The sequence below is a fragment of the Bufo gargarizans genome, chromosome 6 (assembly GCF_014858855.1).
Source record: "Bufo gargarizans isolate SCDJY-AF-19 chromosome 6, ASM1485885v1, whole genome shotgun sequence".
NCBI lineage: Eukaryota > Metazoa > Chordata > Amphibia > Anura > Bufonidae > Bufo > Bufo gargarizans.
Genome location: NC_058085.1, coordinates 244,671,231 through 244,732,178, shown reverse-complemented (window position 1 = coordinate 244,732,178; position 60,948 = coordinate 244,671,231). Strand labels below are relative to the sequence as shown.

Sequence of the window (60,948 nt, the reverse complement as noted above, 5' to 3'; positions counted from 1 at the left end):
AATCTAAAATGGATGCTGTCCAGGAGGTGGGAGGGTCTGCTGCTGATTGGCTGGAATGTGTCTGCTGACTGTGAGGTACAGGGTCAAAGTTTGCTCAATGATGATGTATAGGGGGCGGACCGAACATCGCATATATTCGCCCGCCGCGGTGAACGCGAACAAGCCATGTTCGCCGTGAACTGTTCGCCGGTGATTAGTTCGGGACATCACTAGTATAAAATGCCCCAAAAACAAGCAGAAACTGAAGACAGTTGCAGTAGAGACCTGGCAGAGCATCACCAGGAATGAAACCCAGTGTCTTGTGATGTCTATGCGTTCCAGACTTCAGGCTGTAATTGACTGCAAAGGATTTGCAACCAAGTATTAAAAAGTGAAAGTTTGATTTATAATTAATATTTTGTCCCAATACTTTTGGTTCCTTAACAAGTGGGAGGCACATATGCAAACTGTTGTAATTCCTGCACCGTTCACCTGGTTTGGATGTAAATACCCTCAAATTAAAGCTGACAGTCTGCAGTTAAAGCACATCTTGTTCGTTTCATTTCAAATCCATTGTGGTGGTGTATAGAGCCACAAATGTTAGAATTGTGTCAATGTCCCAATATTTATGGACCTGACTGTATGTTGGTATTTATCTTTTGAATACCCCGAGCACAAGCCAAGGGCGGCTTGCCTCTTAAGTAAAGGGGAATGTAATGTGCTATTACCACTCCTTTTGGCACCTTGCTACTTTCTCCTATGTGCTAATTTATATCACCTAATGTGCTTCATGTCATCTTCTCATAATGTGCATATTTATGTTCATGAAACTGTTATGTTCATTTAATTGCCTGGTCTACCAGCAGATGGCGGCAACATTGGCAAGGTTAGTTTCCCTGGAGAGGAACCTCCTAATTCCATTCCAGCCCTCTCTAGAGAGGGAGGAGTTTAGTTAGTGAGTAGGTCAGTCTACCCTTATCCCTCGTGGGCAGAGGTTGTGTGAGGAGTTGACTTAACCCCAGCTAGGGGAGGGCAGCAGGCCTGGTCCTGTCTGGACAGGTGCTGATAGTCCTATGCCAGCCTTATCACTGGAGGTTGTGCACACCCAAGCATAAGTGAGCTTGAGGTACTCCAAAGCCAGGACAAGAAGTTCTTAGGATTAAAAAAAGAGACAGACTAAGTTCCAGCAGAAGAGGAAAGTTCCTATTTACTCCAGCTAGCATAGCAGAGCTAAGATTGTTGCAGAGAAGTATTTGCTTGCCAGATTAAGCCAATACCTACTGATGACCAAGATACCGTTTGGAAACTGTTTTGATTACCATTTATGCTAAGTAGAGCTGTGTTAACTGTTACTACGAGTCTGGACTCCATTTATTCTACTTAGTCATTATCCAAGTTCAGCTCCCCCTTTTTTGCACTGCTTCGGACCACTTCACTGGGATCATCTGGGATCCAACCATATCCAGGTAGGAACACTGACATGTGTATACAACAACATCTACAGAGACATTGTAGGCCACTTTACACCACTCTGGCAATCCTACCCTGGGTACTAAGGTTACCATCTACAAAGGGGACTCCATGTCCTTGTTGCTTAACTGCAACTGGCGTCACGTTTACTTGCTCCATAAGAGGGACATATTTCGTAGAAACCTCCCAAGCGGCAAGGGATCCCCCAGGTGCTTAGTGGGCCCTTTGCATACCTTTATCAGGGTATTTAACCACAGAACCTAGGGCAGCATGACCTCTAACTAAGGCCCTGCTGCTGTCACGGATATTCCCGTGGCAGGTACCAGGAGATCAGAGAGACTGGCAACTTGTGGGTTAAATTGACAACTTCACTGTGGATCTTATTGTGTCTGTGTTTTGGTGAATGCCACAGACCTCGTTTCAGGTGTTGCTTGTTAGTAATTAACTTTTCCCATAAGTAGCCGCTTCTCACTCTTGGAGGTGTGGTTTAAGGATTTCCTTCCTACCTTCTAAGTAGCTGGTCGGTTGTACCCTGTGGTGCTTCTGGAGTTGCCAGTTTTCTACTTTCAGATAAGTCTTGTCTTTTTTTATTGTTTTGTGTTTGTTACATTCCCTGTTTGTATCTATGCCTGAGACAGACTTCCATTTGTCCATCTGGGGAGGAATCGGTCGTCTCTGGTCCTAACCTCATTCCAGGGCCTTATAGGGATATAAGGGCCTAGGTATCCAGCATATGAATATTCCTACCTTCAAGATCTATTCATATTGATAGGTAGTTAGGGCCCAGATTAGGGTTGTTTAGGAGGTGACCTGTTCCTTCCCTTGTTTCCAGGCCCACTTACTGTTTCCCTTCCCTCCTGTGTTTAGTGTGGAGTTTTTCCCCAAAACTGATCGTGACAGCTGCCAGGCACACACACTCAGTCTAAGCTCCTCACTTCTCAGCTTTCCCTGTCTTTCCCTATTCTACACAATTATTCTTATTTCTAGCCTTTCCCTTCACTGTCCCTGACACTAGATGAGAAGCTTGATTGCGACTGTCCACTGTCCCCAAGATCGGTTTCTGTCAGATATAGCATAGACCCATCCACACTCATTCACAGCCCAACAGAGAATGACAATCTGCTCGTCCTGCTAGGACACCTCCTTGCCTGCTGAAGAACTGATTGGCTCACAGGTTGACAGCCTGGATGAGCCAATCATGGCAAGCACCCCCCCCCCCCCCACTTCCATTCAGGGTCACGTGAGCATCCTTCTTCCTCCCTCATACTTTTTCCAACCAACATGTTCAGTAAAATGGTGCTGCATGCTGTTTTACTGGATTTGTCCGAAGCGAACCTGAAAATCTTCAGGTTCGTCTGGCGGATGACATTTTGGAAAGTTCATAATGAACCTGGCTTGTTATGGACTGATTTGCTCATCTCTAGTCCTAATCATAAAAATTGGTTCTTTAAATCAATGGCAAAAATTAAAGGCATGTGAAATGGAGATTTGCTTTATTATGTAGTGGGATTACACATCAGTATGTAGCGAAACAAGTGGCAAGTAACAATTATATATTTGATTATGACAAAACAGAAATGCTACATAATCAGAAACACCAGACTAGTGGAAATGAACCACACTGGATTCCATAACATGGAGAGGATTGATTCAGTGGTATAGCAGGGTAGGTGTATTCTGCAGTGCACATTCTGTAATCATCTTATGCGATTATATGGTATAATACTAAACACAATGCTAAGGTTGGCACCAACATGCATATATCCCAGCCTTTAAAAAAATTATAATCCAACTGCTTTCCCCTTACATTATATGATTTTACAACTATCCCTTAGATCAGTGGATTTTACCACTCTTTAGGCAATGATGATATCATCAGAAGGATTTGGTTTTATCAGAGCATCATCGTTCTCATCAGTTTTCTGTAAAAGATAACACATGTATGAAACATTATTAACAGTATATCTAATGCATCAAAGAACAGTACAGAGATAAAGCTAATGACGTTTTTATACCTAGGCCTGTAATCATGACAAAACTGAGGGTCCTAATGCAAGAACAATGGGAGACATTTACAAACATTTTTACATTATTTTTTTGGCGTAAAATTTTTTGCATGATCCCTTTTGTGACTATTTGAACACCAGTGTGACAATATTTTCTCAAGGGTATAGTGGGGGGCCTGCTGGGGGCCAGAACATTGGCCCTGACAAATTTACCAACATTTACGTCTGGAAACAGGTGTAAATGTTGGAAAAAGACTACTCCAGCCAGGGCCTGGTCTAGGTTTTCTACCAGGCGCACAGACTGCTGAAGGCATGTGCCTCATCATAAATTGGGCACATCTTCCGCCAGCAAAGCCAACACAAAAGGGGAGTAAAAGATCTGAGTAAAAAGCTGGTCTTTGTAAAAGACCCCCACTCTCTCAGTGTAAAGGCCTCTTTACACTGCTAGATAGAGCAGACGATTGTTGGTTCTGTCGTGGCAAATACCTGCTTGTTCATAAAGGAAACCTTTGCATTTAAATGCAGAGATCTCCTCCACAGTATGGGAGGAACAATCGCTAATGCTATCACTCACCCCTATACAGAATCATTGTTTGCCGGCAGCAGAGTGATGTTTAGATGACACGATCTGCTGCCTGCAAACAAAGATTTAGATGACTGCACGAGTGATCATATTACCCGATGAAAGAGGGTTTCGCTCATTAAATAGGGTAAAGGGCGGCACTTTACACCAGCAGATCATGATTAACGAACATTCCTACGAATGCTTGCTAGTGATTATCTGGCTGATGATCAGCCAGTGCAAAGGGCCTTAAAGTCTGCCTTTGTAATATTGATGACCTAGGATAGGTCTATTATCACTGGTCTGGGTGTGGCTCAGCCCAGTTCACTTCAATGGGGCTAAGCCACGTCCAGGCCAGTGAAAGTAGTTGTAACATCACTGGCCTGTGGGAAACAGCGACAAGGCCGTGGCAGCTGATTAGATGCTGATGATCTATCCAAAGGATAGATCATCAGTAATCAAAAGGTGTAGAACCCCTTAAACTGTGCTGCAGGCACAACTTAATCAGGCAATCTGCTATGGCAGGCCTGGGAGCCTTAACAAAGTCAAGGCTGCTATAGCAACCAATCAGATCTCCACAATTTCACTGCAGGGGCTCCGATCAAAAGACAGAGGGAGCCCCCTCCCTCTAACACCTCAGAAGCTGTGGTCACTATTGATTGTGGCATCTGAGGGGTCAAATTACTGGGATTGGAGTAATCTCTGATCCCAGTCATTGCTAGCAGGTGTCTGTTGTATTATATAGTTATGGAGTGCGCTCAGCTTGTGAGTCATCTCCATACATCCCTTGCATTATAAAGGGTAAAGGAGTTGTCCAACCTTTTTTAACAATTTGCCACCTGCAATATGACTATATACTGTACGTTGTGGCGGCAGGTTAACTGTAACCAGATGTATTAAAACATCCGTTCACTTTAATGAGGCTGATCTGAGCCTATGGCCGTGTGACTGATGAACATAAAGTCACATGACCTAGACCAAACTGCGAGAAGGTCCCCCACCAATCAAATACAGATGACCTATCCAGAGTATAGGTCATCAGTTTAAAAATCTTGGAAAACCCTTTTAATTATGTCCTAATACTGTATCACTATGATCACAATGCTGCCATACTGTGAAGATGACATGTAATATGTATATCATAAAGCTGCTCATAAAGGATTGATATTTGCATCACCCATTACTGAATCATCACCAGTAAGTACTGTATTAATATGACATTCTGTCACTTACCTCTAATTTGCAGGAAGACCAAAATGACTTCACTCTCATGCCCACGCTTAGGATTGCCATGCAGAGACCCCAGATCATGATCACCAAGGTCATATATGTCAAGCATTTTATTAGAAACTGAAAATGAGAAAATATATATTATTTTGAGACACATAAAAGGGGAAATGAACAATAGGATTTTACAGAAATATACATATAACAAAAAAAAAATGAAGTGTACTTTGTTCGTCATACATTGTCACTAGTGATGAGCGAAGGGAGCTTTGGATGTTACATCAATACTGTATGGAGATCCGTTTCCGTACCAGTCAGAACCAAAGCCAAGTTCGGTTTCAAGTCTTAAAGTGGTTTTCCACTTTAAAAGGTTTCTGTCACCAGAAATACCAAAATTAAACTGGCTGACATTAGCCTGTTCCTAGTTTTATCCATGCCCCTGTTACTCCATAAATGTAACTTTTATAATATGGAAATTAGCCTCTATGAGCAAGGGGGGGGGGGGGGGGGGCAATTGCCTCAGCTCCTATAGGCTCCGTTCTCCCACCTCGGTCACCTCCCTCCAAGCCTTGATTGACAGGGCCAGGCAGCGTTCGCATCCTCCTGCCGGCCCTACATTCATGTTAAATCTCACGCCTGCGCCGTTCAGTATTCAGCACAGGCATAGTAAAGTAAGGACGCTCAGTGGCTGCCGACTTCCTTACTGTGCTGAATACTGAACGGCATGGCGCAGGCGCAAGATTTACCATGCGCTCAGGGCCGGCAGGAGGATGCGAACAGCTGCCTAGCCCTGGCAATTAAAACTTGGAGGGAGGTGACAGAGGTGGGAGAACTGAGCCTATAGAAGCAGGAGCAATGCCCCCCCTCCCCCCTGCTCCTAGAGGCTAATATGCATACTATAAAAGTAACATTTATGGAGTAACGGGGCATGGATAAAACTAGGAATAGGCTAGTTAGGTGCAGCTGACACTAGCACATCGCTAATGTCAGCCAGTTTAATTTAGTGTCTCGTGACAGAAACCCTTTAAAAAGAATTACCAAAGTTATTCAACAAAGTCACAGTGCAACTTCATGAATAACTTACTTCAGCCCCATGTAAAAAAGACCTCAAATTTGACCTAGTCTATGCTTCAGGTAGGGAAATTAGACTGGGGCTGACGTGAACGGTCAATCTTTGTACAGCAAAGGTAAGATATGTTGCGGCTATACAAGCAATAGGAAATACCGATATATAGATAATATTCACTCCTTTTAATTTGTTTTACCTTTGGGTCTGAAATTCATCGTATGAAAAAGATATGTAGCAAACCAATATCAATTTACATTTCTAAGAAGGAATATTACAGGATATTATAACAATGAAAGTAGAAGTGGTAACCTTGTATTTGCGGATTCCATCTAGGCATCTCTGCAGCTCATAATCATTGTAGCCGCTTGTTGCTCTGTAATATCCACGTCCATTAACAAGATTATAACAGGCTTGTTCATCAGGTCCCATCCAGTAGAAACGATGAGTATCATCAACTGTAATGACCAGTCCCCCAATAGACACACCAAAGTTGACTAAAAGGGAAATGAAGGCAAGTGTCCTCTATGTGGGTAAATTAGAAAAGAGAAAGAAGTAAGTATTACAGAACACACAATAAGGTATCAACTAAACCCCCTAATTATAAGCTCTTTTGGGGTCATTTATCAAACTGGTGTAAAGTAGAACTAGCTTAGTTGCCCATAGCAACCAATCAGATTCCACCTTTCATTTTCTAAAGGAGCTGTCCAAAATGAAAAGTGGAATCTGATTGGTTGCTATGGGCAACTAAACCAGTTCTACTTTACGCCAGTTTGATAAATGACCCCCTTTATCTCTATTTCCACACATTTGTGTTCTTAAGCAGTAATGCAGCACTAACTCTGGATACCTACTTTGTAAAGAAAGGCCAACACTTACCCACCATATGTTTGGGAACCTGTAAGCCACAAGATTCAGTAGTCCAGACACAAGGAACTATGAAGAAATAAGCCATAAATAAAATAATGAGGTTTTCAGTAACATGACAGTAGGAGAAAAAAAGGCTGGTGAATGAATTCTGTCTCATGTGTACAGTGCTGTGTTAATGGTTTATCCATCCAGCAATAAGTACAATGACCACATCCTGGTCGCCAGGGTATGTCCTATAACACTGATGTCCATGTTATATACTATATATATATATATGTACCCCCATAATTTCACCCAGGCAGTCCCCCTGATGTTAGCAGCCTCCGGCTGACAGCCCTAAGGAGAGCCCAGTTCGTCACCGGAACTCCAGAAAATGCCTTTGTCCTGCGCGATACAGCTCAGGGCAAAGGAGAGCATCAGAGCATGAACTGCTTCAATGCTCAAGTCAGGGGGGCTGCCTGGGTGAAAATGGGGATATGTCCGGAATCAGCTCTGAATCTGGACAACCCCTATAAGTGCAATGCATTGTTCACTGAGGGAATATAATGGCATAGTAAAGATAAAATCAGTAGGTTATGACATTTTCTGACCCAGAAGGTGATTGTAACATGAAGACAATAATTAGTAAGACTCCTGTACTCCACTTGGGTTTCAATATAATGCTTTTATTTTCTGCGGTTCCAGTCAAAAACGTTTTTTCGGCTAAACAGCCTTCTGTAGTACAACTGGAAAGGCATATAAAGTGTCACAATAAGTGTGCAATAGTCATACAGCACATAGTATATCGGCTACAATTTGATTAGAAGAAGAAAATTATATCGATATAACATATTGAAAGAACGCAGTCCATCATCTGGGGACCCTGGGGGATCCTTGTCATCGGAGGTGCCTTTCTATATTATGCCTGATTTCATACTATGTCTGATGAAGTTTTCTGATAAGCAGCTTACCCACTTACCCATGTACCTACCCAGCATTAATAAAGGCCATACCACAAGGGGCATAATATGATATTTAGCACTAGAAGACCCCACATATATTATACCCACAATTTTTGCTCCTGACAGGATGTACATTATGTTATAATCTCTCCTATTTACTCCTTAATTCCACCTACCCTCTGCACACCTTTGCCTATAACGTATTATGATGCCTGATCGCCCAACCTGAACCCCTGCAAAACATCCAAGTGATCCATTGGAAAATTAGCCCACCTCCTACGTCCTCCACGCCGCTAAAGGCACCTCCGAAGACAAGGATCCCCCAGGGTCCCCAGATGACGGACTGCGTTCTTTCAATATGTTATATCGATATAATTTTCTTCTTCTGTTCAAATTGTAACCAATATACTATGTGCTGTATGACTATTGCACACTTATTGTGACACTTTATATGCCTTTCCAGTTGTACTGAAGAAGGCTGTTTAGCCGAAAAACGTTTTTGACTGGAACCGCACAAAAAAAAAAGCATTATATTGAAACCCAAGTGGAGTACAGGAGTCTTACTAATTATATGCATCTGGTTTGGGAACCATCTCCTAACACCCACGCAATCCAATTGGAGAACTGTCCAACCTTATATTGCTGTAACATGAAGACAATCCTTGTCTATGTTTACTAATATGGCCGTCATAGAGGAGGGTCCATTAGAGCAGGTCCTGCACCAGGAGACTTGTCTATACAGTAGTTGTGAAGTCTTTCCTAGTCATCTAAAATTAAGAACAAGGGAACACAGAACTCTACCAAGTTATACCAGATATACCAGATAATCTGAAAAGTTCTGTGTAACCTGGAGGGTCAGTGTAAGGAAGTTGGGCTACAAAAAACAACGTTAGCAACCCTAATTAGGTAACTGACCAAGAGATACAGGGGTAGAGGAACATAGTTTAGCGATACTTACCGGAAAGCCTACCCAGAAGTGGACCCCTGAATAGAAGATGCTCAAGCCCGGCTGTGTAATGCTGAAAATAATGGCCAACATGACAGACACCAAACCCAAGGAAAAATAGGCAACCTAGATAAAAGGGAGCACATATAATTATGTAAAGTATGCACTATGAAAATCAGTCTCCTGATGACTTGAGCTGGGTTCACTTTAGTCCCCATATACCAGTCTGGAAAAGAACTAACCCTTCAGCAAATAAGGCAACTACAATTCTACAGAGCTACAAGTTTAGTTCAGGCCCCTCACACATTGGGCCATCTAAGGCTACTTTCACATCAGGCACAGGATCTCAAAACCTGAATAAAACGCATCAGTTTCATTTAATACATCCAGATGCATCAGTTTCTTCCGGATCCAATTGTATTAAATAGAAAGTGAACAAACCAGATCCGGCTTGAAAATCAATAAGTCAATGGTGCCGCACCCGGTTTGCTCAGTTTTGCAGATCAGACACAAAACCGCAGCTTGCAGCGGTTTTGTGTCCGGTCAAAACATTGAAAAAAACGGAACGGAATGCATCCTGATCTGGTTTGTTCTGTTTTGACCCATTGACAATGAATGGGGACAAAACAGTGTTTGTCCAGATTTGAGATCCTCTGCCAGAAACGCATAAGTGAAAGTAGCCTAGACTGGTTATATAATCTGCTGACTGAGGGAAGAGCGAGCATCGGACGTCACTGGGCTCAGCGCATGCCCAGTGACGAAGATGAAGCTGCTGCCCTCAGTCTCCTGCTGATTGCACAGGCGCAGCCCTCAGTGGGTACTGCGCCTGTGCGAAAGTTCGTTCGGCGTGAGGGAGGGGGAGGAGAGGGAGGAGAGGCTGTGGCAGGCTGGGGGCGGCGGTTAGAAAGTACAAGGAAGGCGGGCTGGGCACTGAAAGAGGGGCGGTACTGGGCTCTCTAAGAAGAAAAAAACGCCCCTCTGGGCACCTTCAGGACACATTTACATATCAATCAAAGTCGTTTTTTGCAGTAACTGCTGGACGGATTTCAAGATAAAAGAGCACAGCCTAATCCAGGTAAGCTGTGCTTCATGGCTGCTTTAAAATCGTTTTTTGGCTTAGGGGAGGTGACAGAATCCCTTTAAGTAGTACTATTCCTATCAGTTTAATCCCTGTTACGTTCACTAGTATTATTATTATTATAAAGTGTGTTAAGCACTACTATTCTTATCAGTTTAATCCCTGTTACGTCCCCTATCAGGGGACGTGTATATGGCATCGATTTTAAGAAACCGGGAGATGGAAAAAGATGGTCGGTCCTCCTACTTCAAATTTGGGGCACTGCGCGTCCAATCTAATGTGCCACCAGATATGAGTGGCGTGTTAAGTAGTACTATTCCTATCAATTTAATCCCTGTTACGCCCCCTATCAGGGGCCGATGTATGGAATAGATTTTAGACAACCGCAAAGAGTTGTCAATAGTTGACACACTCATGACATACATTTTATTTCTTGGTGTAGTGATGACTGTGCTTGTGCGCACGTTTAGGAGATTGCAGGCGATGGGGTTTTTTCAAAGTCTATGGTTGCGCTGAGGTAGTTCAGTGACAGTTAAGTGACCCAGAAAACAATGATTCTGCAGTGTGGGCCCATTGTTGGCCTAGTAGGCTTTAATGATCAACTTAGATGATCACAAAGAAAATTATGTTTTTTCTATGCAAAATTATCCAGCCGATCGCTTTTGGTCTGTTCACAATGAAGCAACGACCTTGTCATCTGGGGTGTGCCAACATTGCCATTGCCAACACACTCATAGAGGTGGTCGCTACATTGTGATACGGAAGCCCCTTCACCACAACAAGGTAACGATCACGAAGGGGAATTGACACATGTATGTGACTTTTTTTTTGTTTGTTTTTTGAAGCCACAGTGCAGCACCAGAGGCCAGAAAAATTAGGCATGTACACATGCCTGAAAAATTAGGTATTGTTGCAGCCGCTGCTGTAGCAGCGGCCAGAAAAATTGATGTTTGTTTTCCATGCAGAAAGTGCCCTAAAACATTGCGGCTTGAACCCTAGTACGTGGCGGATAAGTCACGCAAGTCATCCGGCATTCAGAGATAAAATACAGCAGCGTGTGGACCATTTTTAGCCCAAGGACAGCTCATCTCATCACCAGGCATTTTTTAGTCGAATGTATCGCCCACTGTCAGTCCCTTCGGGATCCATCCCTCATTCATCTTAATAAAGGTGAGGTAATCTAGACTTTTTTGACCTAGGTGACTTCTCTTCTCAGTGACAATATCTCCTGCTGCACTGAAGGTCTTTTCTGACAGGACACTTAAAGCAGGGCAGGCCACAAGTTCTATCGCAAATTGGCATAGCTCAGGCCACAGGTCAAGCCTGCACACCCAGTAGTCAAGGGGTTCATCGCTCCTCAGAGTGTAGATATCTGCAGTTAAGGCTGAGGTAGTCTGCTACCTGTCGGTCGAGTCGTTCTCTGAGGGTGGACCCCAAAGGGCTGTGGCGATGCGTAGGACTTAAAAAGCTCTGCATGTCCTCCATCAACAAGTCTGTAAAGCGTCTTGTCCTTGCTGGCGTGGTCGTGGTAGGAGGAGGATTACTTTCACCTCTTCCCCTGTTAGATTCCCGTCGTGCTGTGACATCACTCTTATACGCTGTGTAAAGCATACTTTTTAATTTATTTTGGAACTGCTGCATCCTTTCCGACTTCCGGCAATACGGTAACATTTCAGGCACTTTCTGCTTATACCGGGGATCTAGTAGCGTGGACACCCAGTACAGGTCGTTCTCCTTCAGCCTTTTTATACGAGGGTCCCTCAATAGGCACGACAGCATGAAAGACCCCATTTGCACAAGGTTGGATGCCGAGCTACTTATGTCCTGTTCCTCGTCCTCAGTGATCTCACTGAAGGTATGTTCTTCCCCCCAGCCACGTACAACACCACGGGTACCAGATAGGTGACAACGAGCACCCTGGGATGCCTGTTGTGGTTGGTCTTCCTCCTCCTCCTCAAAGCCACATTCCTCCTCTGACTCCTCTTCCTCACACTCCTCTTCCGGTGTTGCCGCAGGTCCAGCAAGCGATGCAGATAAGGCTGTTTCTGGTGGTGGTGATGGTGACCACAACTCTTCCTCTTCACGCTCATCTATGGCCTGATCCAGCACCCTTCGCAGGGCACGCTCCAGGAAGAAAACAAATGGGATGATGTCGCTGATGGTGCCTTCGGTGTGACTGACTAGGTTTGTCACCTCCTCAAAAGGACGCATGAGCCTACAGGCATTGCGCATGAGCGTCCAGTAACGTGGCAAAAAAATTCCCAGCTCCGCAGAGGCTGTCCTAGCAACCCGGTCATACAAATACTCGTTGACGGCTTTTTCTTGTTGGAGTAGGTGGTCGAACATTAGGAGTGTTGAATTCCAATGTGTCGGGCTGTCGCAAATCAAGCGCTTCACTGGCATGTTGTTTCGGCGCTGAATGTCTGAAAAGTGAGCCATGGCCGTGTAGGAACGCCTGAAATGGCCACACACCTTCCTGGCCTGCTTGAAGATGTCCTGTAATCCTGAGTACTTATGCACAAAGCGCTGTACGATCAGATTACACACATGTGCCATGCACGGCACATGTGTCAACTTGCCACAAATTGCTTCCGTTGTCACACACCACTTTGCCGATCTCCAGTTGGTGCGGAGTCAGCCACTGATCCACCTGTGCGTTCAGAGCGGACAGGAGTGCTGGTCCGGTGTGACTCTCTGCTTTCAGGCAAGTCAACCCCAAAACGGCGTGACACTGTCGTATCCGGGATGTGAAATAGCCCCTGGGGAGCTGGGGGGGTGCCGTTGATATGGAGCAAGACGCAGCAGCAGAAGAGGACTCAGCCGAGGAGGTTATGGAAGTGGATGGAGGAGGAGGAGTAGAGGAGGTGGCAGCAGGCCTGCCTGCAAGTCGTGGCGGTTTCACCAACTCCTCTGCAGAGCCACACATTCCATGCTTGGCAGCCGTCAGCAGGTTTACCCAATGCACAGTGTAGGTGATATACCTCCCCTGACTGTGCTTTGCAGACCAGGTATCAGTGGTCAGATGGATCCTTGCCCCAACACTGTGTGCCAGACATGCCATTACTTCCTTTTGCACAATCTAGTACAGGTTGGGGATTGCCTTTTGTGCAAAGAAATTTTGTCCGGGTACCTTCCACTGCGGTGTCCCAATAGCTATAAATTTTTTGAAGGCCTCAGACTTCACCAGCTTGTATGGTAAAAGCTGGAGGGCTAAGAGTTCAGACAAGCCAGCTGTCAGACGCCGGGCAAGGGGGTGACTTTGTGACATTGGCTTCTTACACTCAAACATGTCCTTGACAGACACCTGACTGTGGGCAGATGAGCAGGAACTGCTCAAGGCGAGAGACGGAGTGGCGGATGGTTGAGAGGGGGCAAGGAGGACAGCAGTGGCTGACGTGGCTGAAGATGCTGGACCAGGAGGAGGATGGTGGCTTTGAGTTTGTGTGCTGCTTGTACTCATGTGTTAATCCCATAGGCGTTTTGATGTGCGATCATGTGCCTTCGCAAATCAGTTGTACCTAGGTGGGTGTTGGACTTCCCATGACTCAGTTTCTTTTGGCACAGGTTGCAAATGTCATCGCTGTTGTCAGAGGCAGACACACAAAAAAATGCCACACTGTTGAGTTCTGCAATGACGCCATTCTGGTGGTGGCAACAGCATGCGTTGATTGGTGTGCTGTCTGGCTGACCCCGGGTGCTGATGCATGCCGTCTGACTGTGCCACTAGCTCCTTGCGACGACCTCCCCCTGCTTACAACTCATCTCCTCCTCCTCCTCTCTGTCTCCCCATCTGAATTTTCCCCCTGTTCTTCTTCTCTTCTAGCGGGCACCCACGTGACATCCACGGACACATCGTCATCACCAACCGCTTCACTTGTATCTGACAACTCAGCAAAGGAAGCGGCAGCGGGTACAACATCATTATAATCAAACCGTACGTCCATGTGTGTAATGCTGTCTGACTGAGACATATCCCTGTTATCTACATCCTCTAGCAATAATGGTTGCGCATCACTAATTTCATCCAACTGATGTGTAAATAACTCCTCTGACAGATCAAGTGAAGCAGCTGTGGTGGTAGTGGTGGCGGCGGGCGGGAGAGTGGTAACTTGAGAGAAGGTGCCCGAAGCTAAGCTGGAGAAGTATGGTGCATCAAGGTGTCCTGTGTTAGCCAGTCAACTATGTCCTCAGAACTTTTTTCGAGTTCAGGGTACACGGCCTCTGAACACTGGGCATTATTCTAGGGCCAAAGGGAATCACAGCACCACGATCCCGACGGCCCCTGTGGGGTGGCCTGCCTCTCCCTGTAATTTTTTTTTAGATTAGTGGTTCTTTGCATGCAAGCTACTGTGACACCAGATATGAGTGGCACTGTGCACTGGCAGAAGTTGGCAGAGTAGACGCTGTAGGCCTGACACACACGCTTGCAGACAACTAACTGCTATTCAATCTATTACAGTTGAATTTCTAGTTTTTTTTTTTATGTACACTACTGTTACACCAGATATGAGTGGCACTGGTGTGACACTGTGCCCTGGCAGGCCCTGAAACGCACACGTGTGAAGGGCAGGCAACTGACTGGTATTATTTCACAGTCAAATTTCGAGTTTCTTTAAATGAACACTACTGTTACACCAGATATGAGTGGCACTGGTGTGACACTGTGCCCTGGCAGGCCGTGAAACGCACACGTGTGAAGGGCAGGCAACTGACTGCTATTATTTCACAGTCAAATTTCATTTTTCTTAAATTTTTTTTTATGAACACTACTGTTACACCAGATATGAGTTGCACTGGTGTGACACTGTGCCCTGGCAGGCCATGAAACGCACACGTGTGAAGGCAACTGACTGCTATTATTTCACAGTCCAATTTCTAGTTTTTTTTTTTATGTACACTACTGTTACACCAGATATGAGTTGCACTGGTGTGACACTATGCCCTGGCAGGCCCTGAAACGCACACGTGTGAAGGGCAGGCAACTGACTGCTATTATTTCACAGTCAAATTTCTTTTCTTTTTTTATGAACACTACTGTTACACCAAATATGAGTGGCACTGTGCCCTGGCAGGCCCTGAAATGCACACGTGTGAAGGCAACTGACTGCTATTATTTCACAGTCCCAATTTATTTTTATTTTTTTATGCAAGCTATTGTGACACCAGATATGAGTGGTGGCACTGGGCAAGTGGGCACAGTATACGCTGTGAGCCTGACACACACGCTGGCAGGCAGGCAACTGCAATTAGATTACACAGGAAAAGAAAAAAAAAAAGACTGATGTTCTTGCCCTAAAAATGGCTTTTTGGGGTGCTGTCCTTACAGCAGAGATCAGATGAGTCCTTCAGGACTGGAGTGGACACTGAATACACTTGCCTAGCAATCGATTTCCCTATTAAATCAGCAGCAGCTACACTCTCCCTCCTCTCACTAAGAGTGCAGCTTCCGAATGAATCTATAATGGATGCTGTCCAGGAGGTGGGAGGGTCTGGGAGGGAGGGTCTGCTGCTGATTGGCTGGAATGTGTCTGCTGACTGTTAGGTACAGGGTCAAAGTTCACTCAATGATGACGAATAGGGGGCGGACCGAAAATCGCATATGTTCGCCTGCCGCGGCGAACTATTCGGGACATCTCTATTTCACAACAGCTGGAGTGCCGAAGGTTGATGATCCCTGCTCTACACTTGACTGTAGTTATCTGCTTATCATTACATTCAGTATTAGAATGACAGGTAAGACTACTTTCACACTCGCGTGTGGTGCGGATCCGTCTTGTATCTGCACAGACTGATCTGCACGATAATGCAAATGCTTGTATCCATTCAGAATGGATCTGTTTGCATTATTCTTTAAAAAAAAAGTCCAAGTCAAAACTGATCCGTCTTGGCTTACATTGAAAGTCAATGGAGGACGGATCGTTTTCAATTGCATCCGCGAAAATGGATCCGTCACCATTGACTTACATTGTAAGTCAGGACGGATCCGCTTGGCTCCGCATCATCAGGCGGACAAGCAAGCAGCGTTTTGGTGTCCGCCTCAAAAGCGGAACGGAGACCAAACGCAGCCAAACTGATGCATTCTGAACAGATCCTTATCCATTCAGAATGCATTGGGGCTGAACTGATCCGTTTTGGGCCGCTTGTGAGAGCCATGAAACGGATCTTACAAGCGGACCCAGAAACGGCAGTGTGAAAGTAGCCTAATATATATTTAGATAACACTGCTCCAACATTTACAATAATTGATATCACAACTTATCTTCTCCCTCCTGACCGCTGCACAGGTCAAAGAGCATGCTGAGAAAACTCTCTTGCAGAAGTCAATGAGTCAGCTGTCCATTGGTTGGGGGGCCGCACAGAATGGTATCGAGGGCCGCATTTGGCCCCTGGGCCGCAGTTTGTGCACCCCTACTGTAGAGGTTAGCTGCCCAAACCTGAGCCAAGGAACTGACTAGATTTTTTTCTTGCATCCACTTATAATCTTTTTAGGCACTGATGAGCAGTTTGCCTAGTATGGCCTATTATCATTAAGCTTCTTTATTACTGGCCATTTAGTACATAATATTGATGGAAAGAAATAGTATAATGAACTTGTTAAACCAAGAACTCTGAAGGACCTCATGAGTTCTGCAGAACTTACAAGATGCTTCTACTTGATCTCTGCATCTCTGCAAGGTCACTGATAGTAAAAAGCAGGCGAAAAAAAACCTTACCCCAAACCCTAAGTGGGCTGCAGAACCAGACACACGGGAGGGCTTGGTCTTTTGCCCACTTCTCTTCATGTCCCTGAAGAAACGGAAGGTATCCAACAAACAATCCAAGGCAGAACGCTGGTTAATAGTAACGTTTACCACAGTTCCCTCTGGAGTCTCACAGGAGACTTTGCCATTTTCAGTCTTTATGGAGCTGAGATCCATTGTGTCAAGCTTAAAGAGATGAAAATGAGAAAAAGAATGTATCAAAGAGGCTGGCAAGGATTTTGAGAATTAAAGGAGTTATTCCAAAATTCATGTAAAAAAAATGAAAAATCAGACAACATACAGTACATGACATGGCAATAATACAGCATATATGTCCCATACACACCACACATTCAAAACCTATATGTTAATATAAATAAAACATAACACAAGAGAGTGGAGATAAACCAATGGCCAAGGCCTGTTTATTAACTCATAAATAACCATAACACATTTTAGAGCCTAATCATGAACTCAGACTCAAACCATAATAATAACTTCAGAGTCCATCCTATACACAGGATGACCTATGTAAAACCACTCAGACAGGCCAATGACCATATTATTCCAACAGGGGGGGTGGGCGGGCACGCGGATCCAGGCTCCCCGGGATGGTGCGGACAAAAGGCAGGCCAGCGGAGCCAGGACAATTATAGCCCCACTTCTGAACCACACCACCAATCCGGCACCTGTTGCCAGGGTCCGGGTATCTCTACCCGAAACCCTGCAACAAGACAGGCCCTCAACATCAGCCAAATACGGCCTGAGTGGTTATTCTGCCCAGTGACCACCGCAAAAACGGCGGGATATTTTCCCTCCAAAACCCACTATAAAAATAGTATCACTGGGCAGAAATCAACCTCTGCCCAGTGAATAAAATAACCTTTACATGGGACAATGCTGATATAGCCATGTGGAACCCTCCTTTATGTCCAGCATCCGGCAAATCTCCAACAAAGCTAGAACCATCCCTGTACCTCACATGTTACCAGAGATCTCCACATTTATTGCCCTAGTTGTTCTGCTAGATTCCCTTTAGGCTGGCAGATCAGTTGGTGTGTTCTATCTGCTGCAGCTCTTTCCCTGTAACGGCCACAGCTTCTAACAGAAGATATGGCTGGTGACAGCTGAAGTATTAAACTGAGCGCGTTCGACCAGCTCAGTGAGGTGGACAAGAAAGAAGGAAAATAACAAACAGCAGGTGGCGCTATAAAGATAGATTTTATTGAATAGCTCCTGGCTATGCAAATGTTTAATTATTTGCAATTACAAAAAAATGTATATCCAGGAACTTGTTTGAAATGAATGAATCTGCATGTGTGGCGTGCCAGAACTGCAGGGGCGACACGTGAGATGCACGGTGGGCCGATGAGGGGCCAGTAATAATACAGTTCATCGGTTTACTCACGGTTAGCAGAAAGCCTCCCTGGGCCAGCAGCACAGTGATGAGGAAGACAGCACGAAATCCTCCGGGGCTCACTCTGTGGTAGGGAAGCACCAGCCTAGATGGAGGTTGAGGTGCCCTTGAGGACAGTGGTGTTTATGGTGCTTGTGGCGGCTGGGTCTCTTGGTGGTATTTGTCGTTACGCCAGTACCGTTTATTGTGGTACAACCAGTTTTAGTAATATTGAAGAATGAAGTAGACAGTGGTAGGATACAACTTTTACTGTAGCTGGTTTTAGTTGCGACATATACATCCAGACAGAATACAGTCTCTTGATATTTAGAGGAATTCTGTTGATCCACTGTTAATAGGTTTGGCTAGGTTCTGACTCAGGCTGTGGTTCTGCAGTACTCTTTTCTGGTAGGAGACTTTGGTTTAAAGGGGTTATCCCATCATAATGATCACTGTTAAATCTGTTAATGATTTGACAGTGATCATTTTTGTAAATATACTTTGTTAACAAATCCCCACCGATTAGGATAAAATTCATCCCCACTTACCTGATTGTTGTGACTCGGTCTCCCCTGGTTACGACCACTGTTCTTCTTGAAAAGCCGGAAGGTCGCGCTTGCCCAGAAGACGACTCCTTTTCTCCCGGCCGGTCCGCTCGCTGTTCTGAACGCGCACGCTGCCGCGCATGCGCGACAGTGACTTCTTCCCGGCCAGAATAGTACAGAGCTGCGAACGCGCACGCCGGCTCTGTAGGAATAAGTCACCATTGCGCATGCGCGGCGGCGTGCGCATTCATTCCAGCGCGCGGCACGGCCGGGAGAAGACTTCAATCAAGATGAAGCCCGCCCCCAGCCAGAATCCAGGAAGTGAACGCGCGGTGGCAGCAGGTAAGTATAGAAACGCTAAGTGGGATAACCCCTTTAAGGTCCCTTTTTAACCAGAGTAATTTGGTGAGGTTGCCTGTGGCTAAAGAATCCTTCACCTGGGTTCCCAAAGGTCTTTGATGCCTGGGTAGTGGCTATTGCCCTTTGGTTTTTAGTCTTTCTTTACTTTTCTCCTGAGCAGTTGTGTGCTTGATCTGCACTCTCTCAAAACTAAAAACAGACTGTCCACAGATAAGACCTGAGCTAGGATAGATGTCCCAGAGTGGTGCTATCCCCATCTAGTGGTGGGATGTATAAAGCACACTTGACCAGCCTATGAACAGGGATACAACAGGTGATGTAATGCAGAATGACATGCAACACAGTAATGAAGTATTACAGCTATTTTGCAGTTCCCACGTGTCATGAGTGGGACGCTGCACATGCATAACCAAAAATATACAATCTATAGAGAAACCAACATGCTGGACAAAATTCCATGCAAAAATTAATTTTTAGGCCTCATGCACATAAGATTATTCATTTTGTGGTCTGCAAAGGCCCCTTTCACACGAATGACACGGATTGTGTCAGGACGCGTTCAGGATGGGTTCAATGAAACTCGCACCATTTTGCAAGCAAGCTCAGTTTTGTCTGCAATTGCATTCAGTTTTTTCCACATGAGTGCAATCTGTTTTGATGCGTTTTTCACGCACTTGAAAAATAAACGGAAGGTTTACAAACAATGTCTCCTAGCAACCATCAGTGAAAAATGCATAACATCTGGAATGCATTTTTCACTGAAGCCCCATTCACTTCTATGGGGCCAGGGCCGCGTGAAAAATGCAGAATATAGAACATGCTGCGTTTCTCATGCAACACAGAACTTATTTGTAAAAAATAAATAAAAATGTATCTGTGATATGCGTTCACTTCACACATCACACCTGCGCGGAAAACTCGCTCTTGTGAAAGGGGCCTTAGGGACTGTATTATGTACTAATTATGATTTATTGTATTATAAACTGCAATATCAGGCTATTAATAGACATCCTATTACATCCTGCCACAGGCAACATGACAGACATGGGGGCCTTCAGAAAGCCTCTCAGCTGCCTTGACAACTACTTGGCAGCCCACATTTGGATTAACAGGGTGCTGATTGCGCCAGCGAGAGCAGGATGCCAGCTGAATAATAGCAGGCAGTGCAGCTGATGGCACGGTCTAAGCTCCTACGTCTGCACCATCACAGCATGGTACTATTATGGCGCTGAATGTTTACCTAGTTCTTACAGTGACCTAATAGTATGGTGCTGAACGGGAAATGGTTATTAATACATATACAGAACCATTTATATAAAAAACAGAAACTAATAGGAGTCCACTCAGAAGATGAAAAAGACAAATGGGACACCTAGTGGGCAAAAACAGTTACTCCCATACACTGCTGACAGAACCCTAATCCAGCAATCATCCTTTCCTTACGGTCAGCTACTAATGGAAAATATATGAATCTGTGTTCCTGAGGCTCAGGCAAGAAAGGGATGCAAATGAGCTCTTAACAAGCTCTGCCTCTAATGCCACCAGATGTAAGGCAGTTGTCCTATAAGTCAGTGTTCAGTGTTCAATCCTTTAAATAGGCTTTGAGACATGACTTGGATAATAAAGAAGCCAGCACCTCATCAGCAGACAGCTGTTTCAGGGTGTCTCTCATTAGTGCAGAGCAGAGAGTACTGGCTTAACTGCATGAGAGGCCTAAATCCGGATTTGGGGGTTACTATCTCTCCTGCAAAGAAATAGAACATGTTCTATTTTTTTGCAATGCGGAAAGGATCATGGACCCATTCAAATTGAATTGATCTGGATCCGTCTGTGGAATACGCAAATTGCGGTCCTTAATGCATGGAACGGCCGAGCAACAGAGACCTTAGGGCTCATGCACACGGCCGTTGCTATCCGATGCCCATATTGCGGTCTGCAAACAGCGGGTCTGCAATATACGGGCACCAGCCATGTGCACACCATATAATGGATATGGATCCTCTCACTATTGAGTGCTTCCGGAGTGCATGCACTTGCGCATCCGCAAATGGTGGCCACATGGCCGATGCCTGTGGAAATCTCCTGAGCCCTAATGCAAAATACATTGGTTATTTACTCAGGGCCTCTCCCCTAAACCTCTACTTTTCCCCAACCCCAGCCTTCCAAATAAACACACACAACCACTGTTCGGATTAAAATCGGCCACAGCAGGCGTTTTTATTAATAAAAATAAATACATAACATAAATAAAACAAAATTAACCCTGACGAGAAATCATTGAAGCCCCAAAATGTTATATCCATAAAAGCCCAACATGGCAATTCTTAACTCCAGCCATAGAATACCAGCACAGGGACACCAACTGATGGACGCCTCTCCGAACCAACCAAGTGCCTCAACTTTGAAAGTTCACCATTGAGGCCCTCCGCTTTCCAATACTGTCCTATACCACCAGCAGGATCTCCCACCGCCAACAACGTGCAGCTTGACCCCTACCTCCCTAAAGCCTGCACGTTCCTCCACAACCGCAACGCCCTTTCAATACCTCCTTGCAAATCCAAGGACCACAAATCAGTACCCACCACGTTCAAGTGGACACTATCCGCCCTCCAAAATTCTCCACTCGCCGACTCCAAATCAGAATGCCTGACCGCCACTGCCCCATTCCGAGCCACAAATCTCCTGATCGCCCTGTTAACCTTAATCCGCGGCTTATTAAGGCGATCCACAGAACGTGCCTCCCGCCATGTTTTCCGAGGCACTATATCGGACCAGACAGTTATCAAGCCCGGAAACAGGGACCACAGACGCAACAAATCAAATTTTATGTTCTTAATCAACTCTCTGCAAGGCCTAACACCTCCTTCAACACGCAGCGCCCCACAAAAAACAAAGGAGTGCCCGAGAATCCACACCAAAACCGCAGCACCTGCAACACAAAAAGAAAATAAAAACAAGAAAAAAAAAACCCACCAAATTAATAATAACGCCACCAGTCAATGCCCACCCAACCGAACATACGACTCAAAACATGAAGATTCCCACCTCCCAATTCTCTTAATCACCTCCACGCTCATGCCCAACCTGGCCGCATCCCTTGCTGCACCAATCCAGAAGGAATGATCTGTAAAATCTCTAGAGTCCATTTCCAACGCTCTTAAGCATTTCCTAAAAACTGCCACAAACTGGAAACTCGACAGGAACGACCCGTCCTTGTGCCTCAAAGTGGTCCACCCCCCAAAACTCACGTACAACCTGTATTCTCTCAAACAGCGGACCAGACATAAACACCCACGAACCTCAAACGTCGTCACTCTACAACCTCTACCCTCCCTATCTGTCTTAGACACACGAAGATGCACCACCACCCTGTCACCATACAAGTCGACATCTTTCCAAAACAAACCACCCTTACTACCAACACTTTTACACACCAATTCCCCTAACCTAAACGCACCTAAAAAAAAGCCAGAGAAAACGCCAACCTAAACAGTCTCACTTCACTCTCTGATTTGCAAACCAAGCCCATCTGTCACCACCAGACATCTGAGAAGCTCTGACAGACGTCCTTCAGAACCTCCTCAAAGGGTCGCTATGCGTGTTTATATCTCTGAGAGTCTGAGAAAGGGACACATAAGACCCTCGAAGTCACCTGTTGCCGCTGGTTTTTTCTTTGTTAAGAAAAAAGATGGTTCTTTAAGACCATATCTGGATTTCAGGGAGCTGAACAGTATCACAATTCGCGACCCTTATCCGCTTCCTCTGAACCCGGACCTGTTTAACCAGATTGTTGGGGTTACAGTTTTTTCCAAGTTGGATCTAAGAGGGGCATACAACCTGGTCAGGGTCAGAGAAGGAGACGAATGGAAGATGGCCTTTAATACCCCTGAGGGCCATTTTGAGAATTTGGTTATGCCTTTTGGTTTGATGAATGCTCCAGCCGTCTTTCAGCATTTTGTGAACAGCATTTTTTATCATTTAATGGGGAAATTTGTATTAGATGACATTTTGATTTTTTCTCCTGATTTCAAAACTCATAAGGAACACTTACGTCAGGTCTTGCTCATCCTGCGGGAGAATGAATTGTACGCTAAACTGGAAAAATGTGTGTTTGCGGTTCCAGAAATTCAATTTCTGGGGTTTATTCTCTCCGCTTCTGGTTTTCGCATGGACCCCGAGAAGGTCCGCGCTGTGCTTGAGTGGGAGCTTCCTGAGAATCAGAAGGCGCTGATCCGTTTTTTGGGTTTTGCCAATTATTACAGGAAGTTTATTTTGAATTATTCCTCTGTTGTTAAACCACTCACTGATATGACTAGAAAGGGGGTAGATTTTTCTTCCTGGTCGGTAGAGGCGCGTAAGGCCTTTTCTAATATCAAGGAGAGTTTTGCTTCCGCTCCCATCTTGGTACAACCTGATATTTCTCCACCCTTCATAGTTGAGGTTGATGCTTCTGAGGTGGGTATGGGTGCGGTCTTGTCTCAGGGTTCCTCTCCTGCCAAATGGCGACCGTGTGCCTTTTTCTCGAAGAAACTCTCCTCCGCAGAGAGAAATTACGATGTGGGAGATAGGGAATTGTTGGCCATCAAGTTGGCTTTTGAGGAATGGCGCCATTGGCTAGAGGGAGCCAATCTACTTGGAGTCAGCCAAGCGTCTGAACCCGAGACAGGCCAGATGGTCTTTGTTCTTTTCAAGGTTTAATTTTGTTGTCACGTTCCGCCCTGGGGTTAAGAATGTGAAGGCAGATGCCCTGTCACGTTGTTTTCCGGGAGGTGGGAATTTGGAAGACTCGGGTCCCATTTTGGCTGAAGGTGTGGTGGTCTCTGCTCTTTTTCCTGAATTGGAGGCAAAGGTGCAGGCAGCCCAGTCAGAGGCTCCTGATCTTTGTCCTCCTGGGAGGTTGTTTGTGCCTCTCGCTTTAAGACACAAGATTTTTAAGGAACACCACGATACGGTCCTTGCTGGGCACCCGGGGGCAAGAGCCACAGTGGATCTCATCGCTCGGAGAGTCTGGTGGCCTGCGCTTCGTAAGTCTGTTGAGGGTTTTGTGGCAGCCTGCGAGACTTGCGCTTGTGCCAAAGTCCCTCATTCACAGCCATCAGGTCCTCTCCTTCCCTTACCCATTCCTTCCCGTCCTTGGACACATCTGTCCATGGACTTCATAACGGACCTGCCTCGTTCCTCGGGGAAGACTGTGATTCTGGTGGTGGTGGACCGTTTTAGCAAAATGGTGCATTTCACCCCTTTTCCTGGTTTGCCCAATGCTAAGACGCTGGCGCAGGCATTTATTGATCACATTGTCAAATTGCATGGTATTCCTTCAGACATAGTCTCTGATAGGGGCACGCAGTTTGTTTCCAGATTCTGGAAGGCTTTCTGTTCTCGCTTGGGGGTTCGGTTGTCATTCTCTTCTGCTTTCCACCCACAGTCGAATGGCCAGACAGAGCGCGTCAATCAGAATCTGGAGACATATCTGCGCTGTTTTGTGGCGGAGAATCAGGAGGATTGGTGTTCTTTTTTGTCCCTTGCTGAGTTTGCTTTAAATAACCGTCGACAGGAGTCCTCTGATAAGTCACCATTTTTTGGTGCATATAGGTTTCATCCGCAGTTTGGGACTTTCTCGGGAGAGGGGTCTTCTGGTTTACCTGATGACGACAGATTCTCCTCGTCTTTGTCATCTATTTGGCAAAAGATTCAGGATAATCTAAAGAGCATGAGTGAGAGATATAAGCCTGTGGCAGATAAGAGATGTGTGCCTGGTCCGGACCTGAATGTTGGTGATCTGGTGTGGTTGTCTACCAAGAATATCAAATTGAAGGTTCCCTCCTGGAAGTTGGGTCCTAGGTTTATTAGGTCTTACAAAATCCTGTCTGTCATCAATCCTGTTGCCTACCGTCTTGATCTTCCTCATACTTGGAAGATCCATAATTTTTTTCATAAGTCCTTATTGAAACCTTATGTTCAATCCATTGTACCCTCGCCTTTGCCGCCTCCTCCTCCGATTATGGTTGATAGGAATCTTGAATTTCAGGTCTCTAGGATTGTGGATTCTCGTCTTGTCCGCGGTTCTCTCCAGTACCTCGTTCATTGGGAGGGTTATGGTCCTGAGGAGAGGATGTGGGTCCCAGTGACGGACATTAAGGCCACTCGTCTCATCAGGGCTTTCCATAGGTCCCATCCTGAGAAGGTGGGCTCTGAGTGTCCAGAGTCCACTCGTAGAGGGAGGGGTACGGTCACAACCAGACAGCTGAGAAGCTCTGACAGAAGCCTTTCAGAACCTCCTCCTTGAGTTTTCTTTTGTTTTGGTTTTCAGTTCCTCATCTCGTTAGCCTCTCTCAGCTGTCATGTAGTTGGACTGATTGCATCCCTTTAAATTCCTCCCCATAATGCATTAGTGTGCGGCTTATACAACTTCCTGGAGTGTGTGTGCATGCTGATCCTATTTTCCAGTCTTCTACAAGATAAGTGCTGTACATTTATCTGTGATTTTCTGTTTGCTAGATCCCAGGTGACCCTGACTCCCTCCGTGTCTAGTGTAGGGAGCCGGTGGTTGTGTCCCCTCACTATTGTAGGATGTTCAGGTGGTATATAGTCGAGGTACGAGGATATGCGATCATCCACCATTGGGGTGTTCGCATAGGCTGAGCAGTCAGGGAGAGTGCCAGGTGTTATGCAGGGGTCTCCCTTTTGTTCCTTAGTTTTGGATCCAGTGAGTCATATATTCATTTTGCATTGTCTTGTTTCCTGTACACCTTCCGTGACATTCTCGTGTTGTCCGCGGTTCTCTCCAGTACCTCGTTCATTGGGAGGGTTATGGTCCTGAGGAGAGGATGTGGGTCCCAGTGACGGACATTAAGGCCACTCGTCTCATCAGGGCTTTCCATAGGTCCCATCCTAAGAAGGTGGGCTCTGAGTGTCCGGAGTCCACTCATAGAAGGAGGGGACATCTGAGAAGCTCTGACAGACGTCTTTCAGAACCTCCTCCTTGAGGTTCCTTTTGTTTTGCTTTCATTTTCTCATCTCGTTAGCCTCTCTCAGCTGTCATGTAGTTGCACTGATTGCATCCCTTTAAATCCCTCCCCATACTGCATCACTTTGCGGTTTATATTACTTCCTGGAGTGTGTGCATGCTGATCCTACTTCTGAGTCTTCTACAGATAAGTTTTGTTCATTCATTTGTGTTTTCCTGTTTGCTGGATCCCAGGTGACCCTGACTCCCTCTGTATCAAGTGTAGCGAGCTGGTGGTCATGTCCCCTCACTATTATAGGGTGTTCAGGTGTTATACAGTCAAGGTACGAGGATATGCGATCATCTACCATTGGAATTTTCGCATAGGATGAGCAGTTAGGGAGAGAGCCAGGTCTGATGCAGGGCTCTCCCTTTTGTTCCTTAGTTTTGGATCCAGTCAGATCGCCTGCACCACCCCTAGGTTATCGCATTGAAAACAAACTTTCCAATTGTTAAACTTGTCCTCCCAGAGCACCACAGCAAGCACTATCGGAAACAGCTCGAGCAGCGCAACATTCCTCACCCAGCCCCTCAACACCCAGGACTCAGGCCACCTCCCCGCACACCACTGCAGTACACTCCAAAACTCCAAAACCCCCGCCCCATGCAGCGTCTGAATATAAATAAAAATCAAAGCTATCCACCGCATCAACCATAACCAACGCCATGTTAAAATGCCTCAAAAACCCATCCAAACCGCTAAATCACCCTTCAACTCAGGACTCAACTGAAAAAAAAATGATGCGAAGAAACCCTCCATGACAAACGCCAACTTCCTACAAAAAAATTCGACCCATCGGAATAATCCGACAAGCAAAATTCAGCTTCCCTAACAGGAATTGTAACTCCCCCAAACGAAGTTTGGGAACCCTTAATGCCCTCTCCACTACCATCCTCAAATCCCGCACCTTGTCCTCCAGGCATCCGACACTCCATTTTAACCGTGTCAATAACTATTCCCAGAAAACTCAACTCAGTCGTGGCTCCACAGTCTTACCATCCGCCAACGGCACCCCAAACGACTCGAAAACTGACTGCAATTTTGACAATAATGCACAAACCCTCTAATTCGCTGGACCCAAACATAAAAAAATCATGGAGATAATGGATGAGCGAAGAACATTCCGACACATACTCCACCACCCATTCCAGGAAGGAACTAAATGTATTGAAGTATGCACAGGACACCGAGCACCCCATCGGTAAACACCTATCAACAAAATACCCACCGTCCCAGAAACAACCCAACAAATGCAAACTGTCTGGGTGAACGGCAAAAGATGAAACGCCGCCTTAATGTCAGTTTTCGCCAATAAGGTCCCCGGGCCCAATTTTTGTACCCAATCCACAGCCGCATCAAAGAAGGTATAGACCACCAAATAAAGCTCAGGATCAATACCCTCATTGACCGACGCCCCTTTTGGAAACTATAAATGATGAATATGCCGAAACTTGTTTGGCTCCTTCTTGGGCACCACACCCACTGGGGAAACCCTCAAAATAACTAACGGTAACTCCATGAAAGGCCCATCCATCCTACCCAACGCAACCTCCTTGGCCAATTTGACCAACACCACCTCCTGGTGTTCTAACGCCGAACACAGATTTTTTTGTAACCGCAATTTCTGACTCCCCCGGGCGAGACGGAATACCAAAACCCTTCGTAAAACCCCTCCTTAAAAATTCTGCCGCACCCCGATCTAGGTATCTATCTAGACACCGCGCCATCCCATTCACCTGCATCGGTGTCCGACCCGTCTGCAGCAGCTGGCTTCTCCTCTGTGTGGTCCTGGTATCTTCTCTCTGCTTAAGACAATTGCTGGTTTGACGCACCAGCCCATAAGACTAGGTTATAGAGGAGGATAATAAGAAAAAAATATTTTCCATTGCACCTCAGGTTTCACCCGCAATCAGACCCCCAGTGTTAATCAGACCTTAGATCAGACCCCCAGTGCCTCAGATCATCCCGCCATGTCAGCCATCAGCCCCCATGTCAGCCATAAGCCCCCCTGTCAGCCATCAAGCCCCCCTGTCAGCCATCAAGCGCCCCCTGTCAGCCATCGTGCCCCCCCATGTCAGCCATCAGCGCATATAAAATAAAATAACTTACCTCTCCTGCTCCTGGACGCCCTTTGCTCCTCACCACCAGCACTCTCGTTCTTCTTCCAGGTTCTCGGCTGTTAGCTGTGAAGGCTGCGCATAGTGAGGTCACATGGTGCACAGCCCTTTACAGCAGACAGCCGAGCAGGGGACCAGGAAGCAGTGAGTACAGATCCTTCACTGCTTCCTGGTCCTCCGGTACTAATAAATTGCTTCCAAAATGGAAGCGCTTCATTAGTATTCGCCCCATAAGGCCCAGGGGCGAAAAATACAGGGTATTTAAAAAAATCAAAGTTTTATCCCCCCCCCCCAGCCCGGTTAGTCTGCCTTATTATAGCACTGGCCCTGTCATTATGGTCCCACCGCATGCTAGGGCGGACCGCCTTCCTCGGATAAAACTGTTTGTCATACCTAAGTCACCCAGAACCCCCATAAACTCTATACGCCACCCCAATAGTATCCAAATAACAAATAAAAACGCTGAACAACTGTCCGGCGCCCTCACCCCAGTCACGCTCGCTAGAATGGCGAATGCCTGAAATGAATTTGCAAAAGTGCAAGGTATCAGACGATACCGCCGCTTTTCCTCTTCCTCTTTCTGAACCCCATCCCTCTTACCTAAGTCCAAATTAAAACGCTCCAAGGGGAGAAGGGAAAAAATGTTGATGTACTCCCCTTGCCATATCCTGTTTCTCACCTCCTGCTTCAAGTGCGCCCCAAGGGGGCCCTCAAGGCACACATACACCTCCCCTCTTACCACATCATCCACCCTGGGCCTCTTGTCCTCACAGTCCGCCTGCGTTTGAACTGACACCGAACCGCCAACCCTGACACCTGCACCTCCACTCGCCCCACTGACTCCTGCCCCCACCCCCCAGGCTTGCAGGGGCGCCGCACCCGACACCCCTACCCCACCCCTGCAACCCTCCAAGCACCTCATTCTGACCCGCGCCAAAACCACCTAGCCCAGCACCATGAGCTAACGCAAGGAACACCCCCAATGCTGCCTCACCTGGCTGCCGGGGTGCTGTGAACCCCGCAGCTGACAGTCTTGAATCATGACGCTCCACCACAGATGCACGACCACTCCAAACGCCATCGACCCGCTTGCACACCGCATCCCAGCATCCTCCGTGTCTTCTTATTCCTTGTGGGCAAGACCAGCCAAGCGCTGTCCATCAAGTGGATGAAGCCTCTGCACACCCCTCTTCTCTCTGTGCACAGCCTTGTGTCTCCCACGCTGAGCAGGCCTCCCTCCACCGAGATTAGGGAGCCTGCAGTACCAGGTCCTGGCACCACGCCGCCGAGGACAGGGTACTGGTCCCCCCGCCCTGCACTGGATCTCGCCGACATGCCAGATTCCTTCCACACCGGGAGAACCTGGAAGGAGCTGAAACGCTGGCCTCCTGGTGCGGAGGGTCCCCTGAGGGGCTCCTAACTCGGCACTGGACCCTGGGGGTGTCCTCCGGGCTCAGGCGCACCGGCGGCCATACCCACCACGGCCATCTAGCGCTCAGCAGAGGGCTCGCTGTACCCACCGCCTCCCCCTGCAACAGGCTGGCTACCTGTTCCTGCAGCCAGTTCGGGCCCCTGGCCTCTGCTGCCGTCCTCAATTGCTGCAACACTTCCTCCACTTAGTGGGACATCGCGCCAGTAAGTGTTCTCAGTTCCTAGCTCTAACCAAAATGGGGTTGCATGAAAATCGCAAGCATCCGCAAGCAAGTGCGGTTTCGGTGCGATTTTCACGCATGGTTGCTAGGAGACGATCGGGATGGAGACGATCATTATTATTTTCCCTTATAACATGGTTATAAGGGAAAATAATAGCATTCTGAATACAGAATGCATAGTACAATAGGGCTGGAGGGGTTAAAAAAATGAAAAAATAATTTACCTCACCTTAGGCCTCTTTCACACTTGCGTTGTCCGGATCCGGCGTGTACTCCACTTGCCGGAATTACACGCCGGATCCGGAAAAACGCAAGTGTACTGAAAGCATTTGAAGACGGATCCGTCTTCAAATGCTTTCAGTGTTACTATGGCAGCCAGGACGCTATTAAAGTCCTGGTTGCCATAGTAGGAGCGGGGAGCGGGGGAGCGGTATACTTACAGTCCGCGCGGCTCCCGGGGCGCTCCAGAATGACGTCAGAGTGCCCCATGCGCATGGATGACGTGTCATGCGATCACGTGATCCATGCGCTTGGGGCGCCCTGACGTCACTCTGGAGCGCCCCGGGAGCCGCACGGATGGTAAGTATGCTGCTCCCCCGCTCCCCGCTACACTTTACCATGGCTGCCAGGACTTTAGCGTCCCGGCAGCCATGGTAACCATTGAGAAAAAGCTAAACGTTGGATCCGGCAATGCGCCGAAACGACGTTTAGCTTAAGGCCGGATCCGGATCAATGCCTTTCAATGGGCATTCATTCCGGATCCGGCCTTGCAGCAAGATTTCAGGATTTTTGTACAGAGCAAAAAGCGCAGCATGCTGCGGTATTTTCTCCGGCCAAAAAACTGAAGACATCCTGATGCATCCTGAACGGATTTCACTCCATTCAGAATGCATTAGAATAAAATTGATCAGGATTCTTCCGGCATAGAGCCCCGACGACGGAACTCTATGCCGGAAGAAAAGAACGCAAGTGTGAAAGAGCCCTTAATCCACTTGTTTGCGCAGCCGGCATCTCTTCTGTCTTCATCTGTGAGGAAAAGGACCTTTGATGACATCACTACGCTCATCACATGATCCATCACCATGGTGATGGATCATGTAAATGACCATGTGATGAGCGTAATCATCAAAGGTCCTATACCTCAAAGAAGAAGACAGAAGAGATGCTGGCTGGGCGAACAAGTGGATTATGATGAGTTAAATTATTATTTATTTTTTTAACCCCTCCAGCCCTATTGTACTATGCATTCTGTATTCAGAATGCTATTATTTCCCCTTATAACCATGTTATAAGGGGAGATAATACAATCTACACAACCTTGAACCCAAACCTGAACTTCTGTGAAAACGCATTGCACCCACGCGATAAAAACTGAACAACGAAACACAATCGCGGTCAAAACTGACTGCAATTGCGTACCTACTCGTGCAGGTTTGCCGCAATGCATCCAGGACCTTTATCCGGACACGCTCGTGTGAAAGAGGCCTAAGAGATCTGTACACCAGACATCACTGTGCTGGCCATGCCCCCCTGCACTGCCAGCTGCTGCTTAGTGCTCTCTCCCAGGATTCTTAACCCCTTCAGCAGCACATATTCAGGGCTGAAGTGTTTAGTGTGTAGCTGCAGGCAGTGAGGAGACAAATGCTGGGCACAGGAGCTGAAAGAGAAGTTCTGCAGAGCTTTGCAGGTAGGGGGAAGATCCTGTGTGTATTAGCAGTGTAATTGTACAGCTAGGACTTGTAGTCCTACACATACAACATGCTGTGCTATACACAGACAGGACCCGGCACCAGTAATTGGACCAGCCCTGCCAATCGTGCATACCCAGTCCTAAAGACTTGATAAAGGAGTATTGTCACTCCGAAATGTGTTGTCATCTGAACAAATAAATATCTCTTAGAAGACGTCATTTTCTATTGTGGTTTTGCGCCAAAAGGTATCACAGTGTTTACAAGTCAGGTACACAGCCCTTTCCCAGTAACATGCTGCAGAGTCCCCCAGCAGGCAGACATGTCGCTCAGGGCAGCTCTTGTATTCACTCCTTAGCAGTGTCATTATACAGCTGGTACTTGTAGTTCTACACATGCAACATGCTGCAGAGTCTCCCAGCAGGCAGACATGTCACTCAGGGCAGTACTTGTATTCACTCCCTTAGGCCTCATGCACACGACAGTTTTTTTTCACGGTGCGCAAAAACAGGGTGCGTAGGTCCGTGATCCGTGACCGTTTTTTCGTCCGTGGGTCTTCCTTGATTTTTGGAGGATCCTCGGACATGAAAAAAAAGTCGTTTTGGTGTCCGCCTGGCCGTGCGGAGCCAAACGGATCCGTCCTGAATTACAATGCAAGTCAATGGGGACGGATCCGTTTGACGTTGACACAATATGGTGCAATTGCAAACGGATCCATCCCCATTGACTTTCAATGTAAAGTCTGGAGTCTCTTTTATACCATCGGATCTGAGTTTTCTCCAATCCGATGGTATATTTTAACTTGAAGAGTCCCCATCACCATGGGAACGCCTCTATGTTAGAATATACTGTCGGATATGAGTTACATCGTGAAAACTCATATCCGACAGTATATTCTAACACTAGTTAGAATATACTACAAACTGTGTACATGACTGCCCCCTGCTGCCTGGCAGCACCCGATCTCTTACAGGGGGCCGTGATCAGCACAATTAACCCCTCAGGTGCCACACCTGAAGGGGTTAATTGTGCGTATCATAGCTGACGGACAGGATACACGGATCACGGTCTCGGCTGCAAAACGGTGCATTTTCCGATTTTTCCACGGACCCATTGAGAGTCAATGGGTCCGTGAACAAAAATGGAAAACGGCACAACGGCCACGGATGCACACAACGGTCGTGTGCATGAGGCCTTAGCAGTGTCATTATACAGCTGGGACTTGTAGTTCTACACATACAACATGCTGCAGAGTCTCCCAGCAGGCAGACATGTCACTCAGGGCAGCTCTTGTAGCCAGTCGCCACTCCCTTAGCAGTGTCATTATACAGCTGGGACTTGTAGTTCTATACATACAAAATGCTGCAGAGTCTCCCAGCAGGCGGACATGTCACTCAGGGCAGTACTTGTATTCACTCCCTTAGCAGTGTCATTATACAGCTGGGACTTGTAGTTCTATACATACAACATGCTGCAGAGTCTCCCAGCAGGCAGACATGTCACTCAGGGCAGCTCTTGTATCCACTCCCTTAGCAGTGTCATTATACAGCTGGGACTTGTAGTCCTACACATACAACATGCTGCAGAGTCTCCCAGCAGGCAGACATGTCACTCAGGGCAGCTCTTGTATCCACTCCCTTAGCAGTGTCATTATACAGCTGGGACTTGTAGTTCTACATATACAACATGCTGCTGAGTCTTCCAGCAGGCAGACATGCCACTCAGGGCAGTACTTGTATTCACTCCTTAGCAGTGTTATTATACAGCTGGGACTTGTAGTTCTACACATACAACATGCTGCTGAGTCTCCCAGCAGGCAGACATGTCACTCAAGGCAGTACTTGTATTCACTCCTTAGCAGTGTCATTATACAGCTGGGACTTGTAGTTCTACACATACAACATGCTGTAGAGTCTCCCAGCAGGCAGGCATGTCACTCAGGGCAGTACTTGTATTCACTCCCTTAGCAAAGCAGGGGAGGGGCAGAGATTGTTTGTTTTTATTGCAAGTAAACAAAGGGCCAGAAGAAAACCAGGGAAATAAGGAAATAGTTTTTTTTTTTTTAAATAAAACCTGCTTAGCTTAGTTATATATCGCTGACCGTCAGATTTATAGTGCTATATCTTTTTTTTCCATAACTCAGACCGATTTAACTCCCTCCAGCCCGGCCCTTCCTACCAAAACCTATCATGTCGGCCCCCCCCTAACTCCCGTCCTAGTCCAGCCTCACTTAACATGCCCTGGGGCCATTACAGCCTCTGCACCCCTGTAGCTACACCCCTGATAATATCCTTCATCTATGTGAATGAAGCTTGGACACAGGGTGGCTTTCAGGGCCAGTGACTAGGGAGAGACCTGCTTGGTTATATGAGCCATGTACTTTAAACTTCAGGATACGCAATGTAAATAACATTCTATATACTGGGACATTAGTACGAGTTTCCTCTGATCTTTATATATAATCACATAATTATTCCCAGCGGCTGTCCGCGTACTTACCTCCTCTCTCAGCTCGCACGCAGCCAGAAATTCTAAGCCTCAGGAAGACAGAGCAGCTCTGCCAGGAAAACACACTGTAAACTCCACAGACGAGAGGGAGGTGTGCCAGGAGAGGACGTCTGCCCTGCCTACAGTGGGCAGCCACATTTCCTAGTGGGCTAAACAACCTCATGATGTCATGCCCACGTCACCAGACTTACTTTCTGTGAGAGGAGCAACACTATGGAGTTTGCTAGAAAGCATGTTTTACCAAGCTTCTGGTCAGTGCCAGCAGACACTCACACTGTATACTGCAATATCAGCAGGAGAACCACATCCACAGCAGCAACGCTCTGCAGGGACTGGGAACTCTAGGGTGCACTGAGATGCAATGCTCTGCAGGGACTGGGAACTTTGGGTACACTGGGATGTTATGCTCTGCAGGGACTAGGAGCTCTAGGTGCACTTGCAACACTGCGGGGACTGGTAACTCTGGGTGCACTGAGATGCAATGCTCTGCAGAGACTGGGAACTTTGGGTACACTTGGATGCAATGCTCTGCAGGGCCTGGAATCATGGGTACACTTGGATGCAATGCTCTGTAGGGATTGGGAATCCTGGGTGCACTGAGATGCAGTACTCTGCAGGGCCTGGAAACTTTGGGTACACTGGGATACAATTGTAAGAGTTGGATTACCACTTTTGCACTCTCTCTTATGGTTAACCTAATGTCATTCTGTGTATTAATTTCCAGTTCCTGCAAAATGTTTTTTTTTTTTCGTATTTCTTATTTATGTAAATGTTAACATGTAATTTTCCTGGTACACCAGCAGATGGCGGCAAACATAGAAGAGCTATCTTAGCGAGAATGGAGCTTTCTATTCCATTCAAACACCCCACTATGTGGTGTGTTGGGCCTGTCCCACTTGCTACAGGGAGGGTGTTCTAGTTAGAGGTCAGAGTGAGAGTACCCACTGCTAGGGAAAGGCAGAAGGAGCCTATCCCTGTTGGACAAGCCTTTGCCAAACCAGCTGGAGCACCTTCAGCTCAGCTGGATATGGAGGCAGAAGCTTGAAGCCTTTGAAACCAGGATTAAAGTGTTCCCTGGACAAAGCTAGAGACAGACCAGATTACAAAGTTAAGTACAGCATAAAGAAGAAGCTGAGTTCTATAGCCAGCCTGTCAGCACAGCAGAGCCACAGAGCAACAGATGTAGCAGAGAGGAGTTTGCCTGCCACAGTTAATGCTAACGCCTGCTGGAACCAAGACAAAGCCTGAAACTGTTTGGAGAAACGTTTATGCAAATTAAAGCTGTTATAAACTTCACCACAAGGTCTGGACTCCATTTATTTTCTCATCCCGTTCATCAGCTGTGGAGCCACCACCTGGGGTTCAGCGTATCCAAGTAGGTGCATCGTGACACGTGCACCAACACAGGGACAGCAGAGGGCCCCTGTGCAAGGAATGTACCTGCCCCCCCCTCAAACCACAAATACAAATATACACATGCAAATAAAAAATATCTTGTGAATAGGGATCAATATGTTTACAGTATGTATATATATATTTTCATACTAGGTCACGCCTCTAACTCTGCCCAAAGCTTAACTGTGCACAACCAGTCCCCTTAAATGTCCCCACATAGTAATTATTCCCCCTTTGTACCTGCACATAGTAGTAATTCCCACACTGTGTCCCCTTCACAGTAGTTATGCCCAGATGTGCCCACTTCACAGCACTTATGCCCAGATATGCGCCCTTTCATAGCAGTTATTCCCAGATCTGTGCCCATTTCACAGTAGTTATGCCCAAATATGTGCCCCCTGCACAGTAGCTATGCCAGATATGTGTCCTCTCCCAAATAGTTATGTCCAGATATGTGCCCCTTCACAGTAGTTATGTCCAGATATGTGCCCCTTCACAGTAGTTATGTCCAGATATGTGCCCACATTGCTGAGAAAAATGTTTTATTATATGCAAATGGGGGCTTTGCAATTACTCTTAGAGGCTCCACGCTCTCTGTAACTGTTGCGCCCTCTGCCCTTTGACATTGCCAGTTGTGATGACTAGAGTTGAGCGGACACCTGGAAGTTCGGGTTTGGCTGAACTTTGCAAAAAAAAAGTTTGAGTTCGGGACCCAAACTTGACCCCGAACCCGAACCCCATTAAAGTCAATGGGGACCCGATCTTTGGAGCACTAAAATGGCTCTAAAAAAGTAATGGAAAGGGTTAGAGCAGGCATCCTCAAACTGTGGCCCTCCAGCTGTTGTAAAACTACAACTTCCACAATGCCCTGCTGTAGGCTGATACCTGTAGGCTGTTCGGGCATGCTGGGAGTTGTAGTTTTGCAACAGCTGGAGGGTCACAGTTTGAGGATGCCTTGGCTAGATGGATGCCAAAAGCAGCAAAATGTGGTTAAGAGTATGGCAAGTGCTCTGCAAACAAATGTTTTTATTTTTTTTGTTTAAATTAGGGTAGACCCCAAAACATTGGGAAATCTAAAAAATAAAACAATGAGAAAGTGCACTGGAGTGCAACAATGGCTGGGTGAGGCCGGTATACATGTCTATTCTGCACAAGGTACGGACAAGTCCTGAGAGATCCATGCCTGGTTCATTTTAATGAACGTGAGCTTGTCCACATTGGCTGTGGACAGGCCGCTGCGCTTGTCTGTGATAACCCCCTCCTGCCGTGCTAAACACACGTTCAGAAAATACACTGGCTGCAGGGCAGGCTAGCACCTCCAAGGCGTAAAGGGCAAGCTCAGGCCATGTGCCCAATTTGAGGACCCAGAAGCTGAAGGGGGAAGACCCGTCATTCAGTATGTGTAGACGTGTGCACACATACTGCTTGACCATGTTGCTACAATGCTGCCTCCTGCTAAGACATTCCATATCAGCTGGTGGTGCTGGTTGTTGTGGCGTGCTGACAAAGCTTTTCCACTTTTCGGCCATGTTAACCCTGCCTTCTGAGGTGCTGGTGGTGCCCCAGCTTTGTTGGCGACCTCTTCCTCCTCCTCTGCCTTCGCCTTGTGCTTCAACTATGCCCCCGCTGTCTGGTGGGAATGCCATCAGCAGCGCGTCTACCAGCGTGCGCTTGCAGAAGATGCATTTGCCTTTCATGAGAGACCTATCTCTTTGGAGTCTGCCATGTCTCGGGCTGTTCGTATTGACAGGCCTCTTAGAGAGAGATGAGACATCACTCCTTCCTGTCATACTCAGTCCAAGGACAGTGCGGCGGTCTCATTCAGTGTGCAGGGGTCTCAGTCTCTCTCAATCCCTTCTGAGCAGGAGCCCATGCAGCTGGGTTTCCTTGCCTCTGACAATAGAAGATTCAGCTGTCAGAGGAGTGTTTGTTTTTATTGTGGAGGTATAAATCATTTGGCAAATGTTTGTCCCTCTAGGAGATTCAGGCAGTTTTTTGAGAGCAATAAAGAAACAAAAAGAAAAAAATCCTCTAAAAAATTTCCATCTGTTACTATTGGCAAGGTTGATGCGGGAAATTGAATGTTTTCCGTTTGCTTGTAGTTCCCCTTTTGTCCTACCTACCAGGGTGGCGCTAGAGAGCAGGAACATTTTTGTGGTGAGATTTTTGTAGATAGTAGAGCAGCTGTCAATCTCATTGATAATCAATTTGCTATAACACATGGTTTCCAGGTATGCACTTTGGGAAAGAACATACCTGTTTTTGCTATTGATTCTGCTCCACTTTCTCAAAAATCGTTAAAAGGCATAGTTCACAATATCTGTTTGATTGTGAGTGATACTCATGTTGAGGATGTGTCATGTTTCATCCTAAGTGGGTTGCCTACTCATCCTAGTATTGGGGCTACCCTGGCTCACTAAACATAACCCCACCATTGATTGGCAAGCAAGGCAAATAAATGGTTGGACTGACTTTTGCAGAGAGAATTGCCTCACAACATCTGTTTCAGAGGTTTCTACTAAGACTGTACCATCTTTTCTCATAATTTTCAGATGGGTTTTCTCAGAGTGGTTATAAGGAGCTGCCCCCTCACGGGGAGTACGATTGCCCTATTAATCTCATCCCAGGCGCCAAGCTTCCTAAATCTCGTTTATACAATCTCTCACAACCTGAAAAGGGCGCTATGCGTGCTTATATCTCTGAGAGCCTGAGAAAGGGACACATACGACCCTCGAAGTCACCTGTTGCCGCAGTTTTTTTCTTTGTTAAGAAAAAAGATGGTTCTTTAACACCATATCTGGATTTCAGGGAGCTGAACAGTATCACAATTCGTGACCCTTATCCGCTTCCTCTGATCCCGGACCTGTTTAACCAGATTGTTGGGGCTAAAGTTTTTTCCAAGTTAGATTTAAGAGGGGCATACAACCTGGTCAGGGTCAGAGAAGGAGATGAATGGAAGACAGCCTTCAATACCCCTGAGGGTATTTTGAGAATTTGGTTATGCCTTTTGGTTTGATGAATGCTCCAGGCGTCTTTCAGCATTTTGTGAACAGTATTTTTTATCATTTAATGGGGAAATTTGTACTAGTGTATCTAGATGACATTTAGATTTTTTTCTCCTGATTTCAAAACTCATAAGGACCACCTACGTCAGGTCTTGCTCATCCTGCGGGAGAAAAAATTGTACGCTAAACTGGAAAAACGTGTGTTTGCGGATTCCAGAAATTCAATTACTAGGGTTTCTTCTCTCCGTTTCTGGTTTTCGCATGGACCCCAAGAAGGTCCGCGCTGTGCTTGAGTGGGAGCTTCCTGAAAATCGGAAGGCGCTGATGTGTTTTTTTGGGTTTTGCCAATTATTACAGGAAGTTTATTTGGAATTATTCCTCTGATGTTAAACAACTCAGTGATATGACTAGAAAGGGGGTAGATTTTTCCTCCTGGTCGGTAGAGGCGCGTAAGACCGACAAATTACGATGTGGGAGATAGGGAGTTGTTGGCCATCAAGTTAGCTTTTGAGGAAGGGCGCCATTGGCTAGAGGGAGCCAGACACCATATTACCGTGTTTACTGACCATAAGAATCTGGCCTACTTTAATCGGCCAAGCGTCTGAACCCGAGACAGGCCAGATGGTCTTTGTTCTTTTCAAGGTTTAATTTTGTTGTCGCGTTCCGCCCTGGGGTTAAGAATGTGAAGGCGGATGCCCTGTCACGTTGTTTTCCGGGAGGGGGGAACTTTGAAGACCCGGGTCCCATTTTGGCTGAAGGGGTGGTTGTGTCTGCTCTTTATCCTGAATTGGAGGCAGAGGTTCAGGCAGCCCAGGCAGAGGCTCCTGATCTTTGTCCTCCTGGGAGGTTGTTTGTGCCTCTCACTTTACGACACAAGGTTTTTAAGGAGCACCACAGTACTGTCCTTGCTGGGCACCCGGGGTGCCAGAGCCACAGTGGATCTCATTGCTCAGAGATTCTGGTGGCCGGCTCTTCGCAAGTCGGTTGAGGGTTTTGTGGCAGCCTGCGAGACCTGCGCTCGTGCCAAGGTCCCTCATTCACGGCCATCGGGTCCTCTCCTTCCGTTACCCATTCCTTCCCGTCCTTGGACACATCTGTCCATAGATTTCATTACAGACCTGCCTCACTCCTCGGGGAAGACACCAGACGTCTGAAAAGCTCTGACAGATGCCTTTCAGAACCTCCTCCTTGAGCTTCCTTTGTTTTGCTTTCAGTTCCTCATCTCGTTAGCCTCTCTCAGCTGTCATGTAGCTGGACTGATTGCATCCCTTTAAATTCCTCCCCATAGTGCATTAGTGTGCGGTTTATATTTCTTCCTGGAGTGTGTGTGCATGCTGATCCTACTTCCCAGTCTTCTACAAGAGAAGTGTTGTGCATTGTTTTGTCTTTTTCTGTTTGCTGGATCCCAGGTGACCCTGACTCCCTCCGTATCTAGTGTAGGGAGCCGGTGGTCGTGTCCCCTCACTATTATAGGGCGTTCAGGTGTTATTCAGTCGAGGTACGAGGATATGCGATCATCTACCATTGGGATCATCGCATAGGCTGAGCAGTAAGGGAGAAAGCCAGGTCTGATGCAGGGGTCTCCCTTTTGTTCCTTAGTTTTGGATCCAGTGAGTCGTATATTCATTTTGTGTTGTCTTGTTTCCTGTACACCTTCCGTGACATTATAAACCGCCAAAACCGTCTCAAGCATGGATCCGGTTTCACTTTTGACTGAACGCTTGCAGGGTCTTTCATTTGAGGTAGCAGATCTCCGTAAGACTCTTTCTCAGTTTCAAGTGACCGGTTCAGCTTGCGTTCATGGAGTTTGTTCTGAGCCTAAGATCTCGCTCCTGGATACGTTCTCCGGGGGTAGTGAGAATTTTGTGCGTTTTAGAGAGACTTGCAAACTCCATTTTCGCCTTCTTCCCCATTCCTCCTATGATGAGGAACGGAGGGTGGGGATCATTATATCGTTGCTCAGGGATAACGCTCAGTCCTGGGCCTTTCCGCTGCCGGTGGGGGCACGGCCCCTCCGTTCAGTGGATGAATTCTTTTTAGCCCCGGGTCAGATATATGATCATATTGCTTTGGCTGAGTCTAGACTACGTCTGTTATGCCAGGGTAAACAATCCGCAGAGATATACTGCTCAGAATTTCGGAGATGGGCAGCTGATACTGGTTGGAATGATGCTGCACTCCGAAGTCAATTTTGCCATGGTCTTTCAGAGGGATTGAAAGATGCATTTGCCTTTTATGAGAGGCCTACCTCCTTGGACTCGGCCATGTCTCGGGCCGTTCGTATTGACAGGCATCTTAGAGAGAGAGGAGAGATCACTCCTTCTGTCATACTCAATCCCAGGACAGTGCACCGGTCTCATTCTGTGCGCAGGGGTCTCAGTCGCTGTCAACCCCTTCTGAGCAAGATCCCATGCAGCTGGGGTTGATTGCCTTTGACAATAGAAGATTCAGCCCGCATAGGAAGGTTTGTTTTTGTTGTGGAGGTATAAATCATTTGGCAAATGTTTGTCCCTCTAGGAGATTCAGGCAGTTTTTTGGGAGTAATAAAGAAACAAAAAGGAAAAAATCCTTTAAAAATGTTCCATCTGTTAATATTGGCAGGGTTGAGGCGGAAATTGAAGGTTTTCCGTTTGCTTGTAGTTCCCGTTTTGTCCTGCCTGCCAGGGGAGCGCTAGAGAGCAAGAAAAATTTTTGTGAGATTTTTGTAGATAGTGGAGCAGCTGTCAATCTCATTGATAATCAATTTGCAATAACTCATGGTTTCCAGGTATGCACTTTGGGAAAGGATATTCCTGTTTTTGCTATTGATTCCGCTCCACTTTTTCAGAAATCATTAAAGGGCATAGTTCACAATATCTGTTTAATTGTGAGTGATGCTCATGTTGAGGATGTGTCATGTTTCGTTCTTAGCGGATTGCCTACTCTAGTGTTGGGGCTACCCTGGCTCACTAAACATAACCCCACCATTGATTGGCAAGCGAGCCAAATAAATCGTTGGAGTGACTTTTGCAGAGAGAATTGCCTCACGACATCTGTTTGTAAGGTTTCTACTAAGACTGTACCATCTTTTCTCTCTGAATTTTCGGATGTCTTCTCTGAGAGTGGAGTGCAGGATTTGCCCCCGCACAGGGAGTACGATTGCCCTATTAATCTCATCCCAGGCGCCAAGCTGCCTAAATCTCGTTTATACAATCTCTCCCAACCTGAAAGGGTCGCTATGCGTGCTTATATCTCTGAGAGTCTGAGAAAAGGACACATACGACCCTCAAAGTCACCTGTTGCCGCAGTTTTTTTCTTTGTTAAGAAAAAAGATGGTTCTTTAAGACCTTGTCTGGATTTCAGGGAGCTGAACAGTATCACAATTCGTGACCCTTATCCGCTTCCTCTGATCCCGGACCTGTTTAACCAGATTGTTGGGGCTAAAGTCTTTTCCAAATTAGATCTAAGAGGGGCATACAACGAATGGAAGACGGCCTTCAATACCCCTGAGGGCCATTTTGAGAATTTGGTTATGCCTTTTGGTTTGATGAATGCTCCAGCCGTTTTTCAGCTTTTCGTGAACAGCATTTTTTATCATTTAATGGGGAAATTTGTATTAGTGTATTTGGATGACATTTAGATTTTTTCTCTTGATTTCAAAACTCATAAGGAACACTTACGTCAGGTCTTGCTCATCCTGCGGGAGAATAAATTATACTCAAAACTGGAAAAATGTGTGTTTGCAGTTCCAGAAATTCAATTTCTGGGGTTTCTTCTCTCCGCTTCTGGTTTTCGCATGGACCCCGAGAAGGTCCGCGCTGTGCTTGAGTGGGAACTTACTGAGAATCAGAAGGCGCTGATGCGTTTTTTGGGCTTTGCCAATTATTACAGGAGGTTTATTTTGAATTATTCCTCTGTTGTTAAACCACTCACTGATATGACCAGAAAGGGGGTAGATATTTCTTCCTGGTCGGTAGAGGCGCGTAAGGCCTTTTCTAATATCAAGGAGAGTTTTGCTTCCACTCCCATCTTGGTACAACCTGATATTTCTCTACCCTTCATAGTTGAGGTTGATGCTTCTGAGGTGGGTGTGGGTGCGGTCTTGTCTCAGGGTTCCTCTCCTGCCAAATGGCGACCGTGTGCCTTTTTCTCGAGGAAACTCTCCTCCGCAGAGAGAAATTACGATGTGGGAGATAGGGAATTGTTGGCCATCAAGTTGGCTTTTGAGGAATGGCGCCATTGGCTAGAGGGAGCCAGACACCATATTACCGTGTTTACTGACCATAAAAATCTGGCCTACTTGGAGTCAGCCAAGCGTCTGAACCCGAGACAGGCCAGATGGTCTTTTTTCTTTTCAAGGTTTAATTTTGTTGTCACGTTCCGCCCTGGGGTTAAGAATGTGAAGGCAGATGCCCTGTCACGTTGTTTTCCTGGAGGTGGGAATTTTGAAGACCCGGGTCCCATTTTGGCTGAAGGGGTGGTGGTCTCTGCTCTTTATCCTGAATTGGAGGCAGAGGTGAAGGTAGCTCAGATACATGGATCGGATCCGCAAAACGCATACAGACGTCTGAATGGAGCCTTACAGGGGGGTGATCAATGACAGGGGGGTTATCAATGACAGGGGGTGATCAGGGAATCTATATGGGTGATCACCCGCCTGTCATTGATCACCCCCCTGTAAGGCTCCATTCAGACGTCCGTATGTGTTTTGCGGATCCGATCCATGTATCCGTGGATCTGTAAAAATCATACAGACATCTGAATGGAGCCTTACAGGGGGGTGATCAATGACAGGGGGGTGATCAATGACAGGGGGTGATGAGGGAATCTATATGGGTGATCACCCGCCTGTCATTGATCACCCCCCTGTAAGGCTCCATTCAGACGTCCGTATGTGTTTTGCGGATCCGATCCATGTATCCGTGGATCCGTAAAAATCATACGGACATCTGAATGGAGCCTTACAGGGGGGTGATCAATGACAGGGGGGTGATCAATGACAGGGGGTGATTAGGGAATCTATATGGGTGATCACCCGCCTGTCATTGATCACCCCCCTGTAAGGCTCCATTCAGACATCCGTATGTGTTTTGCGGATCCGATCCATGTATCCGTGGATCCGTAAAAATCATACGGACATCTGAATGGAGCCTTACAGGGGGGTGATCAATGACAGGGGGGTGATCAATGACAGGGGGTGATCAGGGAATCTATATGGGTGATCACCCACCTGTCATTGATCACCCCCCTGTAAGGCTCCATTCAGACGTCCGTATGTGTTTTGCGGATCCGATCCATGTATCCGTGGATCCGTAAAAATCATACGGATGTCTGAATGGAGCCTTACAGGGGGGTGATCAATGACAGGAGGGTGATCAGGGAGTCTATATGGGGTGATCATGGGTGATCAGGGGTTCATAAGGGGTTAATAAGTGACGGGGGGGGGGGTGGGGTGTAGTGTAGTGTTTTGTGGTACTTTACACAGCTACCTGTGTCCTCTGGTGGTCGATCCAAACAAAAGGGACCACCAGAGGACCAGGTAGCAGGTATATTAGACGCTGTTATCAAAACAGCGTCTAATATACCTGTTAGGGGTTAAAAAAAATCACATCTCCAGCCTGCCAGCGAGCGATCGCCGCTGGCAGGCTGGAGATCCACTCGCTTACCTTCAGTTCCTGTGAACGCGCGCGCCTGTGTGTGCGCGTTCACAGGAAATCACGGCTCTCGCAAGATGACGCATATATGCGTGACTCTGCGCAGAGCTGCCGCCTCCGGACCATACACCCGCAAGAGTGCCCATAGCAACGCCGCACAAGAAAAAAGTGTCTACAACCACAGTTAACATATTCAACCTTAATTCACCTGCTGTTACCATGTCTGTGCAGGAAGATAACGTGCAGCCTGACCTCCGCAGACCCCCTGCGGCAGCCACAGCCAGTCCCAGCGCAATACCAACTGCTGCACAACCAAGCTTAATGCCTTTAACCATGCCTTATTATTTTGGGGCCCCCTGGTTCCCACGATATTCTGGAGAAGTTCATACTTTAAGGGACTTTAAAGAGAAAATTCTTGCTGTGTTCAGATTGTACCCTGTATCCCCAGAACAACAGATGGAGATTCTCCTTGCACAATTGGAAGGAGCTGTTCTCAGAGAAGTGAAATCTTGGCCAAGCTCAGAGAGGAGGACACTGGAGCAGATATTTAAACGTCTCTACACCACCTTTGAACCCAGAACCGTGTCAGAGGTCAAGATGAGGTTCTTTAGCAAGGAAGCCCTTAGAGCCGTTGTCCAAGTACACCCACGTGAGGCAGAGAATCAGGATAAAACCCTGAAAGAGCAATTTATTGAAGGCGTCAATACAGACAATTAAAAGAGCCAGCTAAGAATGTTAGCTGGCCAGCATCAAAGTGCTGCTTTCTTAGACTTTAAAGGGACACTGTCAGGCCTTCTGAGCATAATTAGATCTTTATATGCCCTCCTAGGTCTTGTAATAAGTTTCCAATTCATATAAGTATTATCCCTGTGCGCATTGTAAACCGTCAATCAACTGTCCTTTATGCCCAAGGGGCGTTCTTTGCGCCGCATTTGTGCCCAGCCGCGCCCCAACTGCCGGATCCCTAGACACGCCCATCTCATTAGAATTCACTTCGCTGGGCGGTATTTTCCTGTCCCCGACATTCCGAGATCCTGCGCATGCGCCCGGCACCCTCACTCGCCGGGATCACATCGCGCCTGTGTCCCCTATTGAGGCCGCTGACCGTAACTTCATATTGGGCATGCGCGGGATCTCTGAATGTCGGGGACAAAAATACCGGCCAGCGGTGAATTCTAATGAGATGGGCGTGTCTAGGGATCTGGCAGTTGGGGCGTGGCTGGGCTCAAATGTGGCGCTAAGAACGCCCCTTGGGCATACAGGGAGTGCAGAATTATTAGGCAAGTTGTATTTTTGAGGATTAATTGTATTATTGAACAACAACCATGTTCCCAATTCCCAATGAACCCAAAAAACTCATTAATATCAAAGCTGAATATTTTTGGAAGTAGTTTTTAGTTTCTTTTTAGTTTTAGCTATTTTAGGGGATATCTGTGTGTGCAGGTGACTATTACTGTGCATAATTATTAGGCAACTTAACAAAAAACAAATATATACCCATTTCAATTATTTATTTTTACCAGTGAAACCAATATAACATCTCAACATTCACAAATATCTGACATTCAAAAACAAAACAAAAACAAATCAGTGACCAATATAGCTACCTTTCTTTGCAAGGACACTCAAAAGCCTGCCATCCATGGATTCTGTCAGTGTTTTGATATGTTCACCATCAACATTGCATGCAGCAGCAACCACAGCCTCCCAGACACTGTTCAGAGAGGTGTACTGTTTTCCCTCCTTGTAAATCTCACATTTGATGATGGACCACAGGTTCTCAATGGGGTTCAGATCAGGTGAACAAGGAGGCCATGTCATTAGTTTTTCTTCTTTTATACCCTTTCTTGCCAGCCACGCTGTGGAGTACTTGGACGCGTGTGATGGAGCATTGTCCTGCATGAAAATCATGTTTTTCTTGAAGGATGCAGACTTCTTCCTGTACCACTGCTTGAAGAAGGTGTCTTCCAGAAACTGGCAGTAGGACTGGGAGTTGAGCTTGACTCCATCCTCAACCCGAAAAGGCCCCACAAGCTCATCTTTGATGATACCAGCCCAAACCAGTACCTCCACCTTGCTGGCGTCTGAGTCGGACTGGAGCTCTCTGCCCTTTACCAATCCAGCCATGGGCCCATCCATCTGGCCCATCAAGACTCACTCTCATTTCATCAGTCCATAAAACCTTAGAAAAATCAGTCTTGAGATATTTCTTGGCCCAGTCTTGACGTTTCAGCTTGTGTGTCTTGTTCAGTGGTGGTCGTCTTTCAGCCTTTCTTACCTTGGCCATGTCTCTGAGTATTGCACACCTTGGGCTTTTGGGCACTCCAGTGATGTTGCAGCTCTAAAATATGGCCAAACTGGTGGCAAGTGGCATCTTGGCAGCTGCACGCTTGACTTTTCTCAGTTCATGGGCAGTTATTTTGCGCCTTGGTTTTTCCACACACTTACTTGCGACCCTGTTGACTATTTTGAATGAAAAGCTTGATTGTTCGATGATCACGCTTCAGAAGCTTTGCAATTTTAAGAGTGCTGCATCCCTCTGCAAGATATCTCACTATTTTTGACTTTTCTGAGCCTGTCAAGTCCTTCTTTTGACCCATTTTGCCAAAGGAAAGGAAGTTGCCTAATAATTATGCACACCTGATATAGGGTGTTGATGTCATTAGACCACACCCCTTCTCATTACAGAGATGCACATCACCTAATATGCTTAATTGGTAGTAGGCTTTCGAGCCTATACAGCTTGGAGTAAGACAACATGCATAAAGAGGATGATGTGGTCAAAATACTAATTTGCCTAATAATTCTGCACTCCCTGTAAAGGACAGTTGATTGACAGGTGATTATAAAGATTATTTTTCACGGTTTACAATGTGCACAGGGATAATACTTATATGAATTGGAAACTTATTACAAGACCTAGGAGGGCATATAAAGATCTAATTATGCTCAGAAGGCCTGACAGTGTCCCTTTAAAGAATTAGCTATCAGTATACTGGGAAAAAGTCCACCAACAGAACCTGTTGGATCTTCTGTAGTGCCAGCAACACAGCTGGTCACCCCTGTAAAACCTTTACCTGTCGTCAGTCAGGCAACTCAAGACCCAATTCCTGATGCAGTTGCTGCCCTTACTGAGCAAGTCCAATTCCTGACTAAAAGTCTGGAGAAAGTCCACCAAAAGTTGGAACAGTGGGAAAAACCATTATTGCTGGAGGATGAGAAACCTGTGTCCAGAAGGCTCTTCTCTCCTGACTATTGTAGGGATTTCCCAAATGGTAGCCTTCAGATAAATACACGGTAGCCTTTTAGTTGTGGAAATCAAAGTAATAAATGTATTTTATTGTTGGCACACCACAATTCAACAGGTGGTAGTGATCAGCTTAATTCAGTGTACACTTAAAGAAAAACAATTCAGTCTTGAATCTGAACAATCACATAGGAAGTTTTAGGGCACAGTACCGTACTCCCCACGGAGTGGATGGAAACCTTGCTTTGTCCTTTGTCTCTCAGCAGAGACCCTCTGGTTTTCACTTGGCTCCAAAAACACACAGCTACACAGAGCTCCACCATCAGCCAGGTAATCACACCCCTGACCCTGCTGGCTGACTTTTTGTAAGCCCATCAAAACCCGGCCTGGACCATGGGGAACAGCCACCCATCCTGCACTTTGGCTGCTCCCACTAAGGGCCTGCCCGGATTAGCTTTTCACAGCTATGCTAACTATCAAAGTGTCCATCAGCAACTTCTGCGGACATATGCACTACTGGCTCCTACTTCACCGAGGCCAGGAACCTTGGTGACACATATCTTCCATCTATGATGGTCCCTTGTGCCTTTCTACATATCCCCTTCCTCTGCCCAAAGCCAGGGGTCTGGGCAACTCCAGAAAACATGCAGTGTACTCTGTACTGGATAGGGCATCCACATTTCCTTGTAGCCTGCCCAGCCTATGCTCTACTGAAAACCTAAAGTCCTGTAGGGCTAGAAACCAACGGGTGACACGGGCATTCTTACCCTTTTTCTCTCTTAACCATTGCAGAGGAGCATGATCCGAGACCAGTGTAAATCTCCGTCCCAGGAGATAGTTTCTGAGACAATTAAGGGCCCACTTAATGGCTAAGCATTCCCTTTTAATTATAGAGTAATTCCGCTCTGCCGGGGACAGTTTTCTGCTGAGATAACACACGGGATGTTCCTCTTCATTTATGACTTGAGACATTACTGCCCCTATGCCTACTTCTGATGCATCTGTCTGAACAATAAATTCCTGGGAGAAGTCAGGGGCTACCAAGATGGGCTATCTACAGAGGGCAGACATAAGTTTTTGGAAGGCCTCTTCAGCTTCCTGGGACCACTTGATCACAGCAGACTTCCCCCCTTTTGTAAGGTCGGTCAGGGGTACTGCTATTTCTGCAAACTTAGGAACAAATCTCCTGTAGTATCCCACAATACAGAGAAAGGCTTTGACCTGTTTCTTGGTGGGCGGGGCCATTTTTGGATAGCTTCCACTTTAGTTACTTGGGGTTTTATTATACCTCTTCCTACGATATATATCCCAAGTATCGAGCCTCTTCCAACCCCATGGCACACTTACTTGGATTTATAGTAAATCCGGCTTTCATTGCGTATCTAGGATGCTCTGAACTTTACTGAGGTGATTCTCCCAATCTTGACTGAAGATCACTATATGATCCAAGTAAGCGGCCGTTTATTCCCGATGTGAGCGTAAGATTTGGTCCATAGCTCTCTGGAAGGTGGCGGGGGCCCCTTGCAACCCAAACGGCATCCTAACGTACTGGAAGGGCCCTTCCGGTGTAGAAAATTATGTTTTTTCCCTAGCTTCTTTCGACAACAGAATTTGCCAGTATCCCTTTGTAAGATCCAGGGTCGTTATGTATCGAGCTGGCCCAAGTTTCTCAATGAGCTCATCCGCATTGGAATAAGCATCTACTTTGGACACCTCGTTTAATTTTCGGTAGTCATTACAAAATCGCCATTCTTCATTGGGCTTCGGGACTAGCACTATTCGACTACACCACCCACTTTTGGATTCCTCAATTACCCCCAGTTTTAACATTCTCTGGACCTCTTTGGAAACTATCTTTCTTCGGGCCTCTGGTATCCTGTACGGTTTTAAATTTACTCGCGCCTGAGGTTCCGTTAGAATTTCATGTTCCACGACCTTGGTTAAGCCAGGGGTTTCTGTAAACAGGTCCCTATTCTGCTGTAACAGGAGCTGGCATTGATATTTTAGGGAAGGGAACAGGGTTTCAGCAATTTTTACATTGTCGATGGTGGCGTCTGGTTGGGTCAACAGACATGGGCTCTCAGGAGGGTCCCTATCCTTCCATGGTTTTAACAAGTTGATGTGGTAGATTTGATAGGGCTTTCTCCTACTTGGCTGATGTACTCGGTAATTAACTTCGCCCACCCTCTCAGTTATCTCATAGGGCCCTTGCCACTTGGCCAGGAACTTGCTCTCCACTGTGGGGACTAAGACTAAAACACGGTCCCCAGGACTGAACTGTCTAAGACAGGCCGTCCTGTTATATATGTTCGCTTGTGCCTCCTGTGCCTGGAGCATATGCTCCTTCACAATAGGTGTCATCTGATCTATTCGCTCCTGCAATGTAGTCACATGTTCAATGACACTTTTGTAAGGCGTGACCTCACTCTCCCAGGTCTCCTTAGCGATATCTAACAGGCCTTGTGGATGCCTTCCATACAACAACTCAAAAGGCGAGAAACCTGTTGACACTTGGGGTACCTCTTTGATTGAGAACAGTAGATAAGGCAACAGGTAATACCAATCTCTGCCATCTTTCTCAACCACTTTTTTCAATATGGCCTTCAAAGTTTTATTGAAGCATTCCACCAGGCCATCTGTCTGTAGGTTTTAAGGCACAGTACCGTACTCCCTACGGAGTGGATGGGAACCTTGCTTTGTCCTTTGTCTCTCGGCAGAGACCCTCTGGTTTTCGCTTGGCTCCAAAAACACACAGCTACACAGAGCTCCACCATCAGCCAAGTAATCACACCCCTGACCCTGCTGGCTGACTTTTTGTAAGCCCGTCAAAACCCGGCCTGGACCATGGGGAACAGCCACCCACCCTGCACTTTGGCTGCTCCCAGTAAGAGCTGGCCCAGAGTAACTTTTCACAGCTATGCTATCAAAGTTTCCATCAGCAACTGCTGCGGACATATGCACTACTGGCTCCTACTTCCCCAAGGCCAGGAACCTTGGTGACACATCTTCCATCTATGATGGTCCCTTGTGCCTTTCTACACTATAAAGAGACTTATTCCAGAAATTCGGGTGGACGCTTACCTGACCGCACTAGTACCCCTAAGCGGCCTATCTGCACATAATGTCCCAAGCCAGGTAATACTGAAGCAACCTGCTGGCAGTTAAACGGGCGACCCCGAGGCCAAGGACCACCCCTCGGGAGGTAAATCAATAGGTCCAGAAGATCCATATTGGATGCCAATATATGTAGGATCCCGTCCAGAAGTGACACTTCAAATAAATGGTGTTCCTTTTGTTACCCTAGTTGACACAGGATCCCAAGTCACTACCATTCAACAAACAGCATTTGAAAAATACTGGGACCAAAATCAGCCTACCCAGCCCCCAGAATCCTGGCTGAGTCTCATAGCCAGTAACTGCAAACTCGTACCAATACTTGGTTATTGGGAACCTACCATTCAAGTAGGAGGAACTACACTATCGAAACAAGGCATTATTGTGGTACAAGTCAGAGAAAATAACAATAACCCTCCAATAGTCCTAGGAATGAATGTCCTCAGGAACTGTTATGTTGAGATGCTGGAAGCCTTGCACCAGTCAGTGCCTAATGCCTCTTCTGCTTCTAAGGTGATCCAACAAACCATCCGTGTACTAAATGCACAACAGAGATTCGCAAATGAAAAAGGAGAAATCTGCTGTGTCGGCATCCGAGATAATCAATCTGTGATTCTCAAACCCAACACCGAAACCCTCTTGTGGTGCCAAGCTGTAGTCGGAATTCAAGGTCAAGATTACCAAGCCTTGGTAGAGCCAGTTGTTTTGGAAGACTATCCTCTAGTTAGAGCCGCAAGAAGCCTAGTAACCGTCTCTGAAGGTAAAGTGCCTATTTGTCTCCTCAACTTGAGTGATCACAGTGTAACATTAACAAAATACCGTCCCATTGCACAGCTGATCCAAGTTACATTTTAAGATGTCATCAGTGTGGCTACAGAAACAGCACCCACAGGACCACAATTTAAGCACCCCCTCTTGGAAAGAACTTTATGTGGGAGATGCTTCAACACCAGAACACCAATTAGAGGGAGTACTGAAAATCGTGAAGGAGCGTCATCGTGCCTTCAGTAAGCATTCTACAGACTATGGAGAAGTAGATATCATAGAGCACTCCATTCCTACAGGTACACACCCACCGATCAAGGAAAGGTATCGGCCTGTACCACCAACTATGTACCAATCTGTAAAGCAAATGATCCAGGAGAGAAAAGACTCCAATATCATCAAAGACAGCATAGTCCATGGGCTGCACCACTAGTTCTTGTCCGGAAAAAAGACGGCAACATCAGGTTCTGTGTGGACTACAGAAAAATCTATCAAATCACTCACAAAGATGCGTACCCTTTACCACGAATCGAGGAATCCTTGACAGCTTTAGGATCTTTAGCCTACTTCTCTACTCTTGATTTAACCAGTGGATACTGACAAGTACCAATGGCACCTAAAGATCGTGAGAAAACTGCATGTACCACCCCTATGGGCCTATTTGAGTTCAACTGCATGCCTTTTGGACATTGCAATGCGCCTGGAACTTTTCAAAGATTATTGGAGCGTTGTCTGGGCCACAAAAATTTTGAAAATGTTCTGTTGTACATAGATGATGTCATCATCTACTCCAAATCTTATGAAGATCACTTGAAACATCTGGCCAAAGTTTTCCAAGTCCTCATTAAACATCGACTCAAAGTCAAACTATCTAAGTGTTATCTACTGAAGCCAGAAGTCAAATATTTAGGGCATATTGTCAGCACTGAAGGTGTTAAACCGGATCCAGAGAAGATAGCCGCAGTCCGAAATTGGCCTACTCCAACTACGGTGAAAGAAGTGAGAAGTTTCCTCAGTTTCGCAGGATATTACAGATTCTTCATTCCTCACTTTGCCCAAATTGCAGAACCAATATTAGAACTTCTAAGAGGACATCCTAAAAGGTATCAGAAATCTCCAATATCAGTTGAATGGAACACTGAAAGAGAAATTGCCTTCTAGCTCCTGAAGAAGTTAACAGAACCACCAATCTTAGGCTATCCGGATTACCAACAGCCATTTCACCTTTACACAGATGCCAGTAAGAAAGGCCTGAGAGCTGTTTTGTCCCAAATACAAGAAGGCAAAGAAAGAGTTATTTCCTACGCTAATAGATCTCTTAGAGGTACTGAAAGAAACAACCAAAACTACAGTTCCTTCAAATTGTAATTCCTCGCACTCGTGTGGGCTGTTAAAGAAAAATGTAAAGATTACGTTGCTGCAAGACCATTCGTGGCCTTCACAGATAACAACCCGCTAGCGCATCTTAACACCGCCAAGTTGGGAGTATTAGAACAAATATGGGCCTCACGCCTTGCTAACTACAATTTCTCAGTGAAATACAGAAATGGAAAAGCAAATGAAAATGCAAATGCACTATCCCGTCTGCCGACTCAAAAAGACCCTACTACCCAAGAAGATGTTTGGGAAGAGGTAGAGATGCCATCCTTCTACAAAAAAATTCCCACCAAGACATCATCACTATCAAAGGAAAAAAGGTCCTTAACCTTCAACAACAAGTGGATCCAAAATCCCAAGTGGACAAAGAAAGATGGATCAAGCTGCAAAATGAAAGCAGAGTGTTAGGTGAACTGCAAGATTTCTTCACCAGCGGAAGAACACCAGAAAGAATCCGCAGGAGGATTGCTAATCCAGAACTGTCAACATTATGGAGACACAGAAAACACCTCTTTCTACAGAAGGGCCTACTATTAAGAATGACCTTAGACCCAATTACCTGGGATTGCCTGTATCAAATCTTAATACCTTGCCAGGATGCAAGAATAATTCTTGAGATGTACCATGATCAATCAGGACACTTTGGCGTGCAGAAAACAGAAGCCACCATCCGTAGAAGATTCTACTGGATCGGGATTATAGGAGACATTGAAAAGTGGTGTTGAAAATGTTCCGCCTGTGCTGTTGGAAGAAACCTTCCAACAAACGAAAAACATGACCAAAAAGCACCCTTACATTCCATTGTAAGCCGAACACCGCTAGAAATAGTTGCAATTGACCATGTGAAGCTGGAACCAAGTCGCTCAGGTTACACATATGCTATGACCATCATTGATCATTACACAAAATTTGTTGTTGCCGTGCCTGTCAAAGACTTGACCGCTAAAACAACTGCAGATGCTTTCTCGAACCATTTTTTTGTTGCCATATGGATGCCCAGAAAGAATCCTTACAGATCAGGGATCTGCCTTTGAGTCGCAACTCTTCAAAGAACTATGTACTTTTCACAACTGTCAGAAAATCAGGACCAAAGCATACCATCCCCAAAGGAATGGGCTTTGCGAAAAAAATGAACCAAACCTTAATTGAGATGTTAAGAGCAGTACCACCTGCTACCAGAAATGATTGGCCTACTCTATTGCCTCAATTGATGTACACCTACAATAACACTATTCATTGTTCTACTGGGTATACACCCTACTATCTTATGTTTGGCCAACAAGGTACACTACCTGCTGATCATACATTGGGCGTACAAGTGGCTGATGCAATCAACCCTCTACCAAAAACTGATTGGGTGAGTGAGCACCAAAGACGTTTGATTGATGCACAAGAAATTGTTTAACAACGCATGAAACATGCTCATGAAAAACAACAGAGATCTTACATTGAACAAGTATATGAAGATAACAGCAACATACCTGTAATACAACAGGGAAACACTGCCACTATCTGTTATACAGCCAGGTCACCAGCCCACCTATATCATAACAGGCAGTCATTATATTACATTCCCACATACGTGTTACAGGATATAACAAAGCATACAGAGAAATCAACAAGAGAAAATCATTTACAAAGATATTGCAGCAGGGTGACCTGGAATACAGCATGTCTTACAGCCATCTTAGGAAGAGCACATGGCTCTCTAACTCTACATCATCTACTCAGCCCAGCATGTGCTGCAGGGTTTAAAGGCTGCTAAACATCTTTACATTCTACAGAACTATTATGGGTATATATCATAACTTTTTACAACAGATAAATGAACTTTAGCTTTAGAGAACTTAGACAGAGATCCTACCTCCTTCACAGCTAATGTCTGCACTGAGTAGACTAAACCAAGTAGCAGAATACACAGGGGACTTCCTGGATGAGTCCACTGTAAAGACTCTGTCTGTTAAAACTTTCCTCAGTTATCTAATAGCACATTTGAAGAAGTTTATTTAGCATGTCCTGACTCTCTGTTAACAGCTTATGAATAGAGTTGAGTGAACACCTGGATGTTCGGGTTCGAGAAGTTCGGCCGAACTTCCTGGAAATGTTCGGGTTCGGGATACGAACCCGACCCGAACTTCGTCCCGAACCCGAACCCCATTTAAGTCAATGGGGACCCAAACTTTTCGGCACTAAAAAGGCTGTAAAACAGCCCAGAAAAGAGCTAGAGGGCTGCAAAAGGCAGCAACATGTAGGTAAATCCCCTGCAAACAAATGTGGATAGGGAAATTAATAAAATTAAATAAATAATAAATAACAATTAACCAATATCAATTGGAGAGAGGTCCCATAGCAGAGAATCTGGCTTCACGTCACCCACCACTGTAACAATCCATTGTCAGATATTTAGGCCCAGGCAGAGGAGAGAGGTCCCGTAACAGAGAATCTGGCTTCATGTCAGCAGAGAATCAGTCTTCATGTCATAGCAGAGAATCAGGCTTCACGTCACCCACCACTGTAACAGTCCATTGTCAGATATTTAGGCCCAGGCAGAGGAGAGTGGTCCCGTAACAGAGAATCTGGCTTCATGTCAGCAGAGAATCAGTCTGCATGTCATAGCAGAGAATCAGGATTCACGTCACCCAACACTGGACCAGTCTATTGTCATATATTTAGGCCCAGGCAGAGGAGAGAGGTCCCGTAACAGAGAATCTGGCTTCATGTCAGCAGAGAATCAGTCTTCATGTCATAGCAGAGAATCATGCTTCACGTCACCCAACATTGGAACAGTCCATTGTCATATATTTAGGCCCCGGCACCCAGACAGAGGAGAGGTTCATTCAACTTTGGGTTGCCCCGCAATATAATGGTAAAATGAAAATAAAAATAGGATTGAATGAGGAAGTGCCCTGGAGTACAATAATATATGGTTAAGGGGAGGTAGTTAATGTCTAATCTGCATAAGGGATGGACAGGTCCTATGGGATCCATGCCTGGTTGTCATGGTCTTACCTTCTTACTGTTCTCATTCGTTTGACATGTGCTGGCGGCCATCTTGGTTTCTGGGTTTCTTGTAGCCTCCCACCCTGCGGCTTCTCCTTCCCACTGGGAGGAGCTGGAAGCCTAGCTCATATATATAGGAGGTCTGTGGCTTCAGTTCCTTACTTGGTCCTCCTGTGTTCACATGCTTCTAAGACTGATCCTGGCCTCGTCTGACTACCCCGTTGGTTCCTGATCCTGGCCTCGTCTGACTACCCCGTTGGTTCCTGATCCTGGCTTCGTCTGACTACCCTGCTGGTTCCTGATCCAGGCTTCGTCTGACTACCCTTCTGGTTCCTGACCTCTGTCTACGCAAGACCCTGCTTCGGTTTAGCCATCCGTTTGGACTTTTGCTTACAGCTTGATTTTCAATAAAGCCTTCTTATTTCCACTTATCTCTTGTTGTACGTCTGGTTCATGGTTCCATGACACTGGTTCAGTTTTATGAACGTCAGCTTGTCCACATTGGCTGTAGACAGGCGGCTGCGTTTGTCTGTAATGACGCCCCCTGCCGTGCTGAATACACGTTCAGACAAAACGCTGGCCGCCGGGCAGGCCAGCACCTCCAAGGCATAAAAGGCTAGCTCTGGCCACATGGACAATTTAGAGACCCAGAAGCTGAATGGGGCCGAACCATCAGTCAGTACGTGGAGGGGTGTGCACACGTACTGTTCCACCATGTTAGTGAAATGTTGCCTCCTGCTAACACGTTGCGTATCAGGTGGTGGTGCAGTTAGCTGTGGCGTGTTGACAAAAGTTTTCCACATCTCTGCCATGCTAACCCTGCCCTCAGAGGAGCTGGCCGTGACGCAGCTGCCTTGACGACCTCTTGCTCCTCCTCTGCCTTGGCCTTGGGCTTCCACTTGTTCCCCTGTGACATTTGGGAATGCTCTCAGTAGCGCGTCTACCAACGTGCGCTTGTACTCGCGCATCTTCCTATCACACTCCAGTGCAGGAAGTAAGGTGGGCACATTGTCTTTGTACCGTGGATCCAGCAGGGTGGACAACCCAGTAGTCCGCACACGTTAAAATGTGGGCAACTCTGCTGTCGTTGCGCAGGCACTGCAGCATGTAGTCGCTCATGTGTGCCAGGCTGCCCAGAGGTAAGGACAAGCTGTCCTCTGTGGGAGGCGTATCATCATCGTCCTGCGTTTCCCCCCAGCCACGCACCAGTGATGGGCCCGAGCTGCGTTGGGTGCCACCCCGCTGTGACCATGCTTCATCCTCATCCTTCTCATCCTCCTCGTCCTCCAGTAGTGGGCCCTGGCTGGCCACATTTGTACCTGGCCTCTGCTGTTGCAAAAAACCTCCCTCTGAGTCACTTCAAAGAGACTGGCCTGAAAGTGCTAAAAATGACCCCTCTTCCTCCTCCTGGGCCACCTCCTCTTCCATCATCGCCCTAAGTGTTTTCTCAAGGAGACATAGAAGTGGTATTGTAAAGCTGATAACGGCGTCATCGTCACTGGCCATGTTGGTGGAGTACTCGAAACAGCGCAACAGGGCACACAGGTCTCGCATGGAGGCCCAGTCATTCGTGGTGAAGTGGTGCTGTTCCGCAGTGCGACTGACCCATGCGTGCTGCAGCTGAAACTCTACTATGGCTTGCTGCTGCTCGCACAGTCTGTCCAGCATGTGCAAGGTGGAGTTCCACCTGGTGGGCACGTCGCATATGAGGCGGTGAGCGGGAAGTCCGAAGTTACGCTGTAGCGCAGACAGGCATGCAGCGGCAGGATGTGAACGCCGGAAGCGCGAACAGACGGCCCGCACTTCTGACGTTAACCCCGGGCTGTGCTGAAGTTGGTGGTGAAGGTGTGTGGCTGACTGGATGAGCAGGTGGAAGAAGAGGAGGAGGAAGCTGAGTAGGAGGAGGTGGCAACAGGAGGCAAAGAATGTTGCCCTGCGATCCTTGGCGGCGGAAGGACGTGCGCCAAACAGCTCTCCGTCTGGGGCCCAGCCGCCACTACATTTACCCAGTGTGCAGTTAGGGAAATATAGCGTCCCTGGCCGTGCTTACTGGTCCACGTATCTGTGGTTAGGTGGACCTTGCCACAGATGGCGTTGCGCAGTGCACACTTGATTTTATCGGATACTTGGTTGTGCAGGGAAGGCACGGCTCTCTTGGAGAAGTAGTGCCGGCTGGGAACAACATACTGTGGGACAGCAAGCGACATGAGCTGTTTGAAGCTGTCTGTGTCCACCAGCCTAAATGACAGCATTTCATAGGCCAGTAGTTTAGAAATGCTGGCATTCAGGGCCAGGGATCGAGGGTGGCTAGGTGGGAATTTAGGCTTTCTCTCAAATGTTTGTGAGATGGAGAGCTGAACGCTGCTGTGTGACATGGTTGAGATGCTTGGTGACGCAGGTGCTGGTGTTGGTGGTACATCCCATGTTTGCTGGGCAGCAGGTGCCAACGTTTCTCCAGAGGCGGAGGAAGAGGCCGAGGCGGCGGCAGCAGCAGAAGAGGCCGAGGCGGCAGCAGCAGAAGAGGTAGCAGGGGGAGCCTGAGTGACTTCCTTGTTTTTAAGGTGTTTACTCCACTGCAGTTCATGCTTGCAATGCAGGTGCCTGGTCATGCAGGTTGTGCTAAGGTTCAGAACGTTAATGCCTCGCTTCAGGCTCTGATGGCACAGCGTGCAAACCACTCGGGTCTTGTCAGTCAGCACATTGTTTGAAAAAGTGCCATCCCAGGGAACTCCTTGAAGCTGCCTTTGGGGTGCTCGGTCCCAGATGGCGGCGGTCAGTAGCAGGCGGAGTCTCTTGGCGGCGGGTGTTCTGCTTTTGCCCACTGCTCCCTCTTTTGCTACGCTGTTGGCTCGGTCTCACCACTGCCTCTTCCTCAGAACTGTGAAAGTCAGTGGCACGACCTTCATTTCATGTGGGGTCTAGGACCTTATCGTCCCCTGCATCGTCTTCCACCCAGTCTTGATCCCTGACCTCCTGTTCAGTCTGCACACTGCAGAAAGACGCAGCAGTTGGCACCTGTGTTTCGTCATCATCAGAGACGTGCTGAGGTGGTATTCCCATGTCCGCATTCTATGTCTTCCACCGCTGGGGAAGGGCTAGGTGGATGCTGCATAACTTGAGGCTCAGACAGTTTCCCTGGTATGCATGGGGGTGATGTGACAGACTGATGGGCTTGGTTTTCAGGCGCCATCTGTGCGCTTTCTGCAGAAGACTGGGTGGGAGATAATGTGAACGTGCTGGATCCACTGTCGGCCACCCAATTGACTAATGCCTGTACCTGCTCAGGCCTTACCATCCTTAGAACGGCATTGGGCCCCACCAAATATCGCTGTAAATTATGGCGGCTACTGGGACCTGAGGTAGTTGGTACACTAGGACGTGTGGCTGTGGCAGAACGGCCACGTCCTCTCCCAGCACCAGAGGGTCCACTAACACCACCACGACCATGTCCGCGTCCGCGTCCCTTACTAGATGCTTTCCTCATTGTTACCGTTCACCACAATGAGAAAAATATTATTTGGCCCAATGTATTGAATTCAAATTCAGGCTTTTTTTTACAGACACCTAACACTATCTGGCTATCTATTTAGGTACCGTATTACACTAATAAAGGCACAGCAGTAACGACAGATTTAGCTGAATATAAATTTGAGGCCTAGTATTTAGGCGCTGGATGACAGGTATATGTTTACGGACAGAATTAGACTTGGAATTGCACAGTAGCGTGTGTGTGAAGTTATTGAGAATGACCCTATCTGCACCTTGAATCTTATATACCCTTTTAGGGATAGATTTAAAGTAGGCCTGATACAGCAGAAACCACTAATTTAGAGAATTGCTAAATTGGGAATTGTATTTCAACCCAGAACAAAAACTGTGCTTTGACGGACACTAAATAACTTGACCAGCCACAGCAATAACCACAGATTTAGATGAATGTAAATTTGAGGCCTAGTATTTAGGCGCTGGGTGAAAGGTATACGTTTACAGACAGAATTAGACTTGGAAATGCACAGTAGCGTGTGTGTGAAGTTATTGAGAATGACCCTATCTGAACCTTGAATCTTATATACCCTTTTAGGGATAGATTTAAAGTAGGCCTGATACAGCAGAAACCATTAATTTAGAGAATTGCAAAATTGGGAATTGTATTTCAACCCAGAACAAAAACTGTGCTTTGACGGACACTAAATAACTTGACCAGCCACAGCAATAAACACAGATTTAGATGAATGTAAATTTGAGGCCTATTATTTAGGCACTGGGTGAAAGGTATACGTTTACACACAGAATTAGACTTGGAATTGCACAGTAGCGTGTGTGTGAAGTTATTGAGAATGACCCTATCTGCACCTTGAATCTTATATACCCTTTTAATGAATAGATTTAAAGTAGCCCTGATACAGCAGAAACCACTAATTTAGGAAATTGCTAAGTTGGGAATTGTATTTCAACCCTGAACAAAAATATATCCTTTGCCAGACAGCAGACAGTATTACAATTGGCTGGCCACAGCTGAAACACCAGATTTAGGGTACTGCTATTTTGGCAATTGTATTTCACCCCTCAATAAAATAGCAAGCACAGCCAAGCCCCTGATGTAGAATATAGCCAAAGAAAACACACTATTGATGGTTAAATGCACTTGGTGACAGCTTGACCCTGAAGTGGGATATAGCCAAAAAATAACCACACTATTGATGGTTAAATGCACTTGGTGACAGCTTGCCCCATATGTAGGATATAGCCAAAAAATAACCACACTATTGATGGTTAAATGCACTTGGTGACAGCTTGACCCTGATGTAGGATATAGCCAAAAACAACCACACTATTGAGAGTTAAATGCACTTGGTGACAGCTTGCCCATATGTAGTATATAGCCAAAAAATAACCACACTATTGATGGTTAAATGCACTTGGTGACAGCTTGACCCTGATGTAGGGTATAGCCAAAAAATAACCACACTATTGATGGTTAAATGTACTTGGTGGCAGCTTGTGCTGGCGCACCACAAGACACAAAATGGCCGCCGATCACCCCAGAAAAAAGTGAATGAAAAACGCTCTGGGCAGCCTAAAAACAGTGAGCAGTTTAATAGCAGCAGTTCAATGATCCACAGCTGTAGATCGATCATTGAATTAAGTCTTTTGGAGGAGTTAATCACTGCCTAATCTCGCCCTAACGTCGCAGCTGCAACCTCTCCCTACACTGATCAGAGCAGAGTGACGTGCGGCGCTACGTGACTGCAGC

The 60,948-nt window shown here is 46.5% G+C and overlaps 1 protein-coding gene across 1 annotated transcript; it reads right to left on the bottom strand.

The window, feature by feature from the left end:
* Positions 1–2,925: 2,925 nt before the first annotated feature.
* Positions 2,926–34,292, bottom strand: LOC122941232. The gene is made up of 7 exons (XM_044298308.1): positions 34,150–34,292; positions 16,859–17,071; positions 9,080–9,193; positions 7,190–7,246; positions 6,623–6,835; positions 5,251–5,367; positions 2,926–3,371 (listed from the first exon to the last, which is right to left on the bottom strand). Exons 2-7 carry the CDS (start codon positions 17,060–17,062, stop codon positions 3,306–3,308), a joined length of 771 nt encoding a protein of 256 aa, XP_044154243.1. The 5' UTR covers positions 17,063–17,071; positions 34,150–34,292; the 3' UTR covers positions 2,926–3,305.
* Between the last annotated feature and the right edge of the window lie 26,656 nt (positions 34,293–60,948).

Bases quoted from the DNA above. Each gene is read 5' to 3' on its own strand.
- LOC122941232 (XM_044298308.1), bottom strand. From the start codon at position 17,062: ATGGATCTCAGCTCCATAAAGACTGAAAATGGCAAAGTCTCCTGTGAG. The intron at 9,194-16,858 runs GTAAGGTTTTTT...CCTTTTATCTAG, and splicing joins CAGCCCACTTAGGGTTTGGG to GTTGCCTATTTTTCCTTGGG. The intron at 5,368-6,622 runs GTTACCACTTCT...TCTCATTTTCAG, and splicing joins ATGGAATCCGCAAATACAAG to TTTCTAATAAAATGCTTGAC.